At 43.5% G+C, this 72,089-nt stretch overlaps 1 protein-coding gene across 2 annotated transcripts; it reads right to left on the reverse strand.

Moving 5' to 3' along the window:
• Positions 1 to 7,987: 7,987 nt before the first annotated feature.
• IFNGR1 (interferon gamma receptor 1) lies at positions 7,988 to 42,892 on the reverse strand. Of its 2 annotated transcripts, none has more exons than XM_073337433.2 (7): positions 42,871 to 42,892; positions 18,209 to 18,323; positions 17,794 to 17,966; positions 15,321 to 15,469; positions 13,787 to 13,964; positions 12,788 to 12,903; positions 7,988 to 9,225 (listed from the first exon to the last, which is right to left on the reverse strand). In XM_073337433.2, the coding sequence occupies exons 2-7, from the start codon at positions 18,256 to 18,258 to the stop codon at positions 8,710 to 8,712; spliced, it is 1,182 nt and encodes a 393-aa protein (XP_073193534.1). In that variant the 5' UTR covers positions 18,259 to 18,323; positions 42,871 to 42,892; the 3' UTR covers positions 7,988 to 8,709. The 2 variants fall into 2 exon arrangements, with proteins under 2 accessions (XP_073193534.1, XP_073193533.1); XM_073337432.2 differs by lacking the exon at positions 42,871 to 42,892 and adding an exon at positions 41,852 to 42,169.
• Between the last annotated feature and the right edge of the window lie 29,197 nt (positions 42,893 to 72,089).

Raw genomic sequence — 72,089 nt, forward strand, 5'->3', positions numbered from 1 at the left:
AACTGGGTTTAGCAGGCCGTTGATTTCACAGAGGGAGGGAGGAGAAAATGAATACAAAACAAATCTGGTCTATTTCTTGTTTTGAGCCACTTCATCTATCTTTATACATCTTGCTGGCAGCAGACTGGGCAGTATGACCGCTAGTCATCATCATCTCCTGGGTGCTCGGCAGAATGCAGTATGCAGACGGTGCAGTATGACGGCTGGCCATCATCTTCTGCTGGCTGCAGATTAAAAGACAGTGCACTGCCGGTAGGACTGAATCGCCATGAGACAAAAACTTAAAAGGGAAATAAACTGGCTGAGTCACTCTCATGTTTGCCCAGGTGCCCCTGACCTCATCAAGGTTGGTTAAAAGAGCACCCTGGACTACGTTGACGACAGCTACCAGTCATACTGCACTGTCTGCTGCCAAAAGGCAATAAACTGTTGCTATGTAGCAATGCAGTACCGCGTCTGCCAGCACCCAGGAGACATACGGTGATGGTTAGCTGAGCGGGCTCCATGCTTGCCGTGATATGGCGTCTGCACAGGTAACTCAAGAAAAAAGGCGCAAAACGATTGTCTGTCCTTGCTTTCACGGAGGGAGGGAGGGAAGGAAGAGAGGCCTGACGATATGTACCCAGAATCACCCGCAACGATGTTTTAGCCCCATCAGGCACTGGGATTTCTACCCAGAATTCAAATGGGTGGCAGAGACTGCAGGAACTGTGGGATAGCTACCCACAGTGCAATGCTCCAGAAGTTGACAGTTGCCTTGGTACTGTGGACACACTCTGCCGACTCCATGCACTTAGAGCATTTGTGTGGGGACACACACAATTCACTATATAAAAACGCTTTCTACAAAACTGACTTCTATAAATTTGACCTAATTTTGTAGTGTAGACAAAGCCTAAGATACCTTTGGGGGTCAGAGAGGAATATGAAGCAGCCATTAATTACCTTATAGAGAGTAAAAATTTCCTGAACCAAAACTGAATGTGGAAACTCCAATTCATATGGCACCAAGAAGCTAATATCTTGCATGCCTGTAGAAGGTATTTACACTAGAGTCAGAGTTTAAGCACAGAAGGGACCACTAGATCTAGTTTGACCTTGTGTATACCACAAGCCAACACCAACACCCAGCACTCACACACTAAACTTAACTGAAATTAGCCCCAAGTGTTGCAGCCTACAAGAGGCTAGACTAAAATATAGACTAGACATTCAAATATAGAAGTGTTCTTACTCTGCTGATGGTAAAGGGAAAACATCAACATGAACATTTTAAGGCTAGATTTCAAAACTTTAAGACTGTTATTGATACTATGGTGAAGGGTGACACAGAAGAACCTACAGATTCCTAACCAAACTGCTTTCTTACAACAAAAATGTTAAGGCTTACATTTAAATGTTAAAAGAAATTTCACCAATGAGATTCTAAATGTAACTGAATGCTTCCAAAGTACGTGGCAGTTAGTGGTAGTACAGAATTGTGACAATACTATAGTTAGAATATCAACTAAATCTCATTTTTAGTTAAAACTCAAAAATGACTGTTCAGACTAAAATTTTTCATACTGAGTGCAGCCCAAAAGGGGAGGAGGAAAATGCAGTCTAAGCCAGTTTCTAATAGTTTATAAGTCTCTGCCACAACTGCCAAAGAGGCAATGAAACACCATTTCTCTGGCAAAGAGGTGGCAGAGTCCAAGTCAAGAGAGCTTTTCAGAATGTAAATCACTTAGGGTATGTCACATTTCAATAAGAGACCTGTAGCCCAGCCGTGGCTGCCCCGGGTCAGATGCCTTGGGCTCACTAGGCTACACAATTGCAGTGTAATGTTGAGGTTTACTAAGGGTTTGTCTACACTGCGATCAAAAACTTGTGGCACCAATTCTCAGAGCCCAGGGTCCAGCCGGAGCCAGAATGTCTACACTGCAATTTTTAGCCCTGCAGCCTGAGCCCCACAAGCTTGAGTCTGCTGACATAAGCTCAGACTTAGTGCCATGAGTTTTTTTAATTGCAGTGTAGACATGTTTGTAAACCCACATTACTTCCACACAACCCCAGAAGGCAGCAAGTCTTGTTGCCAAGGGATTATCTTATTTCCAAGAGAAATCAGAAATCAGAATGTCATCCACTGAAACTATAACCCCAACACTCCCTTTTCAAGAATTTGGCCCATTCACATAAAGCAGGAGTTGGGAACCTACAGCCCGGATCCAGCCCGCTGCTTAATTTCATCCGGCCCGCGGCAAATCTCTGCACTGTGGGCTGGAAGCTAGGGTTGCCAGGCCGTTAAAAATCTGGTCAGCTGCACACGGTCCCAGAAGCAGCTGGCATGTTGTGATAGATTTCTGTTACCAATCTGCCTGAAGCGCCAGGTGATCAATCAGGCTGAAGCCGCAGGATTGTTTGGGGAGGAGATGACGAAACACACCAAGCGTCTGAATTTTAAAGCTTTATTGATAAAATAATAAAGTAACAGTGGAGAGTGATGGGTGCTCCCCACATCACTCAGAGGAAGGAAGAAAGCGTTAGAGCCCCAAGCCCTAACCCGCTTTCATACTCACACACGCTCTACCCGAGGCTGGCCAAGCCTGGGTGTAACGTAAGAAGAAGAGGGGGAGGGATGGATGGGAGTTCTTGTCCCGTGCAAGGGTTGTCCAGGGTCCGCTGCCAATCTCTGATATGCCTCAGCTCCTGGGAGGGTTTTAAGTCCTGCGGTCTCTTGGGGGCATCTCCTTCAGAGACCTTTGTTTCCCCTGCTCTGTGTACCAGCCCAAACCAGCCTTCTGTGTCTTCTTCGGTTTTCCCAAAACATCCTGGCTTTAGGGATGGTATATCAGTTGTTTTCCCCCTCGTCGGCCTTCAGTGTCTTGCTCCTTTTCGTGGCCCCTGCATTCGTTCAACAATTCTCCTTTCTCACAGCTGGTCGGGGGCGGGGCGTGTGTGTGGTGGACTTTCCCCGCTTGTGTCTTGGCAGGTAGCAGCTGGCCTTGGGCTAAAGTCAGCTTCTATCTTCGGGTTTAACTGGAACATCAAGTTAACCCGTTCCTTTCTTTTTTTCCCTCCCCCTTCCCGGCCTTTTGCAACCTGCAACGAAATCTTTTAGTCCGCATTCATACCTTTAACCCTTCCCTACATTGTTTTCATTACCTACAAAAGCATTAGCAGCATATAAGGCTAGCGTTTACTCAGCCCCCGCATATTGTGACAGTGTCCTGTGGCCCCTAGGCACAGGGGCAATCAGGGAAGTTCCATGTGAGGTCCCCGACCCCAGCGCCAGCTCCGCAGCTCCCACTGGCTGGGAACCACGCACCACACAGAGCCACCTGGCTGCACCTCTACCTAGGGGCCGGACATGCCAGCCGCTTTTGAGAGCAGTATGGAGCCAGGGTAGGCAGGGAGCTGGACTTACTCTCGCTGCGCTGCTGACCAAGAGCTGCCTAAGTTAAATGCCATCTGGCCAGAGCCTGCACCCCGAACCCCCTGCCCCAGGTTGGAACCCCCTCCCGCACCCTAACTCATTCTCAGACACCACACCCCCACCCCAACTTCCTGCCCCAGCCCTGAGCCCCTCCTGCACCCCACACACTTCATCCCTTCTTGTTGCCAAGAAGGCCAATGGCATTTTGGGATGTATACGTAAGGGCGTTGCCAGCAGATCGAGAGACGTGATCGTTCTCCTCTATTCGACATTGGTGAGGCCTCATCTGGAGTACTGTGTCCAGTTTTGGGCACCACACTACAAGAAGGATGTGGAAAAATTGGAAAGAGTCCAACGGAGGGAAACAAAAATGATTAGGGGTCTAGAACACATGACTTATGAGGAGAGGCTGAGGGAGCTGGGATTGTTTAGCCTGCAGAAGAGAAGAATGAGGGGGGATTTGATAGCTGCTTTCAACTACCTGAAAGGGGGTTCCAAAGAGGATGGCTCTAGACTGTTCTCAATGGTAGCAGATGACAGAACGAGGAGTAATGGTCTCAAGTTGCAGTGGGGGAGGTTTAGATTGGATATTAGGAAAAACTTTTTCACTAAGAGGGTGGTGAAACACTGGAATGCGTTACCTAGGGAGGTGGTAGAATCTCCTTCCTTAGAGGTTTTTAAGGTCAGGCTTGACAAAGCCCTGGCTGGGATGATTTAACTGGGAATTGGTCCTGCTTCGAGCAGGGGGTTGGACTAGATGACCTTCAGGGGTCCCTTCCAACCCTGATATTCTATGATTCTTTGGAACCCCCTTTCAAGTAGTTGAAAGCAGCTATCAAATCTCCCCTCATTCTTCTCTTCTGCAGACTAAACAATCCCAGCTCCCTCAGCCTCTCCTCATAAGTCATGTGTTCCAGTCTCCTAATCATTTTTGTTGCCCTCCGTTGGACTCTTTCCAATTTTTCCACATCCTTCTTGTAGTGTGGGGCCCAAAACTGGACACAGTACTCCAGATGAGGCCTCACCAATGTCGAATAGAGGGGAACGATCACGTCCCTCGATCTGCTCGCTATGCCCCTACTTATACACCCCAAAATGCCATTGGCCTTCTTGGCAACAAGGGCACACTGCTGACTCATATCCAGCTTCTTGTCCACTGTCACCCCTAGGTCCTTTTCCGCAGAACTGCTGCCTAGCCATTCGGTCCCTAGTCTGTAGCGGTGCATTGGGTTCTTCCGTCCTAAGTGCAGGACCCTGCACTTATCCTTATTGAACCTCATCAGATTTCTTTTGGCCCAATCCTCCAATTTGTCTAGGTCCTTCTGTATCCTATCCCTGCCCTCCAGCGTATCTACCACTCCTCCCAGTTTAGTATCATCCGCAAATTTGCTGAGAGTGCAATCCACACCATCCTCCAGATCATTTATGAAGATATTGAACAAAACCGGCCCCAGGACCGACCCTTGGGGCACTCCACTTGATACCGGCTGCCAACTAGACATGGAGCCATTGATCACTACCCGTTGAGCCCGACAATCTAGCCAGCTTTCTACCCACCTTATAGTGCATTCATCCAGCCCATACTTCCTTAACTTGCTGATAAGAATACTGTGGGAGACCGTGTCAAAAGCTTTGCTAAAGTCAAGAAACAATACATCCACTGCTTTCCCTTCATCCACAGAACCAGTAATCTCATCATAGAAGGCGATTAGATTAGTCAGGCATGACCTTCCCTTGGTGAATCCATGCTGGCTGTTCCTGATCACTTTCCTCTCATGCAAGTGCTTCAGGATTGATTCTTTGAGGACCTGCTCCATGATTTTTCCAGGGACTGAGGTGAGGCTGACTGGCCTGTAGTTCCCAGGATCCTCCTTCTTCCCTTTTTTAAAGATTGGCACTACATTAGTGAGGATGAATCTAGACTGTTCTCAGTGGTAGCTGATGACAGAACAACGAATAATGGTCTCAAGTTGCAGTGGGGGAGGTTTAGGTTGGATATTAGGAAAAACTTTTTCACTAGGAGGGTGGTGAAACACTGGAATGCATTACCTAGGGAGGTGGTGGAATCTCCTTCCTTAGATATTTTTAAGGTCAGGCTTGACAAAGCCCTGGCTGGGATGATTTAGTTGGGGATTGGTCCTGCTTTGAACAGGGGGTTGGACTAGATGTCCTCCTGAGGTCCCTTCCAACCCTGATATTCTATGATTCTATCCTCAGCCCCATCCCAGAACCCATACCCCCAGCCGGAGCCCTCACCCCCTCCTATATTCCAACCCCCTCCCCCAGCCCAGAGCCCCCTCCTGCACCCTGAACCCCTCATTTCTGGCCCCACCACAGAGCCTCAGGGAAGCCCCAAGCCTCCGTGCCCCACCATGGGGCTGTGTGTGGCCCACGACCAATTGTTTTCTGTGGGTCAATTTAAGCACTTTGTCTTCAACTCCTGCCCATTTCTATCTGAAATTGTCAAGGAGATTGCTCCCCAACCTGTCAGTCTCAGACTTAACTAAGTGATCTAAACATTTATGAAATCCAGGCTTGAGGATGACAATTCATATTTAGATATAACCACAACCCCCTCCAAAATGTCATCTGGTACAAAATGCAGCAGTCCAAATGCTTAGCAACACAGACTGCCATTGTGCTTCACTGTGTTCCACTACATTCACTGGCTTCCTACTGAAGACAGTCCAATTCAAAATTTCTGTCCTGATAACCAAAGCCCTCCATAGCAGTAGCACAAGAAACTTGAGAATGCCTCTTCCTCTAAAACCAGCTCACCTATCTTCTACTGGAACTTGAGGGATGCACCGAATAGAATTTTCTTGGGGCTAGACCTAGAATATGGAATTCACTCTTGCAAGAGCTGAAAGTGACCAGAAATCTCATTTCATTTAGAATTAAGAGCCAGATCCAAAAGCCAGGCATGCAAATGGAAATCTTTCCATTGATTTAACTGGTCTCTGGATTAGTCGTAATTGCAAAATTCACATCCGACTTAGCTTTTCCTCAGATTTTACACATACACACAAATGAACTGATCAGCTGTTTTTCCTGTAGGCTGAGAAGGGGAAAAAAGAGCAAGATACAGATGCTATGGCAGTTGAGACCAGATAAATACAGTAACTCCTCACTTAATGTCCTCCCGCTTAACGTTGTTTCAAAGTTACGTCGCTGCTTAATTAGGGAACATGCTCGTTTAAAGTTGTGCAATGCTCCCTTATAACGTTGTTGGCTGCCTGCTCTGTCCACTGCATGTAAGATTTTGTGGAAGAGCAGCGACTTTACAAGGTAGCAGTGCACAAGTTCCTTTTCTCCGCCTCCTCCCCATCCCTCCCAGCGCTTCTCCAGGCGCTTAAGACTTTCTGGGAGGGAGGGGGAAGAGCGGGGAAGCACCACGTCTCCACTCCTCCCTCTCAGAAAGTCCGAAGCCCACCAAACAACTGTTTGGTGGCGCTTAGGACTTTCTGGGGGTGGGGAAGGAGCAGGGATGCAGCGTGCTCTGGAGAGGAGGAGTGGGGGTGGAAAGAGGTGGGTCTGGAGTAGAGCGGGGATGGAAAGAGGCGGGCCTGGAGCATCCCCCGGCAAAGTCAGTGCCTGTTCTCCTCTGGGTAAGCTGCCACTGCTGCTGCGAAGATGCTTCCTAGCATCCTTGCCTGCAGCGAGCTGTGCCTGTGTGGGATAAGCCAGGGGCACTTCCCAACCACAGTACAGTACAGTATAGAATGCCTTTTGTCTACCCCCCCCCCGCCCAAATTTCCTTGGAACCTAACCCCCCGCATTTACATTAAAATGTATGGGAAAATTGGATTGGTTTAACATCATTTCACTTAAAGTTGCATTTTTCAGGCACATAAGTACAACGTTAAGTGAGGAGTTACTGTACCCTTTTTCCCTTGGGGAGATTGGGCCGGGAGCTTGTTAATCCAGTGATTGCTGTGGAAATTAACTCTGGATTTCCTTGCTTGTGAGTGTTCATGTCAGTGAAAGATCTGTCTTTACATTTATTGTTCTTTGGTGAAGTTCACTAATGGTTCCCCATTAAAACATTCAGTTTGCGCCAAAGTGCAAATATTTTGGCAAGAATTAAGCATTTTCAAAACACACAAAATATCTCTACACAATGCACCCATTCAATAAAGATGAATGTTACTATGAATATAGTATATACCTGCAAAATTATGTATTTCCAGCCTTTTTCCTGTATTGTTTCCTAGCTTCATTTGGATCCATTTCAAAACACTTCTGGCAACACAGTAAGATCGTGTCTACAGGAGGAACTATATTTAGAGTGCAAGCATCTAGCCTTAGAGGCCTTTAAATAGTAATAAAGAATTGAAATATAAAATCCAAACTTTCTATCTTCAGTTTGATAGCTTCATGCTTCAGAGTTCCATCAAGGGATCTAATTAACTACATCAAATTACCAAAAAATATTCCATTGTCTCAAGAAGATGAAAAAATGCTATTAAATGGGCATTTTTAATTTGATAAGAAAACAGTTATTATTTCCACAAAGTTCAATGGAATTATTAGCAAACCACATATTTCTTTTAAGAATTAGGATAAAAATGCTTTAGAGGAAAAGTGCTAAACATTTTTAATAACTGCCTTAACCGTATTGCTTCTTCAAGAAATAGTGCAGATAAGAGTTCAAAAATAGTCTTTTTCAATGAGGGTCAGGTAGCATGCTAACATACAGATTTCTCAGAGCATAAGACATGATTGCACAATATGGTTTCTGTATACAAAACATGGATAAAGCTATAAGCACAAGAGATAGCTATTTCAATAAGTGCAAATGTAGAATGTGGGCTTTCTGAAGGGGTGGCATACTGTCTTGCAATTAGTGCAGATGTACAAATTTATGACCCACCATGCAGAAGCACTTCTAGTTACAAAACAGGCTCCAATATAATCTGTTCTCGGCCATGGAGTTGGGAGTATGGCCATACCATACTGATATGGTATATAGACGATTCTTCAATGCACTTCATTTAGAAGATACTGCAGAATCTTTCCTTTGTATAAAGATAGTTCTTTAATAGCCTAAAGGAAAATCTCAAAGGCAAAACCACCAAGTAGCTTAACGTGAGATATAGAGCCACTTCCCCTTTTTCTGCACTATCATCAGACACAACACTAGTTGCAGTTTCCATTTGAGTCCCCTTCAATTTTAAGAGTCTGCTCTAAGAAGTCACATTGATAATCCCATTAGGACTAAGATGTTCATAAACTTCTAAATCTCTATGTTGTGGACACCAAAAGGGACTCCCTGTAGTCTTCAATGATTCTCTTCATGACTCACGCACTTCATCAGTATGCCTATATGCAATCACGGACTCCTCTTCCCCAACATCTATCAGGAGATCCACTGGTACATGAGGTTTGTCATAACCAGAAAACTTGTTGCAGCTCTTTAGGACAAGGGACTCTTGCACCTCAGTGTCGGAAGGCTCTGGGTTTGAAGGAATACTATTTAACTCTGTTTGGCTACTATTAGAATGAAAATAATTCTCTTTCACTCTCCGGCTTTGTTCATCATCAGGGGTCATTTCAGCAATGCTTTCTTGGATAGCCATCTCTTCTGTTTTGTTTGATATCTCCTGGGAGCTGATAGTATCTGATTCTTCACTGCAGTCTTCAGAATTAGGGGTCCGTATTTCTTTAACTTGGTCTACTTGTTCTATCACGTTTATCTCGTCACTCACCGACACTGGCTTGGATGATGATGAGGTTATGACTGAGATATATTTTGCTTCTGGTTTCGTTTCTAAAACGTTGCGCGAGTTCAAATTTCGTACCACAGTGACCTTAAAAGTAAAGAGGAGGTACTTTAGTTATACATAAATTACGTGTTCTGATGATAATCTAGTTTACTCTATAAATTAAAGTTTAGAGGCAAGACAAAATAATGCTTTAAAAGGGATACATGTGATAATTTAACTACATTTTCCTTTCAGGAAATCTGAATTCAAACAGGAGTTAAGTGGAAATCAGCAACTGACATCAGTGTATGGCTTTGATATCAACAGACCTGCTGGACCTTTTAGGTGAGATGTCACAAATTCCACAACCATCTAGCAGGGACCTAAAAGAAGTTTCATCACCCATTAGACTAGAAGAAGTAGTGGTATGTAAACGAGAAGGAAGGAGGAGGAAAAAGCAGGGAATATTCCTCTTACTCCTGTTATTTAAGCAATCTTACAAGCTTCAGCTACAAAGGAAGTCAAATCCAGAAACTAGCCATTTTTTTCCACCAACTTCCAGCCCAGCTACTTCACTTGCAGAAAGCTGGGCTTTTTAGGTTATTTAGGCTCTGTCTACACCACCACTTTTGTCAGTAAAACTTTTATCGGTCGGGGTGTGAAAAAAACATCCCCCTGACCAACGTAAGTTTCACTGGCAAAAGTGCTTGTGTGGACAGCTATGCCTCTCCCGTTGATAACAACGCTCTTTGGGGTGGTTTAATTATGCCAGCAGGAGAGCTCTCTTCTGCAGGCAAAGAGTGGCTACATGGTAGACCTCACAGCGGTACAGCTGTGCTGCTGTAAGGTCCGTAATGTAGACATAATCTCAGTCTTACAACAACATTAGAGCCCTAAAACATCCCTTTTATAATCTTTAGGTATGTTAAAAGTGATATTTCTCCTTGAAAATTAATCCACAAGAAGAGCACCTGATATGCTTTGGCTGATTTTAACTTGCCTTAACTGATTTTAACTCTCTAAATATGTGTCACTTCTTTCTGTTATAATGGAGACAAGTATTCAAGGTCTAAAGCTGCTAAAGAACAGTCACAGAAAATATAGGGAGAGACCAGGGATCAGGAGTATTCATGTATCTCAAAGTAGTTATGAACTGCTGTAGTTAATCCCTAACTTTTTGTACTGGGGTGGGGAAGAGAATCTTACATTGCTACTTCTAAGAGGACACAAAATAGTTAAAAGTCCAACATGTTAAAAGTATCCTGGTCCTGGAGTGAACACAAGGCTCAAGTCTCTACATTCTGAACCAAATCAGAATTAACTCCCTCTCAGGTACTAAGAAACTGGATGTTAAGATCTAGATATACACTAGATAGAAATAGGAATTGAGATCTGTGTAAACACAGAGCTCCTCCCTTCACTCTTAAAATAATGTTATGCTCTGAAATTCATTTAGTTCCTTGGAGCAGCTACAAATCCAACTCCAATCTCTCTTATAATTGGAGGGTAAAGAGAGAGAATTCCACATTTAAGCCTGAATATGAACCACGGGAATTAAACTGAAATGAAATTCTGTAAAAGCTATTAGCAACAAGAGAACAAAATGTGCATCTGCGATAATGGGTAAAACATCTGCATGATGGCTATATTACAGCTTCCAACATTTTAGCACCAGCGTCAAAGATCTCTAAATTTTTTCTAACAGTAGACTATGCCTATGAGTGAGGAAGGGAGCCTTAATCTTGATGTTGTTCTTAACAGATGTTCAGAAGGGACCATTATCATCATCTAGTCTTGAATTCCTTTGAGTTTGCAGTGTTGTGTTATAATATAGCTCTTTATACTGCCTCTACATTACACAGTCATGTTAGCAATGGATACTATGGTGACAGAGGCTCTCTTTATAAATGCTGAGAGGTACTTGCAGCTACGGCTTTTGTAACAGACAGTAGAATAAACTTCTCTGCAGTTAGTTTTTGAACAAAGCAAGCCCTGGTACACACATGGTATGTCTATACTGCAATCAGATACCAGTGGCTGGCCAGGTAACTTGGACTCGTGGGGCTTGGGGTGCAGACTGAGCTCTAGGACTCTCCCCCACTCACATGGTGCTAGAGCCCAGGCTCCTCCCTGAACTTGAATATCTACACCACAGTTAAACAGCCCCTTAACCCAGGTCACCTGGCATGGGCCAACCACAGGTGTCTAATTGCAGCGTAGACATACCCATAGACATACCTATTTCTCTTGCCATAAAACAAGGCGGTAATTAGAAGGGGAAAAAACCTCCCCTAAGCAGATGTTTCCTATCACCCGATAGATTTACTGAAGCTAGGTCTAAAGGTTCCTTATAAAATATGACACTGACTTCAAAAGAATTTAGCAATTCAAGGAGTCCAGCTCCCATGACATACTTAAGCACCACTCCTCCCATCACAAATGCACTTCCAGTAACATAAGAATAAGTGCAATTAAGATATAAGTTAATGTTTTAAGAATGGATACTAAGGGCTTGCCTACACTTGCAAGTTAGAGCTTATTAAAGCAGCCCCAGGCGCCCTAACTTCCAACCCGTCCACACCAGCAAGGCACTTAGAGCGCCTTGACTCTGCAGCTGAAGCGCTCCTGGTAGTCCACCTCCACGAGAAGCATAATGCTTGTTGCGCCTCGGCTGAAATGCCCCAGTGTCAGTGTGAATGAGGTGTTGCATTACTGCGCTTTGATTGGCCTCCGGAAAAGTCCCATAATCCCCTTAAGTCAAGTGGCCACTCTTGTCATTGTTTTGGAATCGGCTGTAGGAATGCGGATATGCCCTTTCAAAGCTCCGTTTGTTTCTGACAGCCGGCATGCTTATCTGCTCCGGTACAAAGCAAGCCATTAGTGTGGAATATTGCTTGCTGTAAGTGTGTGAGAGAGGCGGCAGCAGGGGGGGAGGTGTGAAGGTCTGCACTTACAAGACATCATGCTGACACACTCAGCACCCCAAAACCCCACTCTCACCCCCTCCACATACACACAACACACTCTCTGTCACACTCCACTCCACCCCACCCCACTCCCACCCCCTCATTTGAAAAGCACACTGCAGTCAATTGCATGCTGGGATAGCTACCACAATGAACTGCTCTTTGTGGCATTGCAAGAGCTGCTAATGTGGCCACGCCAGTGTGCCTCCAGCTAAGTGTGTAAACACTCGGCAGCGTTTTCCCTGCTGCGGTCTCCGAAGGCGGGTTTAACTCCCAGCGCTCTTCAGCTGCAAGTGTAGCCATGCCCTGAGTACTTAAACCTGGTCTACTGGAGTAAACTCATTAGTAAGGAGAAAGTCTAGTATTAAAGGAAATACAAAGCATCTAGTTGGAGTAAAAAGCTTACTGGTGTATAAATTCAGAGCACATATAACATCATGGTGGAAGGATAAGACAAGTGCAAAGAATTTAATTTAAGAACCCATACAGATAGTGTGACAAATAAAGGCTATTTAGTTAGTTAATATTGTGGCTATACAGTATGCAGTTTTGTTTACTGATGTTTGTTTTCTCCTACATGTTGCCCACTAGTTATTTCAATACAAATATCAGCTATAAGACTAAGCTTGTTAGATATTAAAATGTGCTACACAATAACAGACTGACACCAAATGTGCTACTGAACAGTACTGTAAACTTACCAAAGACTTGGGTAGTTCAATTTTTCTCTTCTTTAGTTGCTTGCAAAGACAATACACTGCAAAAATCAGTCCAACGCCAAAGACAACGGTAACACCAATAATAATACTTTTTAAGTCTAGAAAGTTAAAGCAAAATATAGTGAGAGGTTTGGAAAACAGGACGTTGCTCTTTCACAAAAATCATAAAATAGAAATGGCACACGACCTTTAGCGCAACTAAATCCACAAATTAGGGTTTTCACAATTGAGTGTATATTTTGGAATTAAATGTATGATTTGGTCCAAGAGAATTCTTTAAAAAACAGCTTTAGGGTTTCTTTTTATTGATGTTTTCTTTAATTATGAAAAGGACAAGGAATGCATGAGCAAATTGTAGCTTTTTCTGCTCTTTAGAGAGATTCAATGTGGATAAATAACTTGACATTTTTAAAAAACAAAGTGCTCCAAAACACAAGAATTGTAGAACTACTGATTACAGACATAGGGGTAATAGTGGAGTTGGTCTCTTACACAGAATTGGGCTCAGCTCTCCTGTGTGCCCAAGTTTGCTGTAAGGAGGAGGATGGGGCTGTCCCAGGAGTTATGAATGAGAGAATGCCAAAGGCAGGAGAATTCAAAACCCAGTGTTGAGAAAACACATAGTAAGGAAGATTAGCCATCCTCACTCATTTTTAAGTTGGGGGGGAGAGGGGAGACACTTGCTTTATATTTGTATCACAAGCTTATGGTTACCTTAAACCCAGGAAAGCCTACACATTTTAACTGGTTATAAATTTCCAACTGAATGTCACTTGTGCAATTCCAAAGTCTGTCTTCCAAAAACTAATTTAATGGTCCATTTTTTATTCAATAAATTACACAACTGTCTGGCTGCAACTGAAACAAATTATGGTACAAATCAAGTAGAAAATGACAGCCATACAACTGCTGGACAACGTTAATACAATACCAGTTACAAGTCTTCAGAAATATGGATCAGATTTTTATAAATTATTTTACCTAGTGGCTGTTTTGAAGGAACATGAATGCAACTTTCATTTGATTTGGAAAATCCTCGATCTGAAACCATCGATGAACGTCCTCGAGCTGAAACACAGTAGGTGGAACCGGTAGAAAACACTGGAATGTATATGCTACATGTATGCTTCTTACATTCCTCTGCTTCAAGCTCTTGGGGCTGAAAGAAAAGTAAAGTTAGAGTCAGACCCTTAATCACTTTGAACTTACAATATTGACTCAATATGTAAAGACAGTATTGTCACCTTAGAGTGTGATAACTTTTAAAGTGCTGAGTATCAGACCTGTGGCTCCTGCATCTTTGTGCACTGCAAAAGCTGTACATCTCAACTAACAGCTATTTGCAAGGCAACAGCTCTAACTTCTAGCATTATTAAGAACTCATATTAGACCATTGTGCCCATGGGTAAAATTTTCAAGAGCATCTAAATGACTTAGGCTCTTAAATCCCATTGATGTTCAAACATTTCCATTCTGAGGCTCTTTCAGTTGCTTATAACTGAGAAACTTTCCCGTCAGACTGAACTGGTTTCCACCTAAAGACAGTTTTTTTCTTTTTTTAAATGGAAGTTTGAGCATAAATGGCTTAACATTTTTTGAGAGCAAAGCTCTCATTTACTGTTAAAAAAAAGTGTTGCAAGCTTTTTTGTATTGCTTTAGTGGCTTAGTTGATAGGGATATAAATTTTAAATCTTCCACAGAGGTGGTCCCTAGACTGGATATGTGCCTTTAAACTGTCTGGTGAAAATCTGCATTGATTTCAAAATCAAGGATGTAGATGTGTACACAGAGTACAGTAATTTTTAGATTACTTAAAACCCCCCAATCTCTCAATTTTGCATTGGCACCAATTTTTGGATCATACTAAAACATTTCCCCTGAGGGCCGCTGCTTCATTCAGCGTGCAGAGCAGACTGGGTGGTGTTCAGTGAATGAGGTAGCTCAACGCACTGAAGAAAATTTGAGTCTTGCCTTATACGGAGTCAAATTCGGTGTGTCATTATCATGCAGTAAATTCATACAAGTTAATGGAGGTACTCTGAATCCACAGTGGTGACTGATTATTTGGACAGGATAAGTGAACGAGTTAGTGGACAAACACATTTATCTATGAAGATAAAAGCAAATACTGAACAGCTCCCTCCATTCAATATAAGGTTCTCAATCATCACAATGAGGGACATGAAAGAAAAACCTAAATGGATTAGGTGTCCAAAAGGCACACTTAATAAAGCAGGGGTCCAACAGAAATAATGGCATGTGACCACATGATTAAAGATTACTGCAGTGGATACTCAAAGGACAGGGCTATGGTTAAGGTTCCACATTCAACGTTTCAGGGATTCACTTTTGCATCATTAGTAGTTTTAAAATTGTTTAAAGAAATTTCTCTTGGCTGTGTGTGTAATTTAAGGTAATAAAAACCTATTATTTATTAATATATGCCTTTTCTAAAACTATGTATCTTTGTAAAAAAGGCCAAAATACAATCTGAAACTTTCAATTTAAAACATACCAGTTCTCCACTGGACCAAAAAAACACCTTGTACGTGAAGTCCTTATATTTTCTAACAGCAGATGGAAGTTTCCGATATGGGTGGCGAATCTCAACCCTGATTTGGTCTCTCTCAATTGAGAGATTTAGAGTAGGTGGTCCTATTTTTCCTGAAACAAAGGTTCACTATTAGGTTGAAGGATTTGATACAGAATTCAAAGACAAATGTAGGGCTAACAGATATGGCATTTATCATTCATTTTCAAGAGGAAAAAATTGTTTCCAAAGACATGCCAGAATATTGAGAGTGATTACACACCTCGATGGGAGGGATGCTGAGGAGTTGAGTCCTTGTTAAGGGAATATATGCTTTTGGATGGGCACAAATCTATCATGAATGGGCAGTACCAGTGAGGACACTGGGCAGAAATGTCTCCCAGATGACTTTTAAAACTTAACATAGAAAAATGTAAACATATGGATGAGGTTTTAAAAAAAGTGTCAAATGGTCTAAATGGGCAAAGGTTAAGGCACTGAACAAGAAAAAGGATATGGCAACTGGACAGATGCGATGCTTGTTTACAAGTGCTTACACATCGTTATTTTGGTTAAAGGGTGGCTCGGCCCCCACACCCCACAGTGTAGCTACATTAACTAGGAACAGATGTAAGCTAAACTGTAACAAGCCACTTTTAAACCAAACCAAATAAACAAAAATTCTTCACATAAGAGTTTTCACTGGTACAAAAATGACTGGGATGGGTAATTTGAATGTAGCCAGGGGCCACAAAATCCACAAACTCTTTTAAAAAAAATTAAAATGACCTGTCAAAGAGGCTTCAGGATATAGCAGAAGATAAAGCTGTTGTGGTCGAGGAAGAAGCAGTCCTTGCTGTCCTGGGGCAGCTCGCCTGGCTGCTGCTCTGAGAACGTGTGCCAGAGCAGCAAATCCTCCACTGATACTGCCATGCTGGGCTATGTGAAATACATCTGCCTACCCACATACAGCTCCATGATCTCCAGGAAGGCAGAAAGACTACTAAAACTGGAAACCTGCTGCCTCCACTAGGTGCCAGGGAACAACCTCCTCCAGGCAGTGGAAAGAGCCTCGCCCCTTTGGCCATGCTCTTGCTCCATGCTGGCAGAGCCTCTTGCCCCTTTCCTCACTCTGGACACTGGAAGAGCTGCCTCCTCAGGCTCAGATTTAGGTGGGCCTGGGTACTAACACAGCTGACCCTGGCCTTCCCATGGTTACGCCCCTGGTTAGCAGGCCAAATAAAAATGAATCAGAGGGCCAGATGTGGCCCAGGGCTGCCAGTTGCCCATCCCTGATTTTAATTAAACCAGTGTAACTTTCCCCACATATAAGGACTTAAAATTCAGCTCTTTGACAGCAATTAGAAAAGCAAAACAAGTCATGTATACATGAGACTAAAGCACAAAATAAGGTACTATTGACTGATGAGATTTCACTCAAGTACATGCAGAATCTAAGACCACGACATTAAAACAAAGATTATTAAATATGAAAAACAATCTCAGGAATTATCAGGACAACAGGCTAGAAAGTTGCTCATAAAAAGGTAGCATCGATTTATGTAAGATTAGGCATTGGAAATGGATGTGATGAGACTACCCTAATCGGCAACAGCTTTAAGAACTCAAGACACCTAAGTTTAAGGCAAGGATTGGGCACTTAAAGGATTTAGGGAAAGGTTTATACAAAAGTTTAAAATTTATATAAGCGAAGGGCCTTGCATGTGGCACCCTTTTTTTTTTTTTTTTTGGTGTAAATCTAAATGAAATGCTATTGATTCTGAACACGCCCAAAACAGTTTTCAATTATAAAATATATATGCAGTACAGTCTTAGTTATCCAACTACAAAAAGTACATTAAATGTATCTGGATAATCCAAAAAGAGGTTGTTATATGCATAAGGACTGCAATGCATAACTTTCCACACAGGACATTATGCTCTGCAGTCATACGACAGGGGACTTCCGCTTCAAGGTAACAGTTTTGGTTGATCAGAAGATGGATAACTGAAGCCACATTGAATAGGGATCATTTCACCCAGCATTGTAATACAGCAACGTCTGGGATGTGTAAGAAGGCAGTACTTTCCAAGCACAACAGTGGTCTCCCTACCCCATATTGGGGCATTGGGACAGTAGCAAAATAAGGAAAGCATGCCGCTGAGTGCATCACCAGCACCACTTCTCTTTTTAAAAAATATTTGGAAAGGTGCTCAGACATTAGTGAGGGGACCATACAAGTAACTGCCTATAAAGAGTGCTCCTAAGCAACTGTTATGCTCGTTTTTCATCCTAAACCCCAAGTTACTGCTATGATATTCTTAACCAAACGTACAATATTGCACCAGAAATATATTTATATTAATCTTTAAATTTAATAGAAGTACTATTAATTCATCTGAAGTGATCTCAAATCACTTTTCTAGATGTAAAGTTTATGTTTACATTTAAACTTACCATCCCGTCGCAGAACAAATTCTTTGGTCTCAGCATACGCAGACTCTTTTAACTCAATGAAAGCTGTAACTTTTGCCCAGTAAGATTGACTCAGTTCTTCTATTTCATTAGAGAGGTCACAATAATGTTTTGTTGTGTTCATGCAGGTGCTGACTGGCTTATATTTCCCTAGCCTGTAAAATAGATTAAAGAGTAATTAATGTAATTTTTACAGTCAATGTATTACACAATACAGGTGTTAGAATGGAGACAAATTCCGTCTTCATTTACACTCATACTGAATTTCATAGGGACTGCATGATTTCACTGTGTAGAAATAAAACTTTCCTGGAGATATGGCAAAATCAAAGGAATCACTACATGAATACCTTTTAAAGAAAATAAGGTTAAGATATAATGCAAGACAGACACTTACTCATAAGGTTTGATTTCCACAGTAAAGCGAGGGGTTGTAGGCATTCTCATGTAATCCCAGTGCAATACAGTATGGAAGTTCAAGGATTCTATTTCAACCTTTGTTGGCAGAGGCACTAAAAAAAGAAATCAAACAGAACAATCAGTACCTTGACGGAATAGCTTTGTGTGATGTACGAGAACAGCCATCAATATTCTTGAAGTATTCAGAAGACAATGCATTTACTGGAAGTTACTTCAGAAGTCATTAGAGATAAGACTCTGCTTGTTGCCTACACAAATAGGGCAGAGTCTGTCAGATTGATTTGCTGTTCTTCTTACAAGAAAAGGCAGTTAATCCTTTTTGTCCAAGATTGCGCTGAATGCCTCAGAGTTTCTCTTTCTTCTCTCTCTTTTCCTATATTACATTCTCCCACCTCCAGTATATATTCTGTCTCTTCTTCCACTGCCTCCACTCAAGGGGCGGTCTCTCTCTCGCTCTCCTTACAGGATTTCATTAACCGGACACCACACACAAACTCTGCTGCCAATCATCCCACTCACACAGAGGGTTTGGAAATATCAAGCTCCTGAATCCCAAGAAGAATTAAGCCTAATAACTAAAGGCAAATATGAAAGATGAAGCCCCATCCCACACTGGCTGGGGTAATGGCCCTGGGGATACACTATCTCTTATTCCTCCAGCTGCTGGGTAAGGGGATGATGCTGTTACGGGACCCACCTTCAAAGGCTGCCTGTGGGACGTGAAGAGGAGCATTTACTGTTTCTTTCTCTAATCATAGATGTCAGCTCCTGTGATGGTTGTCGAATCCCCACTATTCTACTCCTTTCAGCCTCTTGGCTGCTGCAAGGGGTTTGTGTCCTCACTATTCTATCTTCTGGTCTCCATTTTTGGGTCCCCAGTTAAGTGAATGGCTTCAGTTTCTAGCTCTGAGCTCGTAATTCCTAAAAGCAGTGAAACTAACACAATTCTTTTCAATGCTACTACTGTCTACAGGGTTCTGAACAGTAGCAGTGAAAAAACTGACAAGACTTTTGTTGTTAGTCTGCTATAGCTTTTAACAGCTTTGAGCAGCAGCAACACTGGAGTCCTAAGCAGACTAGGTCTTGTTTACACCCAGAAGTTACACCAATTTAACAGAGTTTTAAAATAATTCAGTACAACTGTTTGTACAAAACCCAATATTAACAAGTTTAAATTGACTTAACTTGCCCCTGTAAATATGCTAACAAGTTATCAGTAGAAGACAGATTTAAAATTGATTTAAGTGTCCACACAAAGTTGCACTGGTTTAACTACATCAGCATTTAAAACAAACAAAACCAAAAACAAACAAAAAAAACCCCAAACACCAGACTATTAGTTAAAACAGTGCAAGGCCTGCTTAGACCAGGCATAAATGGGTTAAAAAAAATAAATCCATAAAAATCACACCTTAATTTAAATAGTGCAACTTTCCTCACATAGACAAGCCTACAGAAAGGTTACACTGCATTGTTTTCCACAGAGTTCATGTTTGAGAGGTTACCTTTTTTAAAGGAAAAAAAAACAAACCACAAAACTTAAATTTTGCATAAGCTGATGACACCTGTTTAGGAAAACTTCCTACTTGCCCAGGGAAATGGATTTTCAGGCTCTGTCCATGCTTAGACACTTAAACGATTACAAGATAGAGGATGTAAAGAGTTTCTCTTAGAAGTATCGCTGTTCACCTGAAACAGATAGCCAGAACATAAGCAAAGAAAGAAAGGCACTGACCTGTCCAAAAGCATATTGGCCCCAAGTGATCAAAAAATTATATGCTTTTTGATGTCTCCTCCCTTACCTTTAAAGAGGGACACCAACTTGGGGGGGGGGGGGGAATCACATCTATTTGAAGTGTTTATAGCCTCTGTTGGTTGAGAAGTAACATCTATCATTACTACAACTCAAAAACTGTTAAAGAGTGCCTCTCCTTCAGTTTGTTTACATTAAGCATGAAAATCTACCCAGCTTCAGCAGAGTTATAAGTCTTTGAAAAATGCTATTTGCACATACTCAGTGGAGCTTGTTAGAGGTTTACTTACTCCTAAAATCTCCAAAGTTTAATCTCCAACATAGTCCAGCCTATAGGGATCCCTACATCACAGCAAAAGCATTGGACATGCTCCCTGAATGGGGTGATAAATCCTAAATTAAGGGAGCCTTGCTTTTCACACATTTTATTATTAAAGGTATTAAAGGCAGAACTAGGACCAGAATGCGTGTCTCATAGCATTTCCACTTAGTCACACTGCTTTTCAGAATATGCAAACTATGTAGCTGGCTGTGCTGTCTTATCATCACAAGCCTATATTCCCCCTCTCCCCCCGAGTTAAGAGTACAACCCAGGATTTCTCATTTCCAACGTATTTCTGCAATCTGGCAAGTAGTCATGTAAGCTCTGACAAACTATGTGTACCATCACCCTCTAGTAGCTGGTTCATATAAGATGACAGCATACTACCGATACCACGTGTCGCTTTAGCTCAAGAGGTAGGTGTCCATGCTAGATACCTAGAAGGCCTGGAAAGCGTTCAGCAAGTGAATCAGGCTTGTGTAGTGAATGCAGCTGTCTGTAGGACATCTGATTCATCCACTGTAGAACTACAAGGTGTTGAGAGAGTGAGGAGGAGTTAGGGGACTGCAGAAAGAGAAAGGACTGCCTTCAAAGGCAACTGAATGCCACCCAGGAGAACTGGGTTCCATTCATATATCTGCTATAGACTGCATATGTGATGGTGGGTAAGTCACTTAAATGAAGATTTTCACATTGTATTCCTCATTTTCTGGGTACCCAACTTGAGACATGAGACCTTGTTTTCAGAGTTGCTGAGCACTCAACTACAAGTAAAGTCAATGGGAACTGCAGCTGCTAAGCACCTCTAGGAGCAAGATGTGGAGTTGGGAAGTCCTGGGCTTCAATTCTGGTTATACCATTGACTCACTCTGTGGCTTTGCACGAGTCATTATCTGTTTTAGTCTCCTTGTGTTTAAAAATGGGTATAATATTTACCCATCTATTTCACAGGGGTGTTGGCAGCAGTTGGTTAGTGTCTGTACATTGCTTTGAACATATACAGTTATTAAAAATGCAGAATACTCTAAAAATGGATCCTTAGTTCTCAAGTTAGGTATCCAAACATGGAAGCAACCATAATTAGTGAACACTTCAAATTATAGCCTAGGTTCCTTATCTGTAAAATGAGGAGAACTCATTTATTTCTGGACTTTAGCAAAGCTTTTGATACGGTCTCCCACAGTATTCTTGCCAGCGAGTTAAAGTAGTATGGGCTGGATGAATGGACTATAGGTGGATAGAAAGCTGGCTAAACCATCAGGCTCAATGGGTAGTGATCAATGGTTCCATGTCTAGTTGGAAGCTGGTATCAAGCAGAGTGCTCTAAGGGTCAGTCCTGGTGCCAGGTTTGTTCAATATCTTCATTAACGATCTGGAGGATGGTGTGGATCACACCCTCAGAAGTTTGCAGATGACACTAAACTGGGAGGAGTGGTAGATATGCTGGAAGGTAGGAACAGGATACAGAGGGACCTAGACAAATTGGAGGATTGGGCCAAAAGAAATCTGATAAGGTTCAACAAGGACAAGTGCAGAGTGCTGCACTTAGGACAGAAGAATCCCATGCACCGCTACAGATTAGGGACCAAGTGGCTAGGCAACAGTTATGCAGAAAAGGACCTAGGGGTTACAGTGAACGAGAAGCTGGATATGAGTCAACAGTGTGCCCTTGTTGCCATGAAGGCTAACGGCATTTTGAGCTGTATAAGTAGGAGCATTGCCAGCAGACCAAGGGACGTGATCATTCCCCTCTATTCAGCATTGGTGAGGCTTCATCTGGAGTACTGTGTCCAGTTTTGGGCCCCACAATACAAGGATATGGAAAAATTGGAGAGAGTCCAGCGAAGGGTAACAAAAATGATTAGGGGGCTGGAGCACATGACTTATGAGGAGAGGCTGAGGGAACTGGGATTATTTAGTCTGCAGAAGAGAAGAATGAGGGGGGATTTGATAGCTGCTTTCAACTACCAGAAAGGGGGTTTCAAAGAGGATGGATTTCGACTGTTCTCAGTAGTACCAGATGACAGAACGAGGAGTAATGGTCTCAAGTTGCAGTGGGAGAGGTTTAGGTTGGATATTAGGAAAAGCTTTTTCACTAGGAGGGTGGTGAAGCACTGGAATGGGTTACCTAGGGAGGTGGTGGAATCTCCTTCCTTAGAGGTTTTTAAGGTCAGGCTTGACAAAGCCCTGGTTGGGATGATTTAGTTGGGGATTGGTCCTGCTTTGAGCAGAGGGTTGGACTAGATGACCTCCTGAGGTCCCTTCCAACCCTGATATTCTATGATTCTTATCTTAGAGGAGTTGTGAAGATACTTTCATAAGACCTTCCTACTATTATCATTAATACCATAGAAAGCTAATTAATAATTAGGCATTAGAAATTAATAATTCTGTATCCAGCATAGCACTTGGATGCTTTTCAATAAATAGAGCATGAGGCCAAACCTTAAGCCTAAGAAGAACACTGGATAGTTTCCTCTAACTAACCACCACCCATCCTGTGCACTGATTAAGGCAAGGGTCACGTGGTAAAAAAACTGTTTGTGATCATGTAGTTAGAGATCATCATAATACATGTACACAAGGGCGCCAAATTAAGTTTGAATAGGAAATTTTACTTCTGGCATTTCCTACCTTTTAAATGTTTGAATTTGCAATCTTATTTTAATGTAGGTAATAGATCACAACTCAAACCTGACCTTTGCCAGATTATATTTTTGTTTACAGAACATAGCAGATAGACTTGAGGCTGTACATTAAGAGAGCCTAGACTTTGCTTCGTATTATACTAATAAGGGAAAGTAAAAAAACATTTCCCTCATCTTAAGAATGAGACCACAAAGATTTAATATGTGCAATATGCAAGGTTTGAAAGTGGTTTAGACATTCTCTAACACATGCAATGTGACATTTCAGTTATTGGAAAGAGCAGCAGATTCTCAACCACAAGAAAAAAAAGTGTCAAAGTATTTATCTATTCTAAAATGTCTAACACTAAATACAATACTTAGTGCAATAAGCCATGCAGAATATAAATGCACATTTATTTGTGTAATAGTATGTTAAACTACATACAAATATTAAGGTTGCAAAATCAAGCACTGAAAAGTTAGGCAATGCCAGAATTATGGCTGCCTGTGGAACCTTAATTCAGCCCCCTTGCACATGTATAGTCTTTAATTACATGATCATATACTATTTTTTCCACAACCCCCCTGCCTCAGTAAGTGCACAGGAGGGATTGTGCTCACTTAATGAGCAACTATTCAATGTGTTGTTTTCTCCATATTCTTCAATGTGTTCCCCCCCCTTGTTCACATCCATTGTTTGAACTCTGTTCTGAACGCAGAATTTTTAGTTCCCTCATAGGCTTTCTATGGTGCTTGTCACTATGGTATCTGGTTGTTTCATAAACATTCATGAATTAATTTAGACACCCCTGTGAAATGAAGAGGTATTATTCCTATTTTGCAGATAGGGAATTGAGACACGGAAAGATTAAGATCAAAAGTATCCATTAATTTTAGGTGTCCAAGTTAAGACACCTAGAAACAGATTTTCTGAATGCTTAGGATTATATAGCATTTTATATGTTCACAGCACTACTCAGATTAGCTACAACTGCAGCTACTGAATGCTCCGCACATTAGACCCCAGGGCCTAATGTCAGGCATCCAGAAAATGAGGTACACACAATTAATGACCGCCTGTGCAAAGTTTGGTTTAGGTGACTTGCCCAGCATCATACAAGAATTCTGAGGCAGGGATAGAATCCAATTCTTCAGGGTAGCATTCAATTGGCTTAACCATGAGACCATCCTTTCTCTACCTGCAGTTCCCTACCTCATTAACTACACACCACCTTCCAACTTCTGAAACAAATGAAGAAGGGGTCCTACAGTCACTTTCACTAAAGAACACGTTCACTCCAGAGTGTGTCTATCTTGTGCATTGAACGAGGCAGGGCTCTTGTGGGAAAAAATGAGTCTTCAATTATATCATCACATATTATTATATGCACAAGGGAGGGTGAATTAAGATTGTGCAAGTAATCTTAATTCTGGCATTTCCTAACATTGGAGTGCAGACTTTACACTGACACCTGCATGGGAGACATCAGCATGGGTAGAACATATAGGTCCATTGTAGAGACTTCTGCCACTTGAACTAATGGAGTACCTAATAGCAGCACTAGACTGTCCTCTTCTATGGGGACCAGCACTAGAAGGGAATGAGACACTTTACTATCTGTGAAACCTGCTATTTGCTGACAACTGCAGAGGAATAGTGAGACTCAGGGATCATGGATTCCATTCCAGGCTCTCAAGGAGAGTGTATTGTAGTGGGCATAGACCAGAGGTGGACAAACTTAGGCCCAGGGGCCACATCCGGTCCTTCAGACATTTTAATCTGGCCTCGAGCTCCCACCAGGGCGTGGAGTCCAGGGTTTGGCCCCCCTTCATTGCTCCAGCCGTGGAGTGGGGTGCGGGGCTTGCCCCCCTCTGTGTGTGCCGTGACTCCGCGCAGCTCCTGGAAGCAACAGCATGTCCCCCGTCTGGCTCCTATGCTTAAGGGCAGCAAGGGGGCTCTGCACGCTGCCCCCGCCCCAAGTGCAGCCCACGCAGCTCCCATTGGCCGGGAACTGTGGTCAATAGGAGCTGCAGGTACAATGCCTGCGGACGGGGCAGTGTATGAGCTGCCTGGCCACGTTGCCACGTAGGAGCCGGAGGGGGGACATACCGCAGCTTCCGGGAACCGCTTGAGATAAGCGCCACCAGGAGCCTGCCTCCCCCCGCCATGCCCCAACCCAGATCCCCCTCCCGCCCTCCAAACCCCTTGGTCCCAGCCCAGAGAACCCTCCTGCACCCCAACCCCTCATCCCCATCCCCACTCCAGAGCCCACACCCCCAGCCTGGAGCCCTCACTCCCCCACACATCCCAAACCCCCAGCCCCAGCCCAGAGCCCCCTCCCGCACCCTGAACTCCTCATTTCTGGCCCCACTCCACAGCCCACACCCCAACCCCCAATTTCATGAGTATTCATGGCCCGCCATACAATTTCCATACCCAAATGTAGCTCTTGGGCCAAGAAGTTTGCCCACCCCGACAGACTCATCTGTGAATTTCCCTCAACTTTGACCCCTCCTGCCTCGTCCCCTCCAACTTGCATAGTCATGCATCTTCCTCACCCCTAGTTCTTCATCCCAGTCCCATTTTCCTCACTTGACCGGTCCCAGTCTATTCATTCAGCTCATTATCCCAGCCTGTCTCCTTGCCCAGCCAGTTCCAGTTCACCAGCTCAACTCCTCATTGATTCTGTCTCTCCTCCCACCTCCAGCCACCCCTCGCACCCACATTATCCATCTCATCTGAAGGTAACACTTCAAGATGATATTTGGGATCCCCCCAGCCCAACAAAGACTACAAAACCAAAGGGACTATAACAAAGGCCTTCTCAATTAGAACACATACAATCTTAACAGTAAGTTTCACCATGCATGCCAGCTATCATGATACTTAAAAAGTAGCAGTTTCCAAATGATCATTAGTCACACTCTTCAAGAATATTATTGCTACACATTACAGAGAACATATCATGGTCTTGAACTAGTACATTGGGGGTATATAAAAACAAACAAAATACATAATTAAACATCTCTCCATTCTACAATATCCCATCCTGCTCTGCTGGTCTAGCCACAATTCTGGGACACCAATCAATATTGGTTACAGACACAGTGGTTACTCAAAACATAAGTCTCCAATTAATACCTTAAATCTAAATAAAATGCACACAAAGTACAACAACATTTGTGATGCAAAATCATATTTAACCGTGAGAAGTCAAGCATAAAGAAGTCAGGAAATTCAGCAGTAAACTGGGGCGTACGACATACCCCGTGTAAATATACAACATGATCCAATTTACCATGGAATTTCTTGACTTTTCAGAACTATTTTCTTAGCCTTAATGTTAACAATTCAAGTGCTTACAAATAGGCACTTCCACAGCTCTAAAATCCTCTCTCATTCCTGTCCAATTCTCTCCTCCTTCCAGACTCCCATCTTTTACAATGTTAAGTACAAGTAAAACTAAAACGTATCTAACTGAAGGGCAGGTGTCCGTACTACAGGGTGGATAAAAATCAATTTTTAATTTTTTAAAATTTTTTTAATTTAAATAGGATTTTTTGATAAAATGCTTTTTGAGGGGAAAAAAACCTATCTAAAGATAGCTACAATGTATTTTAATTAAAACTCAAAGATATCTCATTATGGAATAGGGATTATAAATTCTAATTCTATACTATGAGACAATATATTCATGTAATGTTTAAGAAAACTTTTCTAAATGAGTTCCAATAGTTCACTGGTCCCCAACCTTTCTGTGGGAATAGCATATTCCTACTCCCAGAAGACTGTGGTGGGTGCCAGACCCTCTGCCGCCGAAATGCGGAAGCAACAAGAAGCGCTCCTGCTGAAATGCCGCTGAAAAATGGCAACGCTTTTCGACGGCATTTCGGTGGGCGGTTCTACGGTGTCCGCACTTGGCAGCGGCGTTTCGGTGGTGCGGTGTCCTGCGGGCGCACACAACTACCCCGGCAGGCACAACTATGTCCGCGGGCACCGCTTTGGGGACCCCTGCAATAGTTCATGGATTAGGAACCCAATCTTCTGGGGTTCAAGGGGCTTCTGTATAGAAAGATTAATCTAAATAATCTATCTACCCAATGGGACTCAGTGATCAGTCTAGAAGATACCATCAGAGATGCTTAGTTTTGCAGTTCTCAAAAATGTGGAGGTGTGTCTCCAGAGATAACATACTTGTTAACAGCAAAAATGTTTTAAAATAAATAATATACAGAGGTGAGAAATAACAGACCTCAACCCTATTGTCCCTCTGCAAATTTGTGTACACAGAGTCAATCCTTACCTCTCTCTGAAAGTGCAAAGTTTCAGAAAGTTCAATGAATAGAAGATTGTTCGGGGCGGAATAGATCTGGACAAGGAAAAGAAGTCTGGAAATAAATGTGAGAAGGGAGGGACAGGCAACAGAAACAAAAGTGAAACTGTTCATATTCCAGAAGTCTTGAGGTCTTTCTGAGTGTAGCCTTCATTGATTTGAGATCTACCATACCATTCTTCCACTAGAAGGGAAAACCTATAATGGCAGCAGGCAGTAAGAGAGACCCAGTTTGGGAATATTTTAATGAAGTTCCTCTACCTATGGGTAAGACAGGCATGCATGCAAAATGCAAACAGTGCAACAAAGAAATGCAAGGGCTACTTGCCCGAATGAAACATCAGGAGAAGTGTTCCTTCTCAGGAGAAAGCTGCGTTGAAGACCATGAAAGGAACATGTCTGAACATGCAAGGTCTTCAGGTTGGTAAACTTTTTTTATTTCATACTTCTTTCTTAAGGACTGCCTGTCTTCCTTCTGGACTATACTTGAATTCTCATATTTAAGCAAAAAATATAGCTGTTACTCTATGGTACTATCGTTTTAGATGCAGTTGTGATAAAAAAATAAATAGCTGAAATAGGCAGATCTTCCTTTTACAATTTCACCTTTAACGTAGTACTGAGTATCAGTGAATGCAATGAGTAATACTAAATGAGCAGTATGATAATAATAATTAAATAACTGCACTGACATATTTTGTTTAGGAGAATCCATCCTCAACATACAGGATTCTGAAGACTATCCACCTTCAAGATCACCATCATTTTCTATAGTTTCAGTTATCTGCCAATGATAGTGTTTCAGTCACATCATGTATGTCACCATAGCCACAGTATATCACCTGTAGCAAAAAGAAAAAAAAAAAAAACTCCATCATCCAGAAACAACCACAGATAAATTTGTGATAAGAACCAGCAGATTACAAAAAAAGGTAATTGATGAAAAAATTGCCCAGTTTGCTTATGCAACAAACTCTCTTTTCCATATGATTGAGAACCCACATTTCATTAACATGGTTCAGTCATTAAAACCAGGATACAGTCCCCCCCAACAGAGCAGATGTTGCAGGTAAATTGCTGGATAAAGTGTATGAAAGAGAAATTGAGCAGTGTGCAAGAGGTCTAGAGGGTGAAATTGTTAAGTCTGAGTCTTGATGGGTGGAGCAATGTAAAATAATCCTGTTGTATGTGCTTATGTGACAACAGAAGAAGGGAGTGTCTTCCTTACAGAAACAACTGATATATCCGAAATGCACACACAGCAGAATACTTACAAGAAGTAGCTATAAGTAAGAACTATAACATACTGAAAAAAAATTCAAATGTCTAGCATGCAGCTTAGTCACAGACAATGCTGCAAATGTATCCAAGATGAGAAGAAATTATTTAGAAGAAACTGGAGAGTCCCAAGCTAACATACGGTTGAAGTGCTCATTTGATGCACCTCCTAGCCAAAGACTTCAGTGTTCCAGAAATAAAGGCTAATGTTGTTGAAATTGCAAAATACTTCTGTAACAACCACTTTGCAACAGCTGCTCTGAAAAAGGTGGGAGGAACCAAGCTAACTCTTCCACAAGACGTGCAATAGAACCCAGTAATGGACTGTTTTAAGCACTGTATCAAGAACTGGCTTAATTGGATGACAGTTTGTGAACAAAATCATAAAAAAATAGATGGCACTGTCACAGCCAAAGTTCTCAACACTGGGCTTAAGAGAAATGTTGAAGACATGCTGAGTACCCTGAAGCCTATTTCTGTAGCCTTGAACAAAATGCTGGGAAATAGCTGTTTTATTGCTGACGCTGTTGAAATTTGGAAGGAACTTAGTGAGATCTTAAAAAGAGAAATATGCAACAACACAGTTAAATTACAAGCATTAATAAAACAAATGGGACAAACACTATCTACAGCTCATTTTCTTGCAAATATTCTCAATACTTGGTACCAGTGTCAAACTTTAACTGCTGAAGAAGAGGAGTTGGCTATGACATGGACCTCCAGCAATCACCACTCCATAATGCCAACTATAATAAACTGCAGAGCTAAGGGTGAGCCATTCAAGAAATATATGTTTGCTGATGATGTTTTAAAGAAAGTCACACCAGTGAACTGGTGGAAGTCACTTAAGCACTTGGATTCAGAGGCGAAGTGATCATCTCACTTTTAACAGCAGTAGTTTCTTCTGCTTGTGTAGAAAGAATATTCTCTTCCTTTGGACTAATTCATTCCAAGTTGAGAAATAGTTTGAGACCTGAAAAAGCAGGAAAGCATGTTTTTCTTTTCCAGATTATGAACAAACAGGAAAATGAAGGTGAAGACGACTGAGTTAACTGCAGAAGCCAATACTCAGATTCCCTGAAAGTAGACAAAACAGCATTTGTCCCAATAAAAAAGAAAAAATATGTGGCGTGACGAGCAGACAAATCTATTAAGTTTCCATGACTCCAGAGACAAGAAACAAAGGCTATTTAACTGTGTAGCAAGCAACCTAAATTCTGCAGCAAAATCCCTAGTTTATGTCACTGGAAATTCTGTGGCAGTTTCAAGTAATTAAAAAATGATAGGGAAGATATTTTAATACAAAAATGAATGCAATCAATACACTGTTCTGTATTGACATTAAAACTTTAGTACAGCTTAAAATGAACTGGATCTAATGTATAACCTTCTGGAGACTTTTATATTGACAACATATAACTGCATTGTAAAAGTTGTCAGGAGGAAACTGGAGATTATGGCAGCTAGGTAGGGAACTTTTGGGACTAGGGAAAGTATGGGAGATAGTTTGGGACTTTGGCCTCAGGTAGGTGTTTAAGGGGTGAGGGAACAGGGAGGCGATGCATTTCTTCCCGCCCTATATTGGTGGGATTAGAGGCAATGAACTGGGGTCCTGAAGTTGGTTTAAAAGCCTGTCCCAGTGGAGTCAAAGGAAGTTTTGCCATTGTCTTTAATGGAGCCATGATTTCACCCTTCAGACTCCAACCTCAGCAACTGTTAAAAGTCACCTGTTCTTCAATCCAATAGTCATAACTACATCTAGTAAATGATGGATAAACTGGATATTTCTGCTTAGATTACTAGCAGTGAAGTAGTTAATTTTGGCATTCAGGTTCTCATGAAATTTCGGAGCTGATGCCCCAATGATATAGGTTGAAGTTATAAAACCTAGAAATGTACTTTTTTTTTTAAATAGTAACTTAGAATCTGTTGATTATGTCTCATGCAAATTCTGTGGCAAGTTTACATGAGGCCCTGGTCTAATACCCAAAAGCTGAATCTGCAGAAGCCCAAGTATCAGTATAGTTTTGATAACACTTGAAGCAAACCCCAGATGAGAGCTCTGCACAGATCCTTTGCTAAGAAGTCTCCCTTTTAGCCCCAAATGCTGAGACTGAAAGAGTGGAACGAATGGGCAACCAATTGTCCTCTCTCTCCTAGCTGATATGACTGCATCTAGGAATGGTACCTTTTAAGATGAGAACAGTTTAAAAAAAAGAGGCTAACATGAGACATGCAGACAGCTGCAGCGGCACAGGAGCCAGCAAACGGAGCTGTAAACAGGGAGTTTGAAACGGGAGTTTGTATTGCGGCGCTTGTTTGGGGTTTGTTTTTGCTGTGGGTGCTGGTGTTTTGGTGTGGTTTGGGTTTCCCAGATTAACAGGATTTAGGTGGGAAGGCTATGACGGATACAGAGGCAGCAGTGGGAGTGACCCATGTAGCAGAAGACACAATGAAGATGACTGGATGTGGAAGCTGCAGTATGTACATGATCCTGGAGGGGGGGGACCTGGAAAGAGTTTCGTTTGCATGACGTGCCGTCTGATAGAGCTGATGGAAGAAAAGATCCGAGGACTGGAGATGGAAAGTCTGGTTGAGTTTAGAAGGGGGTTCGAGCGGATTATGAAGCAAACACATGAGGCGGCTGAAGGGAAAAGCTCAGACTTGCAGAAGGAAGCAGGACTGAAGAACTCTGAGGGGAGACTGCTGGGTGAAGAAAATGGACAGTGGAAGCATGTGACTAAGAGAACCAAGCAGAGAAAAAGACGGGCTAGTGAAGGAGAAATAGAGCTCAAGAACAGGTTTGCAGAGTTGGAAAATGAAGGAGGGGCTCAGCAGGTGGTCACTGAAGGTGGAAGGGCAAGGAAGAAGAGAAGAGTGGCTAGTCCTATAGGAAACAGGGAAGAGTCAATGGACACTACACCAAATATGAACCCCAGGAGGATACAGGATGGGTTGAAGAGGACAACAAGAGAGAATAGGAACGGAAAGAACTTGCAGCCAGAGGGAACAGGGGATAGACCAGAGAATCGCATCGTCACCAGGAAAAGGCAAGTCTACGTGATGGGGGACTCCTTACTGAGAAGGAGGGACAGGCCTGTAACCAGAGCTGATCCAGAGGATAGAAGGGTGTGCTGTCTTCCAGGTGCTAAGATATAGGATGTGGAGCTGAGGTTGAAGAGGATCTAAAGGGAGCAGGAAAGAATCCACTGATCATCCTTCATGTGGGAATAAACGATACTGGTAGATTTTCATTGGAACCTATCAAGGGAGACTATGCCAGGCTGGGGAAGACACTTAAGGAAATCAAGGCTCAAGTGATCTTCAGTGGGATTCTGCCTGTTCCGAGAGAAGGGCAACAAAGGTGTGACAAGATTATGACTATCAACAGATGGCTCAGGTAGTGGTGCTATAAGGAGGGCTTTGGGATGTATGGCCACTGAGAGGCATTCATGGACAGAGGACTGTTCTCTCGGGATGGACTTCATCTGAGAAGGCAAGGAAATAGACTTCTAGGATAGAGGCTGGCACAACTGATTAAGAAAGCTTTAAACTAGGAATTTGGGGGAAATGTCCAGGTAATCCCCATGCCAGACTTTAGCACTGAGAGGAAAGAAAACAAAGTAAGAAAGGATGGGTAGGCCATGGGTAGGAGCCATGGGTAGGAGAATGGACATAAGGAGGAAGGGCAGTGTACATACCAGTCTAATAGGTCATACTGACTGTAGAATGTCCAGGCCTAATCGGGTAAAGAAAGTGAGCGAGGCCAAACAGCAAAAATTAAGATGTTTGTACACCAGTGTGAGAAGCCTAGGTAACAAAATGGAGGAACTAGAGCTACTGGTGCAGGAAGTGAAACCTGGTGTTACAGGGATAACAGAAACATGGTGGAATAGTCGTCATGACTGGACTACAGGTATTGAAGGGTAAGTGCTGTTTAGGAAAGACAGAAATAAAGGCAAAGGTGGTGGAGTAGCACTGTATATCAATGAGGAGGTAGAATGTAAAGAAATAAGAAGCGATGGAATGGATAAGACAGAGTCTGTCTGGGCAAAAATCACATTGTGGGAAGAAAACTACTAGAGCCTCCCCTGTGATAGTGCTTGGGGTGTGCTATAGACCGCCGGGGTCTGATATGGATAGAGCCCTCTTTAATATTTTTAATGAGGTAAATACTAATGGAAACTGCGTGATCACGGGAGACTAACTTCCCAGATATAGACTGGAGGACAAGTGCTAGTAATAATAATAGGGCTCAGATTTTCCTAGATGTGATAGCTGATGGATTCCTTCACCAAGTAGTTGCTGAACTGACAAGAGGGGATGTCATTTTAGATTTGGTTTTGGTGAGTAATGAGGACCTCATAGAAGAAATGGTTGTAGGGGACAACCTTGATTCAAGTGATCATGAGCTAATTCAGTTCAAACTGAACAGAAGGATAAACAAAAATAAATCTGCGACTAGGGTTTTTGATTTCAAAAGGGCTGACTTTCAAAAATTAAGGAAATTAGTTAGAAGTGGATTGGACTGAAGAACTTATGGATCTAAAGGCAGAGGAGGCCTGGGATTACTTCAAGTCAAAGCTGCAGAAGCTTTTAGAAGCCTGCATCGCTAGAAAGGGGAAAAAATTCATAGGCAGGAGTTGTAGACCAAGCTGGATGAGCAAGCATCTCAGAGAGGTGATTAAGAAAAAGCAGAAAGCACACAGGGAGTGGAAGATGGGAGGGATCAGCAAGGAAAGCTACCTTATTGAGGTCAGAACATGTAGTGATAAAGTGAGAGAGGCTAAAAGTCAAGTAGAGTTGGACCTTGCAAATTAAAACCAATAGTAAAAGGTTCTATAGCCATATAAATAAGAAGAAAACAAAGAAACTCAAACAGCTTAATGAGACTAAATCGGGGGGCCCAGATAATCTTCATCCACGAATATTAAAGGAATTGGCACACGAAATTGCACGCCCATTAGCAACAATTTTTAATGAACCTGTAAACTCAGGGGTTGTACCGTATGACTGGAAAATTGCTAACATAGTTCCTATTTTTAAGAAAGGGAAAAAAAGTGATCCGGATAATTACAGGCCTGTTAGTTTGACATCTGTAGCATACAAGGTCTTGGAAAAAATTTTGAAGGAGAAAGTCGTTAAGGACATTGAGGTCAATGGTAAATGGGAGAAAATACCTCATGGTTTTACAAAAGGCAGATCGTGCCAAACCAACCTGATCTCCTTCTTTGAGAAAGTAACAGATTTTTTTAGACAAAGGAAACATAGTGGATCTAATATACCTAGATTTCAGTAAGGCGTTTGATACGGTGCCACCTGGGGAATTATTAGTTAAATTGGAAAAGATGGGGATCGATATGAAAATTGAAAGGTGGATAAGGAATTGATTAAAGGGGAGACTACAGCGGCGAACTGTCAGGCTGGAAGGAGGTTACCAGTGGAGTTCCTCAGGGATCGGTTTTGGGACCAATTTTATTTAATCTTTTTATTACTGACCTTGGCATAAAAAGTGGGAGTGTGCTAATAAAGTTTGCAGATGATACAAAGCTGGGAGGTATTGCCAATTTAGAGAAGGACCAGGATACCATACAGGAGGATCTGGATGACCTTGTAAACTGGAGTAATAGTAATAGGATGAAATTTAATAGTGAGAAGTGTAAGGTCATGCATTTAGGGATTAATAACAAGAATTTTAGTTATAAGCTGGGGACACATCAATTAGAAGTAACAGAGCAGGAGAAGGACCTTGGAGTATTGGTTGACCACAGGATGACTATGAGCCACCAAATGTGATGTGGCCGTGAAAAAAACTAATGCGGTCTTGGGATGCATCAGGCGAGGTATTTCCAGTAGAGATAAGGAGGTCTTAGTACCGTTATACAAGGCACTGGTGAGACCTCACCTCAAATACTGTGTGCAGTTCTGGTCTCCCATGTTTTAGAAGGATGAATTCAAACTGGAACAGGTACAGAGAAGGGCTACTAGGATGATCCGAGGAATGGAAATCCTGTCTTATGAAAGGCAACTCAAGGAGCTTGGCTTGTTTAGCCTAAGCAAAAGAAGGCTGAGGGGAGATATGATTGCTCTCTATAAATATATTAGAAGGACAAATACCAGAGAGGGAGAGGAATTATTTAAGCTCAGTACCAATGTGGACACAAGAACAAATGGATATAAACTGGCCATTGGGAAGTTTAGACTTGAAATTAGACGAAGGTTTCTAACCATCAGAGGTGTGAAGTTCTGGAATAGCCTTCCAAGGGAAGCAGTGGGGGCAAAAGACCTATCTGGCTTCAAGATTAAACTTGATAAGTTTATGGAGGAGATGGTATGATGGGATAACATGATTTTGGCAATTAATTGATCTCTAACTATTCATGGTAAATAGGCCCAATGGCCTGTGATGGGATGTTAGATGGGGTGGGATCTGAGTTACTACAGAGAATTCTTTCCTGGGTATCTGGCTGGTGAATCTTGCCCACATGCTCAGGGTTCAGCTGATCGCCATATTTGGGGTCGGGAACGAATTTTCCTCCAGGGCAGATTGGAAGAAGCCCTGGGAGTTTTTCGCCTTCCTCTGTAGCATGGGGCACAGGTCACTTGCTGGAGGATTCTCTGCACCTTGAAGTCTTTAAACCATGATTTGAGGACTTCAATAGCTCAGACATAGGTGAGAGGTTTATTGCAGGAGTGGATGGGTGAGATTCTGTGGCCTGCATTGTGCAGGAGGTCAGACTAGATGATCATAATGGTCCCTTCTGACCTTAATATCTATTAGTCTATGAGACATTCAAAACCAGACTGAAATATGGGTGAGGGCGGTCTTTGATGAATGAAGGAAAGGAGAAGCTAGGGGATCTGTCCCTTATCTCTAACACTGTTAAGGGAGAAAATGTTTTGAAGGATACGTCAAAAACATCCAAAGCTAGGAATTCAAGTTTTCTGTCCCAGACATCCTTAGAGGCAAAGCAACAGCTAAAATTGTCTGCCTGTAACAAGCCACTATGATCTTTTTGGATGCCACCATAATTTTAAGAATTCTGTTTGAAGACAAAGTGGAATAAGACACCAGTAGCAAAAGGATGAAACTAACTTAGTTTAAACACAGTTCAGTTAAGTGTTCAAATCTACATAATGAATACTCAATTGTGTTTAAAAAACACTAAGTTAGCGTAGTCCCCGTGCTACTAGGTGTCTTGTTTCTTCAGCCTGTACATCTGATGGGTGAATGGAAGAGATTTGTTCTCTCTCCTGCTTCTTATCCTATCGAAACAGGTAGAGCAGTGTTTTTCAACCTGTGGGTCAGGGCCCAAAATTGGGTCGCCAGAATGCTTCAAAGGGTTATGTGGCAGCTCCTGTGGCTACTGTCCAATAGGGCTCACCTCTCTGCTCTAGGCACTGCAACTTCTGGAGTCCCAATGCCACTCCAGTTTGGCCCAGCCATCATCATGACAGGAGTCTGGGTAGGCCAAATTTGAGTGAATGGCACGGCAACCCTATGAGCCAGGTCAGAACTCCACTCACAAATTTAATCCAGGCAAAGGGACGGGGCCAAAGCTGAGCAGTGCTGCAACCCCGGAGGTTCCAACGCCAGGAGCAGTAGCGTAGCGAGGCGTGGAGCGGGGCAGCAGCCGTTCCCCCACCGAGCAGAAGTGGCGCCTTTTAAATTCTTTGGCACCTTTTTAATTTTTACTCACCCGACGGCGCTCCGGGTCTTCGGTGGTGGATCAGGCAGCGCTCCGGGTCTTCAGCAGCACTTCGGCATTGGGTCCTTCACTCACTCCGATCTTCAACGGCACTGAAGGACACCCCCACACCACTGCAATGCTGCCAAAGACCGTAGCGAGTGAAGGACCCAATGCCGAAGTGCTGCTGAAGTCCCGGAGCACCACCTGACTCACCGCCGAAGACCCGGAGCGCCGCCGGGTGAGTACTAGTGGGTGGCGCCTTTTTTTATCTCTGCTCCCACTGTTTTCTCCAGCTGGCTATACCACTGGCCAGGAGAGCCAAGCCCAGCCTGTCCCACAGCACAGGAGCTGCAACTGTGGGGTCAGTGCTGGGCAGGACCCAACCCCCCCCAGAGGACAGGATTCAACCAAACCCACCCCAAGGTGTCCACCCCCATACCCTTTACTGGGTCACGACAGGCCATAAACATTTACAAATGGGGTTGGGGTGCAGAAGGGGGTCAGTGGCACTGGCTCTGGGCGGGGGTTCAGGGGGCTTTCTCCAGGAGGGGGCTCAGGGCTGGGGTGCAGGAGGGGTGCAGGCTCCCACTGGGCAGTGTTTACCTTGGGTGGCTCCCAGGCAGTGGCGCAGTGGGGTTAAGGCAGGCTCCCTACCCGCCTCAGCCCTGCGCATAGGCACCGACTCTGTGGGTGCTCCGGGGCTGGAGCATCCACAGGGAAAAATTAGTGGGTGCTCTGCACCCACCGGCAGCCAAGCTCCCCGCCCCGCCCATGGCCCAGCACTGCTCCCGGAAGCTGCCAGCAAGGACTTCCTGTGGCCCCTGAGGGTGAGTGCCTCACATGGCTCCTCGCGCTGTCCCTCCCTGCAGGCACCGCCCCCACAGCTCCCACTGGCCACAGTTCCCCATTCCCGGCCAATGGGAACTACAGGGGCAGTGCCTGCAGGCAGGAGTGGCATGCAGAGACTCTCTTCCCCACCCCACACCGGGACGTGCCAGCTGCTTCTGGGAGCGATGCAGGGCCAGGGCAGGCTGAGCCGCCGGACTTTTAGCGGATGGAGATTGCGATCGACTGGCAGAGGCTCTGCGATCGATCAGTTGATCGTGATCTACAGGTAGGTGACCACTGTTGTACAAGTACTGTATTTGTCATACTGGCTAGTGATAGTCCTGGGGCTAGTAGTCATGTACATTTTCAATCCCCATAAATATATATGTAAGATACAAACAGAATAAAAGATATAGTATAAAAATTTTATCTGCATTCGTCTGTATGTCACATTAAACATGCCTTTTAAGAAGCTCAGAAGTTTGGAACGTTAGAAGCAGTTTAGGAAACAGATTAGCAGGCTGAGGGCAGGTGAAGTATGTGACAGTTAAATGCAATTGATTAAATGCTTCTATCACTTGGAATTATATAAATCCCATCTTGCCTTTCTGAACCAGCCTTGAAAAAGCTGCCATTTAGCATACATACGTACCCATTAAGATGTTATTAAATCATCTTAAATAATACGTTTAATTGAAGTATTAATATTGAGAAGACTGGAAGAACCTGTTTTTACACACACAAACATTTACAAGTAGAAAGGAACAAAATGAAAATAAGCAGGAATATTTCAGGGGTAAAACCTGGATGCCACTCTGAAACTATTGTTTCATTACTGTCATTTGTTCTTTGGCTTTATTTACATAGTAGTAGATCATAGAATCATAGAATATCAGGGTTGGAAGGGACCTCAGGAGGTCATCTAGTCCAACCCCCTGCTCAAAGCAGGACCAATCCCCAATTCAATCATCCCAGCCAGGGCTTTGTCAAGCCTGACCTTAAAAACTTCTAAGGAAGGAGATTCTACCACCTCCCTAGGTAACACATTCCAGTGTTTCACCACCCTCCTAGTGAAAAAGTTTTTCCTAATATCCAACCTAAACCTCCCCCACTGCAACTTGAGACCATTGCTCCTTGTCCTGTCCTCTTCTACCACTGAGGATAGTCTAGAACCATCCTCTCTGGAACCACCTCTCAGGTAGTTGAAAGCAGCTATCAAATCCCCCCTCATTCTTCTCTTCTGCAGACTAAACAATCCCAGTTCCCTCAGCCTCTCCTCATAAGTCATGTGTTCCAGACCCCTAATCATTTGTATTGCCCTTCGCTGGACTCTCTCCAATTTATCCACATCCTTCTTGTATTGTGGGGCCCAAAACTGGACACAGTACTCCAGATGAGGCCTCACCAATGTCGAATAGAGGGGAACAATCATGTCCCTCGATCTGCTCGCTATGCCCCTACTTATACATCCCAAAATGCCATTGGCCTTCTTGGCAACAAGGGCACACTGCTGACTCATATCCAGCTTCTCGTCCACTGTCACCCCTAGGTCCTTTTCCGCAGAACTGCTGCCTAGCCATTCGGTCCCTAGTCTGTAGCTGTGCATTGGGTTCTTCCGTCCTAAGTGCAGGACCCTGCATTTATCCTTATTGAACCTCATCAGATTTCTTTTGGCCCAATCCTCCAATTTGTCTAGGTCCCTCTGTATCCTATCCCTGCCCTCCAGGGATGTATAGGTTGCTCCAATGAAGTTTGTGTCTGAACTGCAACCATGTATGAAAGACTTGGGGGAGTAAGAAAGACAACTCCCCGCACTGATTCTGTGGCTGCGTAAGCAGTGCATCTCTGTTTCAAAGAATTCTTTTCCATGTATGTTAAGGACAAATGCAAATTAGATTTGACTATGTGACATGTTCTCAAATAGTACAGAACTTTATCCTTCAATCTTAAAAGTGTACAGAAAGATATTCCTATTCCAAATGGAGCTGGGTTTTATTGTTTACAGTGTACTTTATATACACAGAATACTGTACAGGTAAGGTTACTTTGCTCTGCTTTTGACCAATTTTTGAGTGGAAAGGATAATTTGTCAATGAAGTGTGTTCTTGGAGTACTCAGAAGTAACCTAGTATACCTTAATATTCCATATATATTCCGAATATAGTGCTTCCCCAACACATGCTGTAACCAATAGCAATGAGTCTAAATCAAACTTTCCAAATGATGCTGAAAATCCAATGGAATTTTAAATGTCACCTTTCCCTCTTTCAGGAGAACCATGAAAAAGTACACTTTTTCTGCTCACTACCCTTTCTAAATCCAATGCAAATATTTAACTAAGTGTAGCTGAGAGTATTTAATTAATGCTCTCTAGATCTGAGTGATCAAGAGCTCAGCAAAATAAGTGTTGATGCACTGATCCAAAATGAGACATTTAAGAAAATTAGTGCAGGAACCTTAAAAAGGATGATTAACTTCTTTATTTTTAAAATATGGTTTAACTTTCATATTAAACATCAGAAATAAAAGGAAATTAAGATAATGTAGTGCATGTCCTTTTATAGGATTATAGTGTATGCTCAAAAAGAAAAGGAGTACTTGTGGCACCTTAGAGACAGCTCACTTCATTGGATGCATGAAATGTATGCTCAATATTTTCTAGAATTTCACCTTCTCAATTCAGCATTTTTATTGTATGTACGGCATAAGTCACATTAAGGGGATTCTAAATTGATTGACAACTGAGAAACACTAATTTGGCATTGAGGGCACACAAAAATAGTAACTAGATTACATTTTGGAATCATTTGTTTTGGAAGGCAATTCTAGTGGGTCACCTACTCCAGTCCAGCATCATGGCAAGTTTGATTTATATGTCCCTAAACTTCTTGCAACTGAAGCCCATTACAACTCATTCTGTGCTAACTGGAAATTAGTTTGGTTGTTGGCACTGATAACTTAGGTCTTTGATGTCATACCTATGCACAGCTGATATGTTATTGCAAAAATATATTGAGATCAGCAGAGTCAGTGTATGTTTTCAGACCACGCTTTGGGGAAACGGAACCCAGAGAGCATGTGTGATCAACATCTACACAATCGACTATTAATAGTGTGTCAGGTAGGTGGGCAGAGTCTGGAAGAGTATCACTACCTTTCCCCCCTCCAAATCTCATCCCTGCATATATGCCACAATGTTTAGACCCTTTCATGGGAAGGATAATATACAAGGCCTGATCTAACTATTCTTTAATACTAGGTGCAACTGCAATGATTTAAACATAATTTAAGCAGTTAAAACTAGACAGGTTTCAAAACCACTTCAAGATTTTCTGCCAGATCTGAACCACACTTACATGAATCATTTTTAAAGAAAAGTGTTTTCTGATCTCTACTAGCACATAATAATTATTCTTAAAACCTGTTAAAATGTTAATTATACAATGTTCTCAAGTAGACAAGTCTCAACCAGGACATTTTTTTTTTTGGCTTCTGGCAACACTCAGAGTTAGGGCCGTCTGCAGGGGAATGTGAGGCCTGGGACAACCCCCCCTCCCCCCCCAGCCCTGGCCCCCCTTCCCCCCCAAGCCTCTGCCCTGCCTCTTTCTGGCTTCCGCCCCCACTCCCCGAGCGATGCCAGGAGCCAGCGCGGCAGAGCGGGTCCAGGTTGCTCGCTGCTGCCGGCACCAGACCCCCGCTAACCTCCCAGGCCACCCTGGACCCCGCATCCTGAAGTGCGGGGCCTGGGGCACTTGCCCTCGTCTGGCCTATGGACGGGATGGCTCTGCCCACAGTTGCTGCTGTTCCCGATCATGCAGCCAGATATTGTTCCTAAAAAGGAAGCCATCTGGAGACAAGTTATTTTAAAAAAAATCCTAAAGCTTCGTGCTATGATGCTATCCAAAGCATTCTTTGTAGGCAGGAAATGTAAACAAAACCAAAACAATCTCGTGGGAGATGAGGAATAGGGATAAAGAGGTTGGAACAAAAGCAGGAAATAAACATGCTATACCCTCCACATCCTCAAACTCAGACACACACACACACACACACCCCAACACACCTTCTGCGACCTAACAAACCCAACAGGGCCAAAACCTTGTCTTCATTATTATCATAGAATATCAGGGTTGGAAGGGACCTCAGGAGATCATCTAGTCCAACCCGCTGCTTAAAGCAGGACGAATCCCCAGTTTTTGCTGCAGATCCCTAAATGGCCCCCTCAATCTGCAATACAGAGCCTCTCATCCTGTCCTAAAACCCACCATGACCACTCAGAGACCCCTCTCTTACCCCAGATTCCACCTCAACCTCAGCCCCCATCCCATCACTCCACAACCCTATTGCCAAAAAATATCCCTCTCCGGCCCAACCACCTCCCCCAGCATAGCAGCCTTCCACTATTTCCTTGCTACTATTTCCCCTTTCCCCTCCTCATGTCAACAACCCTCCCTCACACCAGGGCACTGCGATTGTTTAAAGCCCCAGACTCCGGAGTCCAGGGATTACATGAGAATCCCATTACGCCTTTACAGAGCAAAGGGTGCATTTCTAGCTGCTTGTGGCTAGGGGAAAAGATTGAAATCAGAGCCCAGTGCCCTCTTCAGGCTCCGAATCCGGGGAGCAGAGGCAGAATTTTTTAAATGCCATGGTTTCCTACCCATCTTATTGGGGGAAGGGGAGAAGAAAAGAGTCTGATGTGATATTTGAACTCTCAGGGCCGGCGAGTTACTGCCGCCCCTCCCCTTTGCCGCCGCCGCCGCCCCTCCTCGCCCCGTCGGTACCTGTTTCCGGGAGCTCCCCGGAGCTGGCCCCGCTCCGGGGCAGCAGCATGAGGAGCAGGAAGAGAAGCGGGGCCGCCGGCCGCATCCTGGTTCGGGGCGCGCGGGCCGCACCGGCCGAAGGCGCGAGCGGGAGACGGGCTCGAGCGCAGCTCAGGCGCCAGCCTCCGAGTCGCGAGGAAGGGGGCGACCGCCGCGCCCGGTTCTAGTCACGTGACTGGACGGCGGGGGCAGCGGGGGGGGCGGCCGGACTGACTCTGCGCTGCCGGGGCCCGTCTCCGCGCGCCGCGTTGCCGCAGTGCGGGGAGGGCTCTGCGCCGGCCCGGCCCGGCCCCCCGGCACACGCTGGAAAACAACACCCCGCCCTCCCGCCCGGTTAACCCTCAGCTGCCCGCAGCCCAGCGCGTGTCACGGGTGCTCTCCTTCGACGCAAACAGCCCGGCAGCCCCGGACGTGCAACATGCGTGCGTCTGTCTCACCCACCCACCCAGCCACAGAACCAGAGCAGGGGAGGGTTGGCAGAGACCCCGGCTGCTGCTGCTAACACGTCTCTGCGTGCCGGGGGAGGGGGGTGCAGCTTCAGGTGCTGCCCTCACCCTCAGCACCGTCTTCACAGCTCCCACTGGCCAGTTTCCGGGGCGCTGCTTGCAGGCATAGGCAGCGCACGGAGACCCGATGCGCCCCCCGGGACACACAAGAGACTTGCCAGCCACAGCTGCTTCCGGGAGTGGCATGGGGCCATGGCATGCAGGCAGCCTGCCTGAGCGCTGCTGCGCCGCCCGCTGGCAGCCACCTGTGATAAGCACCTCCCAGCCAGAGCCTGCACCTCGCACCCCCTTCCTAACACCCTGCCCCAGCTCAGACCCCACTCCTGCACCCAAACTCCCTCCCAGACCCCACACCCCGCTCCTGCACCCCAATCCTCGGACTCAGCCTGGAGCTCCCTCCGGCACCAAACTCCCTCCCAGGCCCTGCACCCTTTCCATTAATATAGTAGAAATGTGTGGCCTGTGACGACTTACCAAAGTTCGTGGAGTGGCCACCCCTGCGAAAAGTATTGCCCACCCCAATCTAGTCCAACCCCCCTGCTCAACTCCAACTAAATCATCCCAGCCAGGGCTTTGTAACCTTTTCAGTTACCATGTGTATAACCTCAGAGCTTTGTAACATTCTATCACATGATCAGAGAGCCTGTGAACAAGGGAGTGTGTGTGGGAGATAAGGCAGTGAGAACAAGGGAGTATTTGCGGGACTGGGCAGAGAGGAACTTCAAGGCGAAAAGAACCCAAAGGGAGGAGCCAGTTGTGTCTGATGTAATCTGCCCTGAGAAGGCAATCACAGGGAGCTGTAAAGAAAAGAAGAACCTGGTATGCATGAAAAGAACGAGGTCTGGGAATGCTTCTCAGTAACAGACACAGAAGGAAAACTCAGTGTACGTGACAGGAGCCTCTCAATTCCAGTAAAAAAAAGAAGGCACACACACAAGCCCCCTGCTTCTTGACCTGCTCGCCAGCCCAGATCCGTGACCGCAGGCGGACACACCAGATCTACTATGCTTTGGCTTCTCGGCTTCCTCTGCTGTCTCCAGTAACTCTCTGCCTGTGTGAATTTGTGGGTGCATGAGGGTATGAATGTGTGACTGCATGAATAAGCTCCATCCCTTTTCTGTTTGATCCAATAGCAGCATTTAATAAAACCAATATAAGTGTAACCTTGGGTTGGTTTCTAGGGAAATTGAGATAACACTCAAACTTCATTGCACTGCGACCCCATTCTGATAACAAAAATTAGTACGTGACCCCAGGAGGGGGGACTGAAGCCTGAGCCCGCCTGAGCCCTGCTGCCTTGGGTGCGGGGGGGGAGCTAAATCCAAAGGCCAAGGGCTTCAGCCCCAGGCAGGGGTCCTTCAACCTGAGCCCTGCCACTCAGGGCTGAAGCCCTCAAACTTTGGCCCCAGGCATTGGGGCTCGGGCTTTGGCTTTGACCCTGGGCCCCAGCAAGTGTAACACCAGTGCTGGTGACCCCATTAAAACGGGGTCCCGACCCACTTTGGAGTCCCGACCCACAGTTTGAGAACCATAATCTAAGGGGTAAAATCCTGGCCCTATTGAAGTCAATGGACTTCAACAGGGCCAGAATTTCACCTGAAGTGTTCAGTAAAATGTTTCAGAGGTTGTCATATTGCATTTATATTCTCTCCTTACTCGTAATTGGGAAAGTGGAAATTAAAAATAGCAGTCATACAGTTTGGGGAGAATAAATATATATAATTTTACTTACAAGTCTAACAAATGTATGGGCTAAATGTTGACATTTAAAGAAGTAAAAATGAATCAGGCTTTCAAAAAGAATTACTGGCATATGACAAAGGAACAACACTTTAAAAATAAATATACAGGAGAAGTAAGACAATCAGTATAATCCAACACACTTATTTCTATAACTAGAATCCTGAGTCTTATCACACTTCTTTCTCCAAGCCCTTGTATTCAACAGCTCTTGTAGTCTACCAGAGTGAGCCCGGAAAACAATGAACCAAATGTTCAATATATCAAATATTAGGCCTAACTGGTGAACAAACTAATGGATCCATCACTCCATTTTGGGGTCCTTAAGAAAGACTTTGGGGAGAAAAATTGGCTACTGAAGCAAGCTTCACTGCTATGGCTGTCACCCCCACTGTCTCCTAGAACTCCAGGCCTTTATCATCCTGGTCCTGAGAAATGTTCCGATCATATTGGGGCCAGAGAGAAACACAGATAACATCACCACTTTTACCTGTTCTGGCTGAATCCCAAATACCACCTGAGATGAGAGTGTGTCAGACTTCCCTCCCACCCCCTTGTGTGTTCCTTTCCCATCTTATTTCTCCTCTTTCCTCACTCCTTTTTCCTTCCCAGTCATCCTTTCACATCCCACTTCATATTCCCTCTCCCTTCCAGTTGACATGCCCCCCCAGTCAAGCTCATGGCACTGCAGGGGTTTAAAAGACACAACACATTGTAATACAGGGATGTTTATCGAAATATTTGATACAGAAGAAAAGGCAATATAAAAAGTACTTTGCTTCACAGTTTGAGCAATGGCCTGAGCTTTCAGCTACCTCACTAATTCATGAGGTATATTTAAAAAAGTATAGTTATTTTAAGGCACTCCGCTAGTTTTAATAGACTGTCAGCACTGGTTTTTTTTTTTCAGAAGAATTACTGCAAAAAGTTATTATTTTGCAGTATATTTTGTGCATAGCTGCAGGTGATATAAAACAGAATTTAAAGCAAAAATAATACTCTATTTTGGCATAGAATATGCAGTGTCCTCTCAGGGCTGCTTATATAAGTAGCATTACCCTTCCAGTCCTGCAGCAGCTGGGGGGCAGGGAACATTCTGGTGAATAGCATATCTTGCTGTTCTGTCCATTGCCTTTTTGAACAAGGCCCTTCTCTGCCTTTTGGTGGGTGACAAGTATCAGGGTAACGTTCTCCAACATAAGGACTGCATACAGAAGTGCACAATAACTAACCTATACCTTGCAGCTCCCACCTTCCAGCCCATGCAAACCGCTAGCCCACCTGCCTATGCAGACCCCCCACATTACCAGCACACATAATTACTAACCTGACCACTGCTGCCCACCCATCCATCCAGTACACCACCATTCTGGGACTCGAACAGGCTTTCTATGCAAAGGAAAAGTAAGGTGGAAAGCATATTGCCATTTTCAAGCTCACCCCACTAATTACCAGATATCAGCACTCTGAGAGTCCAGAACTCATTTAATTCCTAAAGAAAGAGAAACAGGAAATAGAACAGAAAACTGCTGCAGCATAAACAAATAAAGCAAAGGAAAAAAAGACAAGAATCTCTGATATTCCATTCATATCACATTCACTCAGTCATATACCACATGCCATGTAAGAGTTGTGTCAACATCAGAAACTTCTTCAAGGTAAGGTAAAAAATACTCCTCTAACTTATTCAACCCCATGAAATCCTAGATCCTGTCACTAAATGACAGGTTTCAGAGTAGCAGCCGTGTTAGTCTGTATTTGCAAAAAGAAAAGGAGTACTTGTGGCACCTTAGAGACTAACGAATTTATCTGAGCATAAGCTTTCGTGAGCTACAGCTCACTTCATCGGATGCATTCAGTGGAAAATACAGTGGGGAGATTGATATAAATAGAGAACATGAAACAATGGGTGTTACCATACACACTGTAACCAGAGTGATCACTTAAGGTGAGCTCTTACCAGCAGGAGAGCGGCAGGAGTGTGGGGGGAACTTTTGTAGTGATAATCAAGGTGGGCCATTTCCAGCAGTTGACAAGAACATCTGAGGAACAGTAGTGGGGGGGGGGGGGGGGATAAACATAGGGAAATAGTTTTACTTTGTGTAATGACCTATCCACTCCCGTCTCCAAAATTGAGGGGGGAAAACATTTATCATTGTTGTCATGGAGACTGGAATTAGTACAAAAACTACTTGTTCTTTTTCTCAGTTCCCCCAGCTCCTACACATGATGTGCTGCAATCCCCACAGACCTGAATGTTATCAGTCTTAGCATACCTGCTAAATCTCCAGGTCAAGAAAAGGAAGACAAGAGATGAAATATCTCAGGAACTTGTGAATGCAGCCAAAAATAGGGATAAGAAGGCAGAGGATTGGAGGCAAGATCTCCTTGCAGAGAGGATCAAGGACAGAGAATTGATGAATGATAGCATTGAGAAAGACAGAGATATGCAGAAACAGCTTGTGGAGTTGATACAGAAGCAGACAGTCTTGCTGGAGAACATTTTGAGGCAAAGTTCCCACCTAGCACCACAGCCCTAACCCAGCCATCCTTCAGCCCATGGAGAACAATGCACAGTGGGAGTAGCAGTAACCTTCTCCAAGTGCCAGCCACAGGCACTTCCTTCACCTTTCCAGAACCCAAGACAATAAGAAGAGTGAATACTGGAACCACAGCTTGACTCCTGCAGCCACAGTTGATGGTTTCTTTCCTCTCCATTCTACATGCCATGCTAAGGACAACATGCAGCAATGTTTGTGACCAGTACAGCACAAACATACACATGCCTAAAAGTTCTGAGTGTATATCATATCTGAACTATTGTGTTCCATAAAGTTTGCACTATTTTATGAAGCTCCCTGGAAGTGCGGGGACCACCAGAGCCTGGACCATGGCTATGCCTCCCTGCTCTGCCTCAAGGCCCGTTCCCACTTACCTGAGGCCCCCCAACCATACTCCTGCCTCTCTGTTCCCTCCCCCCAAGGGTCCCACCCACTGCTCATACCTGTCTGCCCTCTCCCCTGAGACTCCCCCACCCACTGCTTGTGTCTCTCCACCACCAGTGGGCAAGAGGCCCTCAGGGGAGGGGCTGGAGAGGCCTGAACAGGAGTGCCTCTAGAGAAGATACAGAGTGGGGACAGGAACAGGTGGAGTGAGGGCAGGGCCTCTAGAGAAAAGGCAGAGCAGGGGCAAGAAGAGGAGCAGCACGGGCAGGGCCATGGTCGGAGAGGATGAGTGGGATCAAGGCCTCTGGCTGAAGCTCAGGTAGGGCCATAGCTCTAATGTAGTAGCACTCTAAAGGCAGCAGAGCAACACACCTCCAAATAGAGGGGGTACCATATCCTGTTTAGGAACGCTTAGCCTTCCCTGGCCTCTTATACCTGCTGCCAATGCTGGCCTGGCTGTCTAAGTAGCCCCACCCTCTGCACCTGAGAAAGGGGTGGATCTTAATTAATTATAAAAAAGGGTAGCAGGCAGTTAAGGGGATCTGAGGTGGTCCTCTTAATAGATTGTTAGTGGCTAAGATCATCCATGCTGAGAGGAACTGTTCTAGAAAGCCAAATAGATAAGAGGAGAGACTGTGTGAGAGCTCTTTCTTGTTGAGGTTGTTAGATAAGAGCTAGGAAATCTTGAGATTATTTTTGAAGAGAGAGATTGACTTGGGGATACAATTACTGTGCTTCTTCAGACTTTGAGGTAAGAGTTTGTAAGGTCTTTTCTTGTTAAGAAGGCTCAACTAAAAGGAAAATGCCATACCTGAAAGTGGCTTGGTTGGATTCCCTGAGCTATATTGGGCAATAATAGCACTAGCAAGAGTGGTGTTTAAAACCATGTTAGTTGACTGTAGTTAAGGTGTAACTGCATTATTATTTATTTAGTATTATGTCTAGTGACATGGTCCTAGTGTTCCACAGAGAGCTCACTCAAAATGCAGTGTTGTCAACTTGGGATTTTACCGTGAGTTTCACAATATTTGGTGATTTGCTTAAACCCAAGATTCACTTCCTGGATTCAAGTGATTGCAAGAATTTCAGGTTTTAATTAAAACAAACAACCAAAAAACTTTCTAGCCCTTGTGGCTGCACAGAAAAGCTTTAAAAAGGACAACCTGAAAAGCTAAAACCCAGAAAACAAATAGCAAGACCCTAACATTCATTATTTTTTTTTTCAAAGTTTATGATTTCTGTATAAGCTAACTCATGATTTTTGGATGTTTGAGTCTAGCAACACTGCTGGTGTGTACTCTTGAATATGGAGGTCTTCAGCCTGGATCAGTGGCACATGTTTTCCTATCTTAACATAACCTAGAGATTGAATTGCACTGCCTGTTTCCTACTTGATTCAGTTGTGTGTGCTTCAGAGTACCATTTGGAGAATTCCAAACCATGTCATATGCTGCATTGTGTGCTACAGCATACACATTTGAATGAGAAAGGAAAATAAGCTGCATAGCTCAGGGACTTTAGATCCTAAATTATGTAGAGGTGGCAAGGGTCTGTGAGATGAAGTTGGTAGCTCTGTTGGTAGACTCATTAAAACCAGAATAATACCCTGGTTCCAATAGAGTCATTCCACTGAGCTGGGAAAATATTTCACCCAACTGTGTGCTAAATCACAAAAGAGGAAGGGTATAGAAGAGAGTGAAAAATGTTTAAGGCTATTCAGAACCAGCTCTAGGCACGAGCGAAGCAAGCACGTGCTTGGGGTGGCACATTTCCAGGGGTGGCATTCTGGCCACCCCTTTTTTGGGGGGGTGTAGTTGCGCTCTCAGAGCTGCACCACTTAGATGGGGTGAGGGTGCCGTGCCCCCGGCAACCGCGGGAAGGGGAAGCCCCAGCCCTGGGATGCTGAGCTGCTAGGGCCCAGCTGCTACCTGGGGAGGAGAGGGTGAGTCCTGCCGGGGAGCCGGGGCTGCACCACCTCATCTGCGCACTGGCTGCTGCGCTGCCTTGTGCCACCCCTTATGTCGGGGCTTCTCTGCGTGGCCGGGCAGGGGGAAAGCCCCTGCAGGCGCTGGGAGAAGGTGATGTCACTCCCTCCGCTTCCAGCGCCACCTGTGAGCCCCAGCCCCACCTGAGCTTGGGGCGGCAAATTTTTTGCTTGGGGTGGCAAAAAAAACCTAGAGCCGGCCCTGAGGCTATTGCTTAAAGGTATCTGTTCTGCAAGTCTGGTAAAACATAACTTGATTACTAATAAGATAAAAGGCTTTTTTTTTTAAAGTAACTTCCTGCTAAGAATATTTTCTTTGGAAGTATTTTTCTTTGCAGAGCAAATCATCATCAATAACCCTTCATCTGTTTTTGAGTTATGGTAAGGTGAAGAAAAATACATTTTCCCCTAAGTGAAAAATTCTGCCTACGCTATTTTTAAGTTAGGCTATTGATCAGTGTCTGACATTTGACACTTGGTACGAATATAGTTTTGTTTTTACCCAATCAAGTAAATACACGAATTAACAAATGAGACCAATTTTATAGTGAGCACACACAACGGAAAACTTCCTAAATGTACAGACATGCACAGAGGGCCTAATCCAGGTTTCATTGACAAAGGGTGTCATTAACACTGGGCTTCGGTTGAGGCCCTTATACATGCATGAAGTTAAGAAAGTGCCCAGGTATACTATAAAAAGAACAGGAGTACTTGATGAAGTCTCACTTCATCAGAGCTGTAGCTCACGAAAGCTTATGCTCTAATAAATTGGTTAGTCTCTAAGGTGCCACAAGTACTCCTGTTCTTTTTGTGGATACAGACTAACACGGCTGTTACTCTGAAACCAGGTATACTATGTGGACTAACTGGCTCAAGGACCTGACACAACATGATTGAACAACTCCAACCTAGGAAAAACTTAGTCCTATGCCCAAGTCTCTTTGGCTAGGTGCTAAAAGTAGGAGTATTGATATTGCAGCTCAGGCTCTCACCCCTAAGGGATTGGGGGTGGGCTTCAGAGCCCCAGCTGCAGTCCAAACTTCAACATCCACACAGCTATTTTTAGCATGCTAGCTTGAGCCCAGCAAGTGTGAATCTGTCTATCTGGGCTGGGAGGCTCTCTGCTCCCAGCTGCAGTGTAGACATAAGCATGAGATAAGCTTAGCATGCTAGTGCATGACTCTCACTCCCAATGAATGTGACTTGACATATCTGTGGGCTGGCTGGGCCCTCTCAGAGTAAATACACAACAAAGTACACAACAAACTCTTCCCCATGCCAACCCAGGCTGTAAGGGCCTAGAGGCCTTTTACTTTCCACCTCAGTCTGTGGCCAGTCAGAGGAGCCAGCTTCCCTCCTGCGGCTCTCCCTTGGCTGAAAGTTCAGCCCTTTAGGGAACACCTGACCCCTTCTATGTCTGATAAGCGAACAGAGTTGGCTGGCCCCAGGCCCTTAAAGGGGTAGACTGCATACTCTTACACTGGACTTCTTGGTTACCCGTGCTGTTACACTCCTCCTCCCAGAACCGTCCACAGCCACAGGGCTGCAGGATCTGTGCACATATGTGCTCCAGCTCCCCTTCAAGCTCACAGACCATCAAGAGTAGGCAGCATCTCTCCTTCAGTGTTTGCTGATGCTCTTCTACCACTTGTTCCCAGGTATACTGATGTATCCCCAAAATATTCCATTTCCCTTGAGACAACATCTGGGTTCCCACCATACACTGATCAGTCTCAGATCTGAACTTCTGTTCCTTAGCACTCATATCTGTGGGCGGAAGAGCCAATTCTGCTCCTGCAAGTATTTTGCAATACCAGTCTATAGGTTGCAAGGTTGGATTACAACCTCTACTCTGGTCTTGTCAGCCCTGCACTCAACCTACCTGGGTGTACTGGTCTTTGAGTCCAGTCCCTCTCCCTGGGCCAGAATGAAACACTTCTTCCCTCCTCTCTAACTTCAAAGGGCACCCCTTTACTATGTGTCCCACCATCCCACATCCAAAGCAAACCTCAGAGTAGTCCTTTGTCCATGGTTAGCTGATACACCACTCATACTGTTTGTGGGATTAACTCGTAGGAGGGGATCCCAGTCTTTTCCCCCTTGGCTAAAATAGTTCCCCATGTAGCTGCACTCAGTTAATGGGCATTATCTTGATGTGACCAGGTTTTTTGCATTGGTAACCTACTACGAGGACTTTCTGGCTATTCCCTAGGGGAAATTCCCCTAGGTTTGGGGACTGGTAGTTCTTCTGAAACACTCCATCTAGGGCTTCCCAGGATTCTGTCCCCTTGAGTCTTTCCCCCAATTTCCCCAGGTCAGGGCATCTTCTCCTCTTGCCTTTCCAAGTAGGACACTCTTGGTCTGGCATACTGTTCAATTCCCTTGACCTCCAAGTAGACCTCCATTCTCTCTTGCACCTCGTACACAGAAGATGGCTGAAAATGCCTTCCCCAGCTTTGGGCTCCCAGAGGCAGGATCTACAGTAATTGTTGCAGAGCCACCAGGCCCATGACTCAGTTACCCTGCAACAACTGGCCCAGCTTATACACACCGGAATGCTCTGAGTGGAAATGGCTTGACCCAGAATCAGTGACAATATGCCTCTAGAGTCCGTCCTAAGTGGCAGCTTTTACTTCAGGATATGAGCCAGGCTGCTCATTGCTCAAGGCTTGGTGTGCTCCTGGGCGTCTTCCATCAGACATGGTGCCACACCAGGATCAGCTGGCAGCACTGGGCACTCAGGGCTTATCTACACTACGCAGCTTTTAGCGACAAGGCTATGTTGACACAGCCTTATCACTAAAAGTCAGTGTGTGTGAATGCTCTTGATTGGTATTTATACTTCCAGCCCTGTGAGCGGCAGTAGCTTTTTGAGCAGGAGAGTGCTCCTGCCGCTAAAGCCGCATTCACACTGCCACTTGCGTCGGCAAAACTTTTGTCTTTCGTGGGGGGGCTTTAAGTACCCATGAAAGACACAAGTTTTGTTGACAACGTCGCAGTGTAGACAATCCCTTGGAAGTGTGGAGGAAAGCTCTAACTTCACCAACCTCGGCCAGGCCTTCCTGAACTATCCTCCCCAGGACCAGCAAGACTCCCTATAGCAAGTTACTTCAGGAACAGCTCCTGTTGCTGATGTTGGGCTTCCTGTCACTGCTGTTGCACAGCAAACCCCTTCTCCTGTTGCTGGCTTTGGCTCTCCAGTAGTTGCAAGAGGACAGCCAGGATCTGCATCTGCTGCTCCTCTTATTGCTGCTGGGCCACTGCCACCAAGCATAAAATGTCCACCATCTCTTCCCCTAAAACAAACACCCATACCAGGGGAGGCATCTGACAAACCATGCCCACTATCCTTTCCATCTCTTCTGTAGCTGTTTTTGTTGTCTCTTCTGCTTCCTCAGTTTCCTCTGTGGGGCTGACCACCTGCCTGCAGTCTCTACCAGATGCAGGCTGGTCGACTCCCTCACCAGCCCAGGAAAAACTAGCACCACATCCATGTTTCTTTCAGGCCCTTCCCCGGGACATGGTTTATTAACTCCAACTTGCAAAGCAACACCAAACACTGACCAACAACCGCTGCAGAGGCCTTTCACCCTTTGGCAATGGCTCTCTAGCTGAGCTCTCTCAGCCCTTCATAGAAACATCTGAGCCCTTCTGATAATCAAACTGTGTTGGCTGGCTTTATCCCCCAGGCCCTTAAAGAGAGAGGTCACTCTGTTACACTGGACTCCTTTGTTTCAGCAGAAATAAAAGAGGTGGTGGTTGTTCAGTTGCAGAAATGAGGAACTGATAGAAATGTCATGGGGAAAACTGTTCCCTTAATTTAATAACCCTTCCTTTGCTATATTTCTACAGTTTCATGAGAGGTTTTTCTTCTAGGCCTGGTCTAAACTTAGATGTTTTACCACCATAGCCCTATTGATAAGGGATGTGGCTTTTGTCTTTTGTTTTCACTGAGATGGCACTAGTGTAGCCAAGGCCTGGCATTGTGGATCCTAGACAGGCGCCAGGTAGCGCCAATTTTAGAAAGAAAAACACCCTGGGGGGAAGTGAGGGGAGGAAGCTGCAATGCTATACAAGTAGAAGAAATAAAGTATGTAGGGTGAGATTTCTCAGCACCCTTAGTGGTTGCCTAATTCTGTCACCACTGAAACAAATTAGTTTTATTGTTCACTTCAGTAGCAACAAGATTAGGTCAGTTATGACCCTTTTGAAAAATCCTACCCACAAGCTGCTATCCTTCCCTCATCTAGCAAAAGGTATAGTTTTATTACAGTAGCACTGGAGGCCTCAGCCAAAATCAGGACTTCATACATAGTGACATTCCATTCCCTGAAAAGCTTATCTAAATAAACAAGACACATTTGGGAAATAGGGAGTGGTGGTGTCCAGAGAGGGGAAAGAGCTTCAGGGATAATGGGAACTTACTCTAACAATTTTTTTTTTTTTCTTCAGTGCTAGAAGAAATCAGGTCAGTGCTCCTTTACCATTGTCATATTGCTTCCTCCCATATTGCATTTTGGAGTAAGTACCACATGTTTCTAATTTGCTTTATGTAGTATGAGATTCCATGGTTGAACAGAGCCAGAGCAGGTAGCAAAGTATCAAGCCTGATGCACAAATCCTTCAGTTCTTCTGCTGTTCAGTGGTGTTTATAAAGGAAAGTGAGACAGGAGTTTTAAGTGCACTTTGTCAATTTTTCCAGTAGGCAGCAAGTAAGTAAGTTTCCTGTTTCCAAACTAAGCATTAAACTGCCAAAATTATTTGTCTAGACTTCACAGACTGAAGAACTGCTAAGTCTCAAAGGCCTAAAAAGCATCAAGTCCAGTTTGGGGGATGGGGGGAACTTCTAATTAGATGTTCTGTTTTTTCTTTCAATAGTGGTCTTGTATTGCAGAATAGCAGTGGCATGTACAATGTTGGCCTTAATGCATTTGCCACATTCCAGTTCACTACACTTCTATAAACAAACCAGGGTTTCAGGGCTTTTTGGTAGTTAGAGATTTTTTTATTTTTTTTTTAACAAGTCTTTTCCAGTGTGACTAGTCCAATGAAAGACAGGATTCACATTACTTAAGTCAATAAAGGGAAAACTTTCAAGTATTTACTAATTTTGGTTGCCTCAGGTTTTGGGTCCCAGTCTGAAACTGAATTTCAGAGATGCTGAACCCTTGCAATGCCTAAAAAAAAATAGGCACTCAAACCAGCGGACACACTTCATCTTTGGCATGGGTGTCTTGCCTACAAGTTCACTGTCTGTTACAGTAAAATTTGTTTTAAATCCAGCCTCCCTTAGTAACCAAAACTTGTTCCTATTGGATAAGTCTTTCTACATAAATGGTTAGTGGTCTTCTTTCCAGTTCCTAATGAGCACCAAGTCTTTCAGAATTGGTATCCTCAATGGCATTCCCAAAAGAGAACCCAAAGGTGGAATAGGCATGGAAACAATTGAGATGCTCAACCCTAGATTCATGTCTCTTCTGGGACATGGAATCTGGAACCTGAAATCTTGTACTACTGCTATCTTGTTTTTGTGGGTTTAGAGAAGAGTATCAATCAAGCACCTTTCACAAACATGCCAAACGTCAACAGACACAAATTGATAACTTATGAGATTGCCAAGTATAGATCCTATTTTCTCTCTTTTCAAAGTTCAGTGGTATAGTAGGGAGGATAGGAAGGAAGACTAAATGCTCCATTTTTCCTCTTTTAATGCAGCAAGGCTGAATAAAAAGTTGAGCTGAATGTCAGGGGAAACCTCCTGACCTAAAAATGACCAGAAATAAACTTCCTCTCATAAAGGGATCCCTCTTTGCCAGTGAAAACACATCTGGCCGCGGCAGGAGCTCCAAGCTGCAAATTTATCAGTGGTCATAGGTGAGGAAGCAGGACTCCTAGAACTGGACCTAATGTTTAGAGGTCTGTGCTTCATCTTCAGGAAGCATAGTACAACAGGTGCAGCCCAGGTAGCTTTATGCCAACCTTGTGCCCTCCAGATTCTGGGCTACTTGAGAGCCCAAAACAGCCTCTGGCTTTTCTGCCTTATGGCTTCTGCTGAGCTGAGTTGCAGTCCAAAACTCATGCAGCACCATGTGATGTAGCCTGCCCTCTATCCAGGGAGGTGGTGAGGGTTAGTGCCATCACAGTGGAAATGTTGCAGATGCTGATGTATGTTTTTGCCCTCTTTCCCCTCCCTCCCCCCCTCATGATGTTTTCCAGCCCTCCAATATCTCATGGAGGTGGGAGAGGGACCCCGCATGTTTCAGTGATGCATGGGATTGGACTGGCCACCAGGGAGCAGGAAGGAACAACTCTCCTTTCCCTGTCTTTTTTTACTTAGCCCGTCATAGGGGTCATGCTGGCCAGGGCTAGTGTGTAGGCACCATGTAGGGTGACAGTGTATGCCCCCCAGCCAGCCCAGCTCAATACCACCTTCCAGCCACTGTGGGTCCTGGTGAAGACACCCAGACTGCAGGAGGGGCAGCACAGGGCATGGGGCACCATGGGATAACTGCTGGGATATCTCTTCCCTGCCTGGAGCTGTGTCCCCCAACCCCTGCTGAACTCAGTAATGTTCTTTGCCCCCTCAATCACACAACTTCCATGCTTCTCTGCCCCAGCCTGCTGTCAGCATGCCATCTATCCTAGGGCTGTGAAGGGGTAGCACAGGGCCTCTTATAGTGTCCTTATGTTGTGCTTTCACTAGGGGGTCAGTTATGGTACATTACCAGTCCTTATAAGCCATACACAGCAGTGCATAGGGGTCTGAACGGGGGACAGAATCTCTCTCATTATGTTTAAAAGCATGGACTTGATTCCCAAAAGATGGAACTTGTTGCAAAAGTCTGAGCAGAGTTGACAAAGTAGAAACTTTTTCCCCCCCAAGAAGAAAATTATAGAAACAGAAATGATGGACAGGGAAATTTCTTGCTTAAGCTATGACAACAAGTTTTCTGTTGTTCTGAAAGCTAAGTGAGAAAGTCTGACAAAATAGGGCCAGTGACTTTGAGAGTTGAGTCCAGGCTTTTATTATTTGAAGAATGGGCTTGTTGTAAAATTAGGTTTCAGAGTAGCAGCTGTGTTAGTCTGTATCTGCAAAAAGAAAAGGATTACTTGTGGCACTTTAGAGACTAAGGAATTTATTTGAGCATGAGCTTTCGTGAGTTACAGCTCATTCATCGGATGCAAGCAGTGGAAAATACAGTGGGGAGATTTATATACACAGAGAACATGAAACAATGGGTGTTACCATACACACTGTAACAAGGGTGATCAGGTAAGGTGAGCCATTTTTCATGAAGTTGATAGATTGCCACTCCATACGGCTAAATTCAGTGCCTTGCATAATGACAAGTTTCAGAGTAGCAGCCGTGTTAGTCTGTATCCGCAAAAAGAAAAGGAGTACTTGTGGCACTTTAGAGACTAAGGAATTTATTTGAGCATAAGCTTTCGTGAGCTACAGCTCACTTCATTGGATGCATTCAGTGGAAAATACACCCCCACCCCCCGCTCTCCTGCTGGTAATAGCTCAGCTTACTTGATCACCCTTGTTACAGTGTGTATGGTAACACCCATTGTTTCATGTTCTCTGTGTATTACCAGCAGGAGAGCGGGGTGGGGGGTGGTGGAGGGGAACCTTTTGTAGTGATAATCAAGGTGGGCCATTTCCAGCAGTTGACAAGAACGTCTGAGGAATGGGGTGGGGGGGCGGAGAGGAGTTTTACTTTGTGTAATGACCCATCCACTCCTAGTCTTTATTCAAGCCTAAGTTAATTGTATCCAATTTGCAAATTAATTCCAATTCAGCAGTATCTTGTTGGAGTCTGTTCTATAAAGTTTTTTTTGTTGAATTTTGTTGAAGGTTCCGCCCCACTCCTGCTGGTAATGGCTCACCTTACCTGATCACTCTCCTTACACTGTGTATGGTAACACCCATTGTTTTATGTTCTCTATGTATATAAATCTCCCCACTGTATTTTCCACTGAATGCATCCAATGAAGTGAGCTGTAGCTCACGAAAGCTTATGCTCAAATAAATTCCTTAGTCTCTAAAGTGCCACAAGTCCTCCTTTTCTTTTTGCGGATACAGACTAACACGGCTGCTACTCTGAAACTTGTCATTATGCAAGGCACTGAATTTAGCCGTATGGAGTGGCAATCTATCAACTTCATGAAAAAACTTGTACAGATACAGACAGACATCCTCCTCCTTTCCAAATGCAAACAGGTGGACATCATACCAAAAGGACTGAAGGTAAAAAATCCATTACAATCTACATATCACACAGACTATGCTGACAGCTTGTGCCACACGCTCTCAAAGAAACTGCGGAACCACCTGATAATCTTTCCCTGTTTGCTGTATAGGATGTTGAAGTATGAGCTCTCAAAACTGGATACTCTCATAAAATACCAACCTTCCACACAAACTTCCTCGTGGCTGGACTTTACAAAAACTAGACAAGCCATTTACAACACACACTTTGCTTCTCTACAACAGAAAAAGGACTCTAAACTATCTAAACTACTACGTGTCACAAGGGGCCTCAATAGTGGTTTCCTTAACCCACCCATCAATATTGTTAATCTATCCAACTATACTCTTAGCTCAGCAGAAGAATCTGTCCTATCTTGGGGCCTCTCCTTCTGCTCCTCCACACCCACAAACATGATATAGTTCTGTGGTGACCTAGAGTCCTATTTTTGACATCTCCGACCCAAGGCATATTTCCAACATACTAACCCACAGAGACCTTCCTACCAACACTGCAAAAAGAAGGATTCTGGGTGGACTCCTCCTGAAGGTCGAAACAGACAGGACTTCTACATAGAGTGCTTCCACCGACATGCACAGGCTGAAATTGTGGAAAAGCAGCATCACTTGCCCCATAACCTCAGCCGTGCAGAACACAATGCCATCCATAGCCTCAGAAACAACTCTGATATCATAATCAAAAAGGCTGACAAAGGAGGTGCTGTCATCATAAATGGGTCAGAATATGAACAAGAGGCTGCTAGGCAGCTCTCCAACACCACTTTCTACAAGCCATTACCCTCTGATCCCACTGAGGGTTACCAAAAGAAACTACACCATCTGCTCAAACTCCCTGAAAAAGCACAAGAACAAATTCGCACAGACACACCCCTAGAAACCCGACCAGGGGTATTCTATTTGCTACCCAAGATCCATAAACCTGGAAATCCTGGATGCCCCATCATCTCAGGCATTGGCACCCTGACAACAGGATTGTCTGGCTATGTAGACTCCCTCCTTAGACCCTACACTACCAGCACTCCCAGCTATCTTTGAGACACCACTGACTTCCTGAGGAAACTACAATCCATCGGTGATCTTCCTGAAAACACCATCCTAGCCACTAATAGATGTAGAAGCCCTCTACACCAACATTCCACACACAGATGGACTACAAGCTGTCAAGAACAGTATCCCCAATTAATGTCATGGCAAACCTGGTGCCTGAACCTTGTCCTCACCCACAACTATTTCACATTTGGGGACAATGTATACCTTCAAATCAGCGGCACTACTATGGGTACCTGCATGGCCCCACAGTATGCCAACATTTTTATGGCTGACTTTGAACAACGCTTCCTCAGCTCTCGTCCCCTAATGCCCCTACTCATGCTATATTGATGACATCTTCATCATCTGGACCCATGGAAAAGAAGCCCTTGAGGAATTCCACCATGATTTCAACAATTTCCATCCTACCATCAACCTCAGCCTGGACCAGTCCACACAAGAGATCCACTTCCTGGACACTACAGTGCTGATAAGCGATGGTCACATAAACACCATCCTATACCAGAAACCTACTGACCACTATACTTACCTACATGCCTCCAGCCTTCATCCAGACCACACCACATGATCCATTGTCTACAGCTAAGCTCTACGATATAACTGCATTTGCTCCAACCCCTCAGACAGAGACAAACACCTGCAAGATCTCTATCAAGCATTCTTACAACTACAATACCTACCTGCTGACATGAAGAAACAGATTGACAGAGCCAGAAGTTACCTACTACAGGACAGGCCCAACAAAGAAAATAACAGAACGCCACTAGCCATCACCTTCAGCCCCCAACTAAAACCTCTCCAATGCATCATGAAGGATCTACAACCTATCCTGAAGGTTCCTACAACCTATCCTATCACTCTCTCAGATCTTGGGAGAAAAGCCAGTCCTTGCTTACAGATAGCCCCCCAACCTGAAGCAAATACTCACCAGCAACCACACAAGAAAACCACTAACTCAGGAACCTATCCTTGCAACAAAGCCCATTGCCAACTGTGCCCACATATCTATTCAGGGGACACCATCATAGGGCCTAATCACATCAGCCACATTATCAGAGGCTCGTTCACCTGCACATCTACCAATGTGATATATGCCATCATGTGCCAGCAATGCCCCTCTGCCATGTATATTGGTCAAACTGGACAGTCTCTACGTAAAAGAATAAATGGACACAAATCAGACGTCAAGAATTATAACATTCAAAAACCAGTCGGAGAACACTTCAATCTCTTTGGTCACTCGATTACAGACCTAAAAGTGGCAATTCTTCAAAAAACAAACACAAAACCCCCTCAAAAACAGACTCCAACCAGAGACTGCTGAATTGGAATTAATTTGCAAACTGGATACAATTAACTTAGTTTTACTTTGTGTAATGACACATCCACTCCCAGTCTTTATTCAAGTCTATTTCCCCATGTTTATTCCCCCACCCTCTCACTGTTCCTCACAGGTTCTTGTCGACTGCTGGAAATGACCCACCTTGATTATCACTACAAAAGGTGGTCCTCCCGCCCCACCCTCCAGCTCTCCTGCTGGTAATAGCTCAGCTTACCTGATCACTCTTGTTACAGTGTGTATGGTAACACCCATTGTTTCATGTTCTCTGTGTATATAAAATCTCCCCACTGTATTTTCCACTGCTTGCGTCCGATGAAGTGAGCTGTCGCTCATGAAAGCTTATGCTCCAATAAATTCCTTAGTCTCTAAGGTGCCACAAGTGCTCCTTTTTCTTGTTGTAAAAGGCACTTCTGGATATTGAACTTGCTCATTGCCATCCTGGTGTAAAACACTCTTGCCCTGTGTTTTAGATATAATCTTAAAAAGCTCCTGGGGTTAAATGAAAGATTGCAAGAACGGGGCTGGTACTGCGAGTCTGAGAGGTCAGTTGTAATATTCCAAGATGGTCATTAAATGTTCAGCACATACATGGTATGGAGAGTGTCTGAGAATTTACGGAGGAGAAGAAACAGATGTATTCTGCAGGGATCTCCTTTTTCTGTTATGACATGTATCACTAAGGGCATGATTTGCAAACCAAATCATGCCCTATCTATATAAGTATGCAATCTGGGTGAAACAAATACTTTTTATACAGGGGAGGCGGGAAGAACTAACCTTGGAGACAATATTGTGCATATTTTTGGATACCAGTATCTGTTTTAATTTTTCTCTCTTTAATGGCTACTATGCTAACCTTTATATGCTAAGTTCTTTGAGACCGGTACTTACTTACTTTTTTACTATTTACATGTACATCAGAATGGACCTATGACCTCCGATAAGGTCTCTAGGCTCTATTGTAATACAGATGAACAGTAATTATACAAGTAAAGCAATGTTTGCATAATGTAAAGACTTTCCTGCAAACTATTTGAATGTGATGTGAAATACCTTTTTGAAGTAGCATGCTAATAGGATGGTGCAGCAGTGTAAAACACCATTTACCAAAGCGGAAATTTTTGCTGATGTGGTGGTCATTTGCATTTATAACCCATATCTTGTATGTGATCAGTGATATGTGCAGTTACACCTCAATACAGTTGTACAACAGTTTAAAGGGTGACGGACTCAAAGTCTCACCAGCGGAAATGGCTGGATAAGTGTTCTCATTCGTGAGAACAATGTATCAGTTCCTCAAAACAAGGACTTAAACCCTCACAAAAATCCCAACTTCTTAGTCATGTTCTGACCGCAAATCTAGGTTTGTCTGAGATTGTGGCATGCATATAGTATCTTTCATTGTCTGTCTTGTCCTTGTTTGTATATGTTAGGATGGTCTTGAAATAGATAAGAATTATATTGGCAGGGTAACTTGGTGATTCTTCCTATCTGAACATTAACATCCACAGACCAAAATAAACCTTGTAGTTTGACTTCTAGATTTGTCAATTTCCCTTCAAATTTACTTGCATATGCCTTATTGAAAGTCAAAAGCAAACTTTAGTACAGGAGCAGATGAGATCAATCGGCTTATAAATATCTGCATGGCGGATATTTGAGAAACCTAAAAGTACTGATTAGTCTCATATTCCAGGCATTCACTAGTCTTATTATCTAATCTAGGCATTTATAACCCTTCCAGCAGAATAGAAACTGAGTGCCCTTATGTGGCTAACATTATAGGCAAAAACATTTTCCAAAGCTATAAAACAAGCTTAAAAAATGGACTTGCTCTCCTGCAACACCATAACTCAAAGGACAGCACATTTGCAAGGAAGGTGCACAGTGTATCATTTAAACAATATCCCCACATATTTTCTTTTTGCTGCAAGTCCAGGACAGCTGATTGATTTTGATACAAAGTTGTATGTAGTTTTTTTGTGTAAACAAGGGAATATGTAAGAAAGGCCCTTAGTGGAGCTCATAGGTCAATGTGGAGGCTTCTGGGGAGGAAGTTCTTAACTTGCTTTAGTTAACCTGAGGTTAGCAGTGAAGACATGGCAATTGGGCTTTTAACTCAGGTTAGCAATTCATGTTCAACCCAGGATCTCTGCTCAGCTTTAACCCTAGGTTTAAAAAGTGAGTTGTTGTGTCTTCTCTGCTTTTTTTTTTTTACCTGCAGGTTAGCTAATCCAAATTAAGTACACACCTCTTTTTTGGCAGTACAGACATACTAATTTACAGAGTTCCTAAGGTGAGAGGTATCAGGGGACTGTCTGGAGAGTATTGTAATACAGTGCCTGTGGTTATTACATTGCATGTGGACAGTTCATTGAATGTACTTGTGATATATTAAAAATTCTGATGTGGCGTTAGATAAATTAGATATAATATCAAATGAAGAATCACTCTTTTCTTTTTATAGTTGTGGCAACAAAGACCCTGCTGGGGTCAGGAGAAGTTTCTCCTTTTCCCTATGGGGAATAGCTAAAGAATAGATGTTCAGAGAGGAGACTGCACCTGAAAAATATGGGTGCATTATAAATATTGCTATAAAACAGAAGTACTCACTCTCTTGTGTGCCTCAAGTTTTGGATTATCTCAACCTGAGATGCTTTGTGCCTTATTTTCATAGGCTCTGAGGACCTTCTGTGCCCATTGAACCCCAAAATGGAAGTGTGACCGCTTTCTCAGGGTGCCCAGGACTGAGTCATCCCGTTATGGCCCTGCTTCCAGCATGAGGGACTCTTTCTTGTAATAGCTGGGTGTCAGCTCGCTGACTCTGCCAGCCTTCAGCCACTCGAGCATTTTCCTCTGCTAGCCCCTACTTTGCCTTGCAGATTACCAATAGGTGCACCCCAGCCTCGGAGTCTCTCTGAAAGCATTCCCCTACAATGTCCAGTCCCTGTTTTGGACCCTTGCAGTAATTACCAGATTCAATGCTCCCAAGGGATTAGTATGCACACACCAGTTTGTTTGAGTTAACTATCCGCTCCAGTATAATAATAATAGCACTGTAATCTATTTATAGTGAGAACAAGTACAAGTTTATTAACAAAGACTAAGATCTTAAGAGATGGTGAGGAAGGGTAATAAGAACAATAGATTACAAATACAAAAATATAACCTGCTTTTATTCACCTAAAACTTAACTTGAACAGGCCACAATCCCTTGTTTCAAAGAGTCTGTCGCCTAAGCTTTTTCTGCAAGGCTTGCTGGCTTTCAGTGAAACCAGGATCCAAAAGGTTCACCAAGGTTTTCTTCAGTGAAATGAAATAAATGGACATTTTGTTATTCTCCTTTATATTTTCCAAAGTTCATTCTTTGTGCCCAGAGTCAGGATGACTCCCTAATGTTTAATTTCTGGTGCCTTTTGACTTCACATGTCTGTTCTTTATTAGCATGCAGTTCAAACTGGAGATGGGAGGCCCATTGTGAAACAATATAACGCTTCATTTACTTGATCGTTACCTAGATGGATGGACAAATGCTCCTGATCTGAGAGAACGTGTCTTAGCTGGTGACTCATACCTTGATACAGACTCTCGGGATGTATTTTTGCTATATAGACAACTTTGAAAATATTGTCAGTACATACATGTCACAATGATGTTAATGACCAAGGTGAAGCCAGCTTTCATCTGATACCTAACAAGACACTATTTATGGATGAAGAGTATGAAAGCTGTGTTGTTAAGTTTGTCAGGCCTGATAGGATTTGCTAACACACAGTTATGAACCGTTTGCCAGTTTGCACCAATTGGCCTCTGTCACAGGAGGCATACACAATGAGTGAAAACTTCTGCAAATGCTGGTTTTTACCTTTATTTAAATCCTACTCCCAGTTTTGGAGTGAGCAGGGTTCATGTCTCTCGTAAGCAATTGTTCTAGATATCCATTCCAGCTGAAATTGCTGTTCTCCAATTAAAAGGCTAGGCATACAGATTTCATAATGAGAGAGAAAATGATGACCTCAGTTTAAAATAGGTTTGCTATTATAGAGAAGTCAATGGTTGTATCTCACATAGACAATGATGTGTAGCACTTATTAATAGGGAGGATTTTATTAGATCTGTTTGTACTTAATGTGGGGTGTTTTGCAATAGATAAGTATTGAACTAAGTATTTATTTTGTTACTTTATATTGGGAACATGGACTAGTCACTAAAGCATAGGACTAAGTGTCAGGAGTCATGAGACCTATGGCTTTGTCACCTCAAGCAAGTAATTTATGTTCTCGGTTCTCAGTTTCCCGATCTACTAATGAGTATAACAATGCTTACTTCCTTGTTCTTGGGTTAAATTTGTTGACTACCTCAAAGCACTTCACAGACAAAAGTTGTGGAACAACAAGGTATAATATTAAAATGACTTATGCCTTGCTGGCTGTACATATCTGATTATTCATAGCAACTGCAAATGTAACTGTTACATATAGAAATCCAAATAAAATACAAGGCATAATCAAATGTTGATAGAAAAATATTTCATCAGCATGGCTGCCAGATATACAGCCAAGTAGTGGATTCTCTATCACTTGATATCTTCAAATCAAGACTGGTTGCTTTCTTGGAAGATATCCATTAGACAAACAAAAGTTAATTTTGTTCAGTGTAGGGGTACCTGGTGAAATTGTATGCTCTGATATACAAGAGGTCAGGTTGCATGATCTAATGGTCCCTTTGGGCCTTTAATATCTATGAAATACTTCTGTGTTGAGCTACACATCAACAAGTTACAAGACAGAAGCCAATGCGCAAAAGGGAAAAATACTTCAGATATTTTAAAATACATAATTGAATTGTACTAGAGAAATATTCATTCTATTCATGCTAACCAAAATGATATAGCTATGTTTCACCACTAAAGCCATTTCCTCAGTCAAAAACAACATATTCTGCTCAAGATAATAATCTGTTTTATACAAAAAGCTCCAAGCTGTGAACAGGAAACAAGTCACCAACACCATAATTAATACTAAGCAAGATAATAACAAAGCCATTGCATACACCCACTCACTATGTCACTTTGAAGGAATTACTTGGTAAAATAAAACTTGAGTTCTTTATTTACCAAGAAAGAAATCCCTTAGAACCTGGCATTTTTAAATAGATCAAACAGTATGGCAACCAAAGAGTAATATGCTTGGTTGGTTTTATGAAACCCAATATTTGATCAGTTTTTAATCAAGATGACTTGAAAAATATTGTTAAAGGGAAAATGCTAATTAAGTAGTCATAACTGAACATCATAAAGAAATTGATGGGAGGTCAGAAAGGAAAAATATATTTTGCAGATATTTAGGGGTGGTTTTTTTTTTTTCATGCCCTGCTGTTCCAATACAATCACATGGGAGGGGGAGAAGAAAGAGAAAATAACTCTGAAACAGAAACTCGGACAGATATACAACACCCATGGCCACCATCCTCTTTTGTTGAATTCTATGCTTTTGATTCTTTGTTGCTTTGCATCTACTGTGCTTATATGTATGTAAAGCAGGTGATAAATACTATGATTCTGATTTGGAAGCATTTTACACCCACCTTGCACTGGGATAAAATGACTACATTAATGAAGGAGAATCCTGTCCATCCTTTGGACATCTATTACCATCTTTCGCAATATATTAATCTCTTCTCAAAATAGATTTTTACCGAACTTTCCAGTGATGTAGAGAGAGGTCCTAACTGGAATCCCAGATCTAGACACCTCTGAACATTGTGAAACCCAGCTCCGGTTCCGATCTATCTGACTGAATGAGAGAGGCTAGGTGTCAGCCAGGGTCTGCATAGGGGAAACTTCCTACCAATCCCTCCTGCCCACCCCCCACCCCCCCACCAAAAAAACCCACAGCATGTTCCATACGTCTCCCACCCATACCCAACAACCCTCCAAGTTCGCACCCATGCTCCTTCTCAGCAATTTACTTCCCACTCCTTCAGCTCCTCCATTACCCCCGACTCCCCCCAGCCTTTGCACGGTTTCTTAAGGCTGTGGAAAATACAGAGCGCGTAGTTTAAATGAATTATGAATACTAATATTAATGATCAAATACAGAACTGTATTAATAGTTCAGTCTCAGAATAAACCCAAGAAATTCTATTCCGCAGGGTAACTTCTTCTGTAAACTATATGTGCCTGAAAATAGAGGCTTACAATGAAGTTGTCTTCCCAATAATACCTTAATGTATGTGCTACTGTGGTCTTATGAAGCATTTATAATCTGGGGGAAAAATTGGTGGAGTGGTCAATAATGATGAGGTTGGGTTAATTATTCAGACTGATCTGGGTGACTCGCTAAGATGCGTTCACTTGCACAACATCTGTTAGAATACAGCCAAATGCAAGGAGATATATTTAGGATCAAAGAATGCAGGTTACGCTTACAAGACGTACAGCTGGGGGAATTCTGCACCAAAAAATTAAAAATTCTGCCCAATGTTTTAAAATTCTGCACATTTTATTTGTCAGAATAACACTATATAATCACACCAGTTTCAATTATTTTGGTAATTTATTTCAAAATACCTGCCAGCAAGTATGTTTGTAACAATACAGACCACAAAAATGATTCAGGAAACGTTTTTTGAAAAATAGATTCCTTATTAGGCATATTAATACAGTTCTGTAGTGTAGTTTAAATGAATTATTACTCAGAGCTCTGTATTTTCCACAGCCTTAAGAAACAGTGCAAAGGCTTGGGGGAATCAGGGGTAATGGAGGAGCTGAGGGAGGGGGAAGTAAATTGCTAGGAAGGAGCCTGAGTGTAAACTTGGAGGATTGTTGGGTATGGGTGGGAGATGTCTGGAACATGTTGGTTTTTTGGTGGGGGGGGTGGGCAGGAGGGATTGGTAGGAAGTTTCCCTATGCATTAGTGAGAGCGGAACACATTACTGGAATACTATGTCCAATTCTGGTGTCCACATTTCAAATAGGCTGTTGAAAAATTAGGAATAGGTTCAGAAATGAACTACAAGAATGATTTGAGATTGGGAAAACCTGCCTTATAATGAGAATTAAGAAGTTCAGTTTATTTAGTTTACCAAGAGAAGGCTAAGAGATACCTCATCATGGTCTAAGAGTACCTACACAAGAAAGATTTATGATAGTAAATGGTTCTTTGATCTAGCAGGAAAAGGCATAACAAGATCCAATAGCTAGAAGATGAAACTAGCAAATTCAGATTAGAAATAAGGCATACAGTTTAATTATGGTAGTTAACCATCAGAACAACCAACCTAGGAACATGCTGGATTTTCTATCACGTTATTAAAATGAAAACTGGCTATATTTCTAAAAGAGATGCTATACCTCAAAAGAAATTATAGGGTTGATGCAGAAATTACTGGGTGAGATTCTTATGGCCTGTGGTTTTGCCCGAAGATAGACTAGATGACCACAATGGTCCTTTCCAGCTTTAAAATCCATGAATCTACAAATGGAGTCTCCAAAATAATCATGAAGAATACCCAGACTGATACTGCATATTGCTCAGACTGCACACTTTGTGCAAGAATGTTAAGTAATACGGGAAGGCAGTAACTATCACTTCCCCGAAAGAGTTTTGAAATCATTTCTGTAAATAAACTTAACCACAGAACTAAAAAAATGAAAGAACTTTAGGTTCTAAACAAGCTAATACTAGACTTCTCTCTTGAAAGCCACCAAGCAAAAACTCCAACTAAGGATTTTAAAAAAACCTCTTTCCTGCTTGCCTTCTGTGCACTGTTTTCATAAAGTGTAGTAGCTTTATTTCTTGCATCTAGAAATGGGAAGTTTAACTTGTGTTTAATGTAGTAGGCTTCATGTTTTGAAATTATTTAATTTGTAACTACCACTGAAGAGTTAAACAGTACTTTTACTATACGTATGCCAGTTCTCTTAACATACTATTCTTAATCCTAAAAATACAAACTATTATGCTATTCAAATGCAAGATCAGGCATCGCTTTCTCATATTGTATTTCATATGGCTATAGTATGTAATCTTCAGATGACAGTTCAAATATCTAGAAAAATGAAATCTAATCCTGTGTTTTGCTGATGCTATTTTTGTTGCAATCTTCGTTCTTCTCAGTATTAATTTAGATGTGCTAAACTATTAGAACAGTTTCAGTTAGTAACTAGTGGCATTTAATACAGTATATGTAACTTAATGCAATAATGTGAGAATATCATAGTTTAAGCCTGTTTAATATTCAAAGGATTTTGAGTCAGATTCACTGGTCTGTTAAATCAGCTTCTTAATGCTCCTTAAGTCAGTTTACTCACCTATATGAGGATTTTCCCTGTGTAAATAAACCAGACAAGCAGCTGCCAAATGAAAACATTCATAGAAGCAGTCCCTGAGCAAGAGTCAACAGGCACCATCCATGACCTCCAGAAACAACCAACTAGCCTTGAGGGAACACAGCTGACGTGAAGGAAGACCTATGAGATGCCACTAGGATTGAGTAACACCTGGGACCTTGTCCTACCTTGACAGTCCTCTCCTGGAGCCACAAGCCTCACTTCCAGATGAAGTCAAACATAATAGCTGCTCATCTGAGGTCCAAAATGTCTTCCAGCCCAGTGATCCTGATCCAAAGTCCAGTGAAATCAATAGAAAGATTCCCATTTTCTACAGTGAACTTTGGAGTAAGTCCAAAGTGACCAACTACCAATCTGATCAGAGCAAAATGACACTTTTTTTCTTCCTGACACTAATTCCAGTTGCTTGGCTGTTTCATGTAAACCTTCCATTTTAAGCTGATCAAGGTAGCTCTCAAAATTCAAGAAAAAGGTGTTTGATTTCTCTGCTATTGGCCTTGTGTTTGTGTACTTTCCAAATCTCCCATAGGAGGAAGAGTCAAATGTGGTGATTCCAGTCTTTTGTCCCTCTGAATGGAAAAGGAGGATGGGCTTAAAACAGTTACTTGAGGGACTGAACAGACCTTTATGAAAATAAGACTGTGACAGTCACTTACAGTAATGTCTTTTGGTGTCTTCCTGGGGTGGGGCTCTCCTTTTCTGTACGGAGCTCTACTGAAATTTGATTTACCTTAATGTTCTTTTGACTTGAATTGGATTTCTCTGAGACTGCAAATATTTCGCCCAATAAAGGGAAATAGCTGTCAGCCATGGTGAAGGGACAGTTCATCTAAAATCCCTTCCTTCCCCCTGCATCTTTCACCCTTCCTTTTTGGGAGGGCAGGGGGATTGCCACCTTTCTCATTGCTGATAACCAGACCCTGGAGGCAGCTCCTCTTCCCCCAAGGCCCCATCCCCATTGCTTGCTCCTCTTCCCCCACACCTCCATTGCTCACTGGATTGTCTCAAGAAGCCTGTCTACAGGTAGGAGGTGGCTCTGGCTGAGCAGGGACTGGCATGGGTTAAATCTTCTTGCCTTGGGTCTTACCCTGTGCTATGAGCAGTGAAATGGTTAACGTATTTACATTTAAATGTATCCTCATTAGAATCTGTGTTAACATCCCTTGAATGAAGCTGACTCTTCCAGGCTATAGCTTCTCCCTCTCTGCAGGCTCAGGCAGATGCTTCTGCAATGAGTCACACTGGATTCAAACTTTGAAGATGAAGGACTTTATTATTCAAAACTGGGGAATCCCAGAAGGAAAGCTGGGACTCTAGAGAACTAGTAAGAGGTCTGTCCTCACCCTTCTGCTTCTGGCTTGTCCTTTATCACTCCACGCCCTCAGGAGGGATGCCCCCATATGTTACTCTATGGTACCTAAAAACCAATACCAAAAATATGTCCTGTCTTCTACAGTCCTACATTTGCAACCATTCATTGTGCCAGGGCATAAAAACTAGACTGTAAAAGTGGCTGAGTCTGTTTCCTTTGTCCAAACTGAGTGAAATGCAAAAAGTAAGCAGTCAGTATTGAAGGGGAAAAGAAGATGTTTAAAATTATTTCAGTTCTGATCATCTATCTTGTTAATAGCACAGGCAAAGAAACTGGCTCTATAACATATTTTTAACCTGTTAGTGCCCTCTTAAAATCCACAGAGCAAGAGACAGTGAGAGCGTGTTTATTGTCCAGCAGTCATCTACACATGTAAGTAGAGTTTGTCTGGTACAACATCTTGAATCATCTGGGTAACAACCAGGCTTTATTTGCTTTATATTCTGTGTAGCTTGGAGACAGCAGAAGGATATTTGAGATGGCTGACCAACTTCCGGCCAGTTGCAACCAAGTTGGCCACTGAAGGTATGTCTCCTCTGTAATAAAAATTCCGGTCTCTGGCCAATGTCAGCTGATTTGGGCTTTTAAGGCTCAGGCTGTGGGGCTATAATATTGCAGCATAGATGTTTGGCCTGTAGAATGAAGCCTGAGCTCTGGGACCCCACAAGGGGAGAGGATGCGGTTTTCTCCACACAGCATGGCCTCGTACGTATGGGGTGTGCAAGGTCATGCTGTGCAGATGACGCCATATTTTAGAGCATATTGTTAATTGCCTCATCCACCCACGGAGAAGGCCTCATCCCATAGCTTTGAATGCTGGAAGAGAGAAATAAAAAATAGTTGACATGAAGACTTTTTAAATTTCTTTTGTCTCAAACTTCAGAGAAACCAAACTGAAGCCAGGGATCCTCAGGGGTTATCTTCTGGGTCTGCCCTGAAAGATCTCTACAACTCTGTTAATTTTAGGATTAGGTGGTAACTCATTTCTGCACAGGCACCAACTTTCTTCTTTCCAGCTGGATGTTCCGCTCCCTCCCCTGAGTGCACCCCAGCTTGCTCTACCTCTTCCTTTCCCTGCTCAGCCCTCTCCCCCACAGCACCTACCGCCAAGCAACTGATTGGCAGGTGGCTGCTGAGCACCCACTGAGTCGGTGCCTATTCATTTGTGTGTATGTTTTGCTTGCTCCAACCTGTAAATAACTCTCTCATTTCCTCCCCCCCCCCCCAAATTAATAAACCTTTAGATTGGTGTAAGAAACTAAGGTACCGATTGATCTGGGGTAAGTGACTGGTCACCTGGGACTGGAAGCAACCTGAATATTGTGTGAGTTTTGGAGTAAGTGATCATTTATTACTAAGGCTACATTTGCCATGGAGGTCATGGAAGTCAGAGAAACTTCCAGAGACCTCAGTAACATTCTTCTCTTCAGCCCTTCTCTTCTGGAGCTGGCAGCCAGCAGGGCCCTGGCAGGGTTCCAGCAACAGGTGACGGGGCCCCCCTGCAAAGTTTCAGCAACAGGTGACAGACTCCTGAGGGGGCCCTCCGCAGGGTTCCAGTGATGTGTGACAGCCTTGGGTGGGAGGAGTGGGAGAGACACGCCTTGAGTGAGCGGCTGGGGATGTCCTGTTTTCTCTTTGGGATATATGGTCACCCTGCAGCTTCCAGCTGCTCGTGGGCGGAGGGGGAACCCCACAGCTCCCAGCCACCACGGTGGCAGGGGAAACCATGGAGACGCAGCAGCAAAACTCAGACAGGTCACGGCTTCCATGAATTATTGCCTGTGACCTGTCTGTGACTTTTACTAAAAAATAACCATAACAAAATCTTGGCCTTATTTATCACTAAGTCCAATTTTTGTCTGGGTGGCAAGCTAGACTGGAGAGTCTAAGGGGACTGTCTGTGACTCCATGATAACACTGCAAGAGATTCAGGAGTTCGTATTTGTTACTGGCTTTGGTAAAATCGAATTAAGGAACATACCACCAGTTTGAGATGTGCACTATTTTTGACAGTCTGTCCTGAGGCAGGTACTCAGTCATGAGCCACTCCAGACAGCGTAACAAGGAGGAATAAATGAGTTGGGTTTTTAGAGTTAGTCGTGACTGGTATTCCCTTGTATGCCACAGTATAAGAGGCCTGTGAGTATGTTCTGTAATGTGTACAGTATCAGACTATAGGAGATGCTGGAATAAAAAAAGAATTGTGGAGAGTAAATGAGATATTGCAACAACTTTTTACTTTGGGGGTAGTGTAGACTAGAAATTCCTTTTGGAAAATCCAGGCAATGAAAATAATCACACTTAGAGGCAGATTCACTGGGAATTCTGTCTGTAGAGAAGTCACTGAGCATTTTGGGCGTAGAGTTTAAGGCCCTTAACTTGCAATCCTGCAACCACTTATGCACGTGTGTAACTTTAGTCATGTAGCCACTGAAGCCAATGGGGCTACTTTGTGATCAAAACTATGTATGTGCTTAGGTGTTTGCAGGATTGGATCCTAAACCTTCATGTTAATATATATAATCTGTACTTGTGGATTTAGGCCTTGATCTGGAATCATGCACATGAATAACTTTAGACATATGCATAGTCTTAAAGTCAATCTAAGCATGTGATTAAAGCTAAAAAATCT

This window comes from Lepidochelys kempii, chromosome 3 (genome assembly GCF_965140285.1).
Source record: "Lepidochelys kempii isolate rLepKem1 chromosome 3, rLepKem1.hap1, whole genome shotgun sequence".
NCBI lineage: Eukaryota > Metazoa > Chordata > Testudines > Cheloniidae > Lepidochelys > Lepidochelys kempii.

Excerpts from the sequence above, each read along its gene's own strand:
- IFNGR1 (XM_073337432.2), bottom strand. The coding sequence starts at position 41,936 with ATGCGGCCGGCGGCCCCGCTTCTCTTCCTGCTCCTCATGCTGCTGCCC. Across the intron at positions 15,470-17,793 it reads ATTTGTTCTGCGACGGGATG|GAAAAATAGGACCACCTACT; the intron begins GTAAGTTTAAAT and ends CCTTTGTTTCAG. Across the intron at positions 12,904-13,786 it reads TCCTTCAAAACAGCCACTAG|ACTTAAAAAGTATTATTATT; the intron begins GTAAAATAATTT and ends TTAACTTTCTAG.